This window comes from Aplidium turbinatum, chromosome 16 (assembly GCF_918807975.1).
Source record: "Aplidium turbinatum chromosome 16, kaAplTurb1.1, whole genome shotgun sequence".
NCBI classification, from domain to species: Eukaryota; Metazoa; Chordata; class Ascidiacea; order Aplousobranchia; family Polyclinidae; genus Aplidium; species Aplidium turbinatum.
The window spans coordinates 20664749-20736837 of record NC_137487.1 but is presented as its reverse complement, the minus strand read 5'-3'; the positions used below and the strand labels follow the sequence as shown (position 1 = coordinate 20736837).

At 38.8% G+C, this 72089-nt stretch overlaps 2 protein-coding genes across 2 annotated transcripts; both read right to left on the bottom strand.

Moving 5' to 3' along the window:
• Positions 1–13873: 13873 nt before the first annotated feature.
• LOC145785990 (uncharacterized) lies at positions 13874–15379 on the bottom strand. Its single transcript, XM_082597683.1, has one exon. The coding sequence runs from the start codon at positions 15339–15341 to the stop codon at positions 14109–14111; it is 1233 nt and encodes a 410-aa protein (XP_082453809.1). The 5' UTR covers positions 15342–15379; the 3' UTR covers positions 13874–14108.
• A 26477-nt stretch (positions 15380–41856) lies between these two features.
• Positions 41857–48923, bottom strand: LOC145785582 (uncharacterized). The gene is made up of 5 exons (XM_082597246.1): positions 48752–48923; positions 47701–47886; positions 47425–47524; positions 45446–45512; positions 41857–43473 (listed from the first exon to the last, which is right to left on the bottom strand). Exons 2-5 carry the CDS (start codon positions 47838–47840, stop codon positions 42623–42625), a joined length of 1158 nt encoding a protein of 385 aa, XP_082453372.1. The 5' UTR covers positions 47841–47886; positions 48752–48923; the 3' UTR covers positions 41857–42622.
• Positions 48924–72089: the final 23166 nt, after the last annotated feature.

The window sequence follows — 72089 nt, the reverse complement described above, 5'->3', positions numbered from 1 at the left end:
TTGCAATGTTCGGTACTTGTAGTTTTATTCACACTGATCGAGCCCAAAGTTTCATGTGTAGGGATGTTAAACAATTCTTGTTGGAAAGGGATGTAGCTGTGAGCCACTCAACACCCTATCACCCGCAAGGCAATTCGCAAGTTGAACGTTACAACGGAGTAATATGGAAGGCGGTACAATGTAACCTCAAGTCATTCGGCCTGCCTGTAAGCAAATGGGAAAATGTCCTTCCGAACGCCTTACACGAATTGAGATCGCTACTGTGTACATCAACAAACTCTACCCGCATGAGCGATTCTTCAACTTCTCTAGACGGTCGACTAACTGGAAGTCCCTTCCTGATTGGTTAAGCACTCCTGGACCAATCTTACTGAGAAAGTTTAACAGGTCTAGCAAACACGACGATCAAGTCACGAAAGTGTTCTTAACCGAAGCCAACCCATTATACGCTCGGATCAAATACAGCGACGGCCGAGAGTCTAACGTGTCTCTAAGAGACTTAGCCCCACATCCTGCTAATAATACCTCTTACGGGGATATTGTGGATTCTCCTCAATCATCGGAATATATTGTGGATTCTCCTCAATCATCGGACACAGAGGAAAAGTCATTCACACCGTGTGATAGGTTTCCTTGCAGTGGCGTTTCACCGGGAAATAATTTCGATCAAGTCGAAGAAGTTGTTCGCGACCAAGCGATCGACTGCGATCCAGCAATCAATCCGCAATCAACAACGACTGGTGACCTAACCCGATCAAGCCTTTCCAATGAAAACCCAAGAAGATCGTCTAGGACCACCAAAGGGGTTCTTCCCTTTAGATATGGGAATCCCATTACCTTTTAGAGTGGGTAAATGTTATAACATATTGTTTTACGTTATTTCTACGTACTTTGTTTCTGTACTGGTCCTTGTTCTAATGATTACTTCGTTGGCGTATTTTGTCCTTCTGGCTGTTCTCTATTTTGTGTTGCTTGTTGTTGTGAGCTACCTGCCTTCATTCTTGGTATGTTTTGAGTTGGGGTGGCCGCATGTTAAGTTGGTTGAAACCTTATGAATAAAATCATCTTTAGTTTCATGACAGTTCAGCAATACACACAGTAAATAACATAACAACAAAAACTGAAGATTTTATTGGCATTTTGTTTATACTTTTGGTTCTTATCTCGAGTTAACCCGTTAAGTGAGTAATTAATTTTTTGCCAACTCGTGTGGTTTTTTGACACTCGAGTTAGTGTGCGCATTTAATTTAGCGACTCCCAGCGTGTTTCGTCGCATTATTACTTTGTAGAGGATTGGGGAGTCCCCAGCCCACAGGGCAACAAGCTTTTGTTTTAATTTTCTTCTGTACTTCTTGCTTCATTTTTTCGTTTTGAATATTCCGAAAAAATCAATACTGGACTATTGTTTTCTTTAAAAATTAGTTCTGAAATGATTTCATAAACGTGTGTTCTTAGTATAATATGACGCAATCAATGTTATTTGTGAACCATAAACATTAAAAATATTTTATTACATCACAAGTTGTTACGATATAATCCAAACTAGAAACATAACTTGGCTTTAATCAACTTAAATTCGTGCTAAACAAACAAAACAAATATAAGGTTAACTAAATATATCTACGGTAGACATAGTTCTGCACAATTCTATTCTCCTCGTTCTGCCAGAATAACTGCAAGATGAATCAGTGGCAAGGCTAGAGTACAGAACTAAAAAAGCGTACAATTACCTAGAGCACACATGATTATTGATTATATAAACGAGTAAACAAGGTGAACTACAGGCAAGCAATCATTACATTCCTCCCCGTTGATTTATGAACATGTTTAGAATTTCGATACTTGTTGTCTCAAGAATATAGATACATCAATGTTTCACATAAGCACCATATCGGTCAGGTTCTTTTCGTACCCGAGAGGATCTGCGAAGGGCAGGAACCTCAACATCGATCACGGCCGGTTTGTGCGAGTATTCAACAACCGGATTTTCAGGTGTAGACTTTGGAGATTCAAGTCCGGACTTTGGTGATTCAGGTGCAGGTTGTGAATTTAAATCCAGTAGTTCGGGTGAGGCGGTAACGTTGTTGTCTTCTGCTGGTTTTTCTTTTTGCGGACAAGGAGCAAGGTCTGTAATCGATACAGTTGATTCTCGGCCATTTGGATATCGAACATATGCAAAGCTAGGGTTCGCATCGAGCAATTCAACTTCATCTACTAATGGCTCGTCCTTGTTCCTGACAAACCGACGAAGCAGGACAGATCCTGGTTGGAGCAACCAACCAGGTAAACTCTTCCCGAGCATTGAACGTCGTTCAAACCTAAGAAAACGTTCGTGCGGAGTAGCATTTGTGCTGGTGCATAATAATGATCGCGCTGCATGTAAAGCGTCAGGTAGGACTTCTTCCCACCTCTCCTGTGGAAGTTGACGATCATGTAACATTAACTGTACGGTTTGCCAAATAGTTTGATTCGTTCTTTCTACTTGTGAATTACCAGTGGGATGATATGGTGTGCTCCTACTGGTAGCCACACCTTTACTTGTAAGGTAGGTTTTTACATCATTGGACATAAAGGCCGAACCTCTAGCACTATGTACGTATCCAGGAACGCCAAATAGTACAAAAAGTTCTGATAAACACTTTAACACTGTTGATGAGGATTGGTGTTTGCATGCGAAAGCAAATGGATAACGAGAGTACTCGTCAATAACCATTAAAATGTATGGTTTGACACCTTTTACTGGACCCTTGAAATCGATACTTATTCTTTCCCAGGGACTGGTGGCACATAATTATTAAATGTTGGTTTTTATCCAAGCTGTGATAGCGAGGCTTCACTTCACAACACGAACGACAGCTTTTGCAAACATTTTTCACATCATCTAGAGAAAACGGCAAGTTTTTTGAACCAGTGAATTGCCAAAGACGAGTAACTCCAAGGTGCCCAAGTTGGCGATGAATGTCTTTTAGATTGGGTTGTTGAGAGTAGCTAGCGATCACTTTGGAGCGAGATAGAGTGTCAGGAGCAACGTTATCGACTCCTGGCCGATGCTCTACACTGTAGTCGAAGCAACCCAATTCTGCTCTCCAAAGTTGAATTTTGGCATTTTTGACTTTACCTTTGCTAGTTGGGTCAAGCATAAATGAAAGAGCTCGTTGATCAGTAATTAATTTAAACTTTTTACCATGAAGATAGTGACACCAACGTCTAAATGCTTCGATTATAGCTAAAGCCTCTTTTTCTACAACAGGGTACGCTCTTTCGCATTTTGAAAGTGTTTTTGAGAGAAAGGCTACCGGTCTCCCCCCTTGGTTTAAAGTTGCAGCTATTGTATGTTCAGATGCATCACAATCAACCTGAAAGGACAAGTCATCACGAATAAACGATAGACAAGTATTCATAAGTCCTTGTCTTAATGATTCAAAAGCTTGTAACGCCAGTTGAGATAAGGGGAAGGTGTTTCCAGTAATTGCGAGGTTTAGTGGACGTACCTTTTGTGAGAATTGAGGTATCCAACGAGCGTAGTAAGCGATCATCTCAACGACTCTTTGAAGTTCAGTTTTACACTTTGGAACGGGTAAATCCAGTAGTGATTGCAATCTTGTGGAATCGGGTTTGATTACTCTATGAGAAACCCTGTAGCCAAGTACGTCGATTTCGTATTTGCAAATAAGAGATTTTGAATCGTTAAACGTTAAACCTTCTTCATCAGCAGCTTTCAAGAGAGCTTCGAGCTTATGATCATGATCTTCTTTACTTGTTCCAGCAACTGTGATGTTGTCTAAATATGCATATGTCCCTCGGAGTTTATGCTTGCGGATAATATCGTCTATAATTCTTTGAAATGCTGATACTCCATTTGTAACTCCGAAAGGGAGTCTAAAATATTGAAACAGTCTACCTGCGGCTTCGAATGCAATGTATTCTCGATCTTCCATGCACAGGGGAACTTGGTAATAAGCTGACTTTAGATCTAATGTGCTGAATATCTTTCCGTGGGCAATGGCATTCACTTGGTCATCAATTCTTGGTAAAGGAAAGGCGTCAAGAAGTGTAAACTTGTTAATGGTGCGAGAGTAATCTATTACCATCCGCTTTTTATGGCGTCCGTCATCTGCGATTAAAACCTGAGCTCTCCAAGGTGAAGTAGAAGGCTCTATAACCCCATCAGCAAGGAGTTTGTTGATTTCCTGGCGAATAAAATGCTGATCTTCTGGATTAAAACGTTTAGACCGTCACGATTGGTCGGACTCCTGGATCCAAATTCTTGAATAGACGAGGTGCTGTGACTTTAGCCGCTGCAACACTACAGTTTGAAGGTGTTATTATGATATCATCTTTTTTACCATTGAATTCAAAAATCACCCGTCGATGCAGCGCCATGAAGTCTTGTCCGAGGATGATGTCTGCACAAAGTTCGCGTCCAACTCCCAGTTGTAAATCATATTCGCGATTAAATAAAGTCATTTTAGCAGCAGTCTTTCCAAGACACTCAAAATTTTGAGTTACGCGAGCTAGTGAAACTGAAGAAGTGGGTCCTGATGGAGGATCCAGCCCAAGCCATTTCGCAACCTTCCAGTCAATGTGGCTATGAGATGCCCCGGAGTCTGGAAGAGCAGTGATGTGTTTTCCGGCTATTTCCACGGAAACTGAAGAAGACGACAAACAAGATGGCACACCGGCTAAAACCGACAATAAATAAGAAGAAACTGTTGAAGCGACAATGCCATCTTCAGATCCAGACGATAAGTGCTGATCTCCTAGTATTGAAGCAGATGTAGATTGTGCTTTGATACGATTGTTTTGTCTTTTTTGTGATTTTAAACAGGCTCTTTCGAAATGACCCTTTTTTCCACATGCTCGGCAAGAAGCGACCCGAGCAAGACATTCCATCCTTCCGCCCGGGTGCAGTTTTCCGGAGCAAAAGTAGCATTTCCTTAATGGGATATTGGCATTTCTTGACGATGCAGCGACGGAAGATTGAAGAGTAGTTGAAAGACATCCGGATTGATTGTGCGCTTGTTCGAGTAATTCATCCTTAGCTATAGCATCCTCAAGGGTGAGTGATTTTTCTTCTAGTAGTTTCTGCTTGATAGCTGAAGAAGAGATTCCAGTAATAAATGCATCTCGAGTTAATTCCCTTTTAGTAGGGTCAAAATAGGAAATATATGGGCTGACCCGAAAAAAATTGCAAGAAAACGTTTTATTGGTTTTTCCTTTGGCTTAACCTCAATAGAACAACATATTAAAAGTTTTCCAAGATTTGAGCATCACAAAGTCTGAAATATGACGTCACAAAAAGTGGCCTATTGCAGGTAAAAAATCTCTCTGGACTGTCAATTGTGAACCAACATAGCTGTTTATCCATAATTTGTTGACAATGAATTTATCAAATAAGTGTCTAGTGTTGTTATTTTTCCATTATAATAGAATATAGATAGATTTTGCTTGTGTTACAATTAATATTATGACGTCATTATTATGTGATTATGCCTGTAAGAGATAGCCGCCTCTAAGCAAGCAGTTTCACTGAGCGATTGTTACCAGAGTAGACTGAAAAAAAAAATTTTCTAAAAAAATCCCCCTCCAAAAACCTGGCAAATGGCCTAAAACTGCTTTGGGGGTGTTGCCCGCTAAACTGGTGGAGCCCGGGGCCGATAAAGGTCACGGAAAGGTCAAATTTAATAAAATTGCCGTAACGTTTGAACCAATTATGATAGAAAGGTGAAACTGGTCTTAAAAGATGCAGAAGGGCAAAGTTTCTATCTGTTGTAAGAGTAAAGTCTTATCTATCTTCTTCAGAAATAGAAATATTTCCAAAAAACTGCTTTTCAGAGGTCTGAGACACTAAAATATGGAAAAAAAACTTGTAATTTAGTGAAGTTGAACAAGACAGGTAGCTACACTGTGCAAACGTGAAATTATATAATGCTATAGAAGATTAGCTAAATGATCAACACAATGTACAGTAGGCGTGAACATCCAGGTCAATCATCTGTTCTCTTCCTACCAATGATCGATATGTACCTCGGCGACGAAACATGTATTCTAGCCACACTTGACTTCACCTGTAAGCTCGCAACAAGGCACAACATTCCACCTGTTATAACTTTTGATCAGCCATTATTTTGGAAGGCTTCTGAAATTGTTAACGAAGTTGAAGACTCATGTCCACTAAAAGAAATTGTCTTGTTACTTGGTAGTTTCCATAGTCATGAATCTGTTGGGTGCCATCAGGACATTGATGGAGGGAAGTGGACTGAAGGAAGTCCTAGAAACAATCTATGGCGAGAATGCTGTGGTACACATAATGAAGGAAAGGCTGTGCAGCGTGCGCTTCGAAGACATCTCCTAGTAGACCATAGTGTCTCACCAACCAAATTGTCTCAGAGATCATTGAATGTGACCCAGAGTTTGAGATTTGTCTGCTTGAAATTGAGCAATTATACAAACTGAGGAAGGTATTATAGATGTCGCCACATTATCCAGATCAGCGTGCACGGATATGCTTGCTTGTTCAGTTTCCGCAAAGAAATACGAGTTGTCTGAAATTTCGAAAACTAGCAAGCTTTGGTTGAACTATCAGCGGATGTTGGGAATTGTCCGAGAACTTATCGAGGCCGATCGCACTGGATCATGGGAAACGCATCTCCATACCATATCCGACTCTTTGCCAATATTTGCTGCCGCAGGTCACCCAAATTATCTGAAGTCAGCTTACCTATATCTCCAAACGATTACTGTCTTAGAGATTGAACACCTTGATGTGTTTCAGATGTTCGTACAAGGATACCATGTCGTTCGGCCAAGTGACAAATTGTGGGCTGGACTAGGTTGCAACTTGGTGATCGAACAGACGCTAATGAGATCACTGAAAAGTACTGGAGGGCTTAGGCCTACACGAGGCAGTGGAATGACGGAACATCAGCTGACCATCTGGACGATGTCGTCTGTATCATCTGCCTACAATTGTGCTATGCAAACATTTTGTGAGATGAGCTATACAAGCAGTGAACAGCCAAAGAGGAAACTTCAGCAAGAATTTCAAGGGACACATTAGAACGGACTAAACTGGCTACTACACTCGAACTCTATAGCCCATTGGTGGGCAAACTACGGCCCGCGGGCCGCATGCGGCCCGAAACAACTTTCTGTACGGCCGCGAAAGCCTGAAGCAATTATATAAAAAAATCATCCTAAAATTGCTTGAAAATTTTAATTACTACAATGACTTAATTAATTTTTTCTTCAGATACTTCATCTTGATAAAGACAAATTTTAATCTTTTTGTCGCATTGTAGTAGTTTGTTTTCCCAGCCACATTGTGATCTTGCATGAATGCATGGTTATTATTATTAGTGTCAAAGCAGCCATTGCTACCCAGACATCAAATCAGCCGCTTTTTAACATTGATTCAACGTCTGTAGACGTTGAATCAATGTAAAAAATGACTGATTTGCTGTCTGGGTAAACAACCGATTAGGTCACAATGGAAATTTCTGACTTCTTCCTGTTGTTTCCCGAGACTTTCTTTTTCGTTTTAGTCTTGGAACGAGGCCAAGAGTCTTGGTAGAGAGAGGAGCGACGATTGCAACAGTTTTTCTGATTATGTTAATTCGCTCGCAAATGTATTCTGTTTAATTCGCTCAAAGTGCGTCTGGCAAAGTGTCATTTTGATGTGGGTTGTATTCAAATAAATAATGGAGACAAACATTTTGTATATCTTTTACGTAACACATTTAGGCCTACTGCATATAAAATCTTCGTTTCTTTCATCACTTTAAAACTAAATAAAAGCTTGTGTTTTGACTATTTTAGATTTTATATTTTGACTTATTATCTTAATTATACTATACTGCGGCCCTCGAACAAATTCATATTCTAAATGCGGCCCTCGAGATAAAAAGTTTGCCCACCCCTGCTATAGCCCATTTAAAGATGAGATCACACTGCACAATATCATTACTGGGATGAACGCTGGCGCTGACGTGAATGTACACAAGCTTTTTGCTGTTGGTATGGAAATTGTTGCCAAAATGGATCGCCAGTTGATATTTTCATATTCACATAGACGGAACACAAAGGTGAAAACATTGGCATCAGCGAAGGCAGTCAAGGTTGCAGATGAGCGATTGATAGAACCATCACTCCTGTTTCAGAGGTTTATGGTTGCATCGCAGTCTGGAGACCTAAGCTTGGATGAAGTGATGCAGTACGAACTCTGCCCATATTCACCATCTTTGTTTGAAGCTCAAAATCTATTACGCAAGCCAGACAAACCTGCCCTGCTGGAAGCAATACGGAACTATGCCGCTTCTGTGCAAATTGCTGTTCTTCGGACTGCATCAAAGACAGAGCACTACGTCCTAGATGGGGGTCCTCTCTTACATCGACTGAAATGCACATATAGTTCAATTGTGGATGATTACGTATCTTTCACAACTGGGTTGTATGGTAAAGCAACTGTCGTTTGCGATGGAAATGGAGGGCCCAGTACAAAGGATAACGCACACCAAAGACGGAAGACATCTGCTGCTAGAAAGTCAATGTGACCGAATCTACTAAATTTGTTGAGTGAAGCAAGACTTCCTGTCAAATGATACCAACAAGCAGTCACTCGTTGATATGATATCAACTCGACTAAAATAGTGTGACTGTTATGTTGTGAAAGCAGAAGGGGATGCAGATGTAGACATACTACGAGCAACGGTGGATTCATCTAAACTGAGAAACACCACGCTCATTGGAGAGGATACAGATCTCCTCATTCTGCTTCTCTACTATGGTGATGTAGACTGTGAAGATCTGCACTTCCGATCAGACAATGGGAAGCAAACTATCCACAACATCACAGTTCTAAAAGATTTACTTTGGAATTAGGTCTGCACTGACCTGTTGTTTGTTCATGCATTTACAGAATGTGATACATCTTCCAGAATCTTTGGTGTTGGAAAAAAATCAGTGTTTCAAAAAGTTATCAAGGGAGACTCTGTATTGCGATCATGCTCAAATATTTTTTGTGCACTACACTCTGAACAAGGTGTAGAAAGTGCTGAATGTAAGGCTTTAGTATCACTATTTAACCCTTTACACGCCAACGTTCCCAAAATGGGAACATGGGGTTGAAGTCGCCCACAGCTTTACACACACTTTATTTAAAATTTTTCTCTTTTGGATATTGTTGTTGAATGATTATTGTTTCAGATGCATTTCTTGAAAAAATAATATTTGCAAAATTTTTCCTTTATGAAAGCGATCGATTTAGTCAAAAATCATATTTTTCAGCTTTCGAAAAAAAGTGCTTCTCGAAAACACAAATTAATTTTTTTTTTTAAATATTTGCGTTTTTTATGTGAGATTATCACTAATAACTTGTTTCCCCTACCATTTGTTTCGTTATATTTAACACTTTTCTTCACATAATTAAATTTATACGTTGTTCCCAAAATGGGAACGTTGGCAACATGTGATACACAAATAACGGAATTTATCTCAAAAATGTTCTCACTACTTTCACCAAGAGAACATTTTCACAGCTTGATGCTGTCACAGCTTGATGTTTTCATAGCTTGATCTTAAGCAGAAAACACTTCTATGACCTCTATCGAAGGAACGAAAAGAGCTTGCAGATGGCGAAAAAAAGACAAAGCATCACTGAGCGACCCGAAAGAACTGCGGCCATCCGATAAGGTTCAAGCTTATGGAGGGAAAGCATGTTTGAGATATTTTCTCTGTTCATTACTGATGACACGTTCTCTTTACTCGTAGAGCAAACAAGCTTATATACAAGGAGATACAAGAATAGGATAAACTTCAAAGTTGATGAGGTTGATATGAGAAAACTTATTGGCTTACTAATTACTGTCAGTGGTTACCACAGTCTTCTATCAGAAAATGACTATTGGTGCACAGCAAATGGCATGGAAGCACCAATATTTTCTAAGACCATGAGCAGAGACCGTTTCCGCAATATAAAATCGTACTTGCACCTGGCTGTGCACAATGCACTTGCACAATCACAATCTAGCTAAATCTAAAATGGCCAAGGTAGGCTACTGCCACTGTTAGATCTGCTAAGGTCAAATTGTCAACAATTTGGTACATTTCATCAGTTACTAACCATTGACGAATCGATGGTTCCTTATCGAAGACTACACAGTGCAAAACAATATATAAATGGAAAGCCAGTAAAGTTTGGTTACAAGTTACGGATGTTGTGTAGCTCCGATGGTTATCCCTACAACTTCGAAATCTACTGCGGTAAAGATGAAAGAAGAGCTAAACTTTTGGGAGCACACGTAGTTGAGACAATGTTGTCATGTGTTGCCGACAAAGACCAACATATTATTCTCTTTGACAATTTTTTCACAAGCCATCAACTACTTACCGATCTTGCTGGAGAAAACATCAGAGCATGTGGTGCAATTAGAGAGAACAGGACCGGTTCCTGTCCTCTCTCCAGTGAGAAAACCTTCCAGAAAAGCCTAGAGGAGAATTTGATTACTGATCAGACGGTATTGTAATTTGTGCCAGATGGAACGATAATTGTCCTGTCGCTGTTGCAAGTAATTACTGCGGTGTAGCACCAACTCAAACAGTTCAACGAAAAGTAAAACATAAGGAAAAATCTGTAACACAACCATTTATGATTGCTATGTACAATCAAGGAATGGGGGGTGTGGATGTATGTGACAGGTTGCTATCTTCCTACCGGCCACGACTTGGATTGAAAAAATGGTGGTGGAATCTTTTTGCCCATATTGTCAACATTTCAAATTGTAGCTGCCTTCCGTTTTTATTATCACGGAAAACAATGTTCTGAAAACCACCTTCAGTTTAGGCGCGAGATTGCTCGGTCATTGGTGAAAGTGGAGAAACCTAGGTGTCGACTTAGGGAACCTACTGCACCTCCGTCTGCAACAGTGCGATTCGACTCGTTGAATCATTTGCTTGTATCATCGTCACAAGGAAGATGTGTAGTGTACATGAAAAATACAAGGTCGCGATGCACAAAATGCGAAAAATGGATGCATACGTTATGCAGTGACGTATACCACCAAAAATAAAGTTAGTGACAGGGTATATAGTTGTAGAAAGTACAGTTACATGGTAGAAAGTACAGTGGTAGAAAGTAAATTTGTTGTTTGTGGATCTCTTAAACGTGTGTACTTTTGTTTATTGTCTTTTTCAATGCTATTGTATCAAATAAAGTAGGCTACCCAAGCTTACGTCCAATTCAAATACAAAACACGTTACGATATGTTTTGGTACCTTTACATGCCAACGTTCCCATTTTGGGAACATAATAAAAAACAAACAAAGAAATAAAATTTTTAAATTTTTTTCATAAAATATTCTTAGTTAGACTAATAACTACAATATACAAAAAAATCACGAACAAATAACGAGAGGTAGTCTTCGCCGCCTGTAAAGGGTTAATGGGACAACATCTGACTCGCTCGCATTATTACGTGATGGCTATTTTTGCAAAAAAATTGTGACATCAAGCACATTTGTTACGCCTGAGCAGTTGCCACCAACAGAATATGCATTGAAGTACCATTCATTACGCTGCCACTTGCAAGTGATGGCATGGATGGGCCTAAGTACTCAAATGGACGCTGAAATATGGGATTGGAAAATTCAAGTGGATAAGCTATTACCAGTGATGACGGACAAAAACCCTGCTCCTGACATTCTACTAAAAATGGTTCACTGTAATTGTTCAACTGGGTGCAATACACTCAGGTGCAGTTGTAAGAAGTATAAACTTGAGCGTACAAGGGCATGTGGTCCTTGCCAGGACGGCAACTGTGCAAATATTAACAATGCACCCATTCTAGAAGATACTGATGACTGATTTATAACTCACACCTAATAAGACAGTTTCATGAATTCTGGTATAGGCTATCAAAGTCTTCTTTGAACGTATTTAGTGATGGAAAAGAGTGAATAAACAACATATGAATGAAGACATTGGCATATTGATGTCATCGGAGATGAGGCAAACTGATTAAGTTTTCTGTAAGTCAATCTTTCGCACACGTATTTTTTTACTATATCTCCAAATACTTTAGAATTGTAAATATTCGTGTAGCCTAAATAGGTGAAAACGTCATGATGATGTAATAGATGACGTCAAAAGTTAACGTTAGAATACTATGTTAACCACGGAATCCCAACATGGGGGCCATGAGCCTATTTCAAGGGGGCCTTGGAAACATTTAAAAAATAATAATTTTTTTAATTTATTATCTCTAAGTCCACTCCAACACTATATAACAAAAAAATTTTTTTAAATTTAATAAAAATACTAGTACATTTTGCCCAAATCTGTGGGTTTTCAACAAGGATATTCAATATGACATGCGGCTTGCTCTTTCCACCACCAAACCATAAATTAAGACAATGTCACAGCAAAAACAAGCTCAACCATCACATTAACTGCATATGTAATAACTAATTAATGTATTATCATGTTTATTGTGTGTTGTATTTATATCATTTTATAATCATAAGTACCGGTTACTGTAAAAACAAGTTTTTTAATTAAAATGACGTTTCTTAATTTTTTCAAAAGGTTGATAAAAATAGGGGGGCCATTGATTTTTCGAAATTTTCAAAGGGGGCCACGGTGCAAAAAAGGTTGGCAACCCCTGGTGTTAACTGTTAAGATTACTGGGGTAATGCAGTTTATAGTTAAATTTGCCATTTTTATTGGTTAAGAATCAGTGTTTTTTTGGATTTGGTACCATGCTTGATGCAGATTTATCTGTAGATTTCCATCACGCATTGACGCGGTGATCTGATAATGAAATTTTCTACGGTTTGAGAAAAAGTTTTCTCTGCCTATAAAACGTTGAATGGTAGTTTAATTAATTATATACGAGTATTTCGGTAAAATGGCGGCCATCTTGAATTACGTAATATTTAGACCCTTTGTGACGCTCGAATTTTGGAAAACTTTTGATATGTTGTTCTCTGAACCGAAAACTATTGGAAAACACCAAAAAACGTTTTCTTGCAATTTTTTTCGGGTTGGTCAGCATATTGACCCTACTATTTTGAAATCTCCTGCGCTGACAGCTCGCCACTGGCAATCTCGGGCAAGTGCCTTGAGTGCTCTTGCATACGATGTGATAGTTTCATCATGCTTCTGTTCCCTGGTGAGTAAAAGGTGACGGGCAAAAGTTTCGTTTTTCTCCTTTAAGTAGGCTTTATCAAGTACTTCCTTTGCTGCGTCGAAAGTAGAACAGTCCTCAGCAAGGTCGTACACTTCAGGTGACAAATAGCAGTGCAGTAATGCTATTTTATCTACTGCTGAGAAATTCTGAGAGCTTTGGTCGCCTTCAGAGGGTTCACGGCTTGGCACAGAACGCTGAACTGCTTCAAGAAAGGCGTTAAACGTTTTCAGCCAATGTCTATAGTGCTTAGCAGCAAGTGCCTCACTCGGGTCAAGGTCTAGCACTTTCGGTTTCAACAAACGTTCCATCACCAGATAAATAAGTTGATTAAATGGTTACGATATAAACCAAACTAGAAACATAACTTGGCTTTAATCAACTTAAATTCGTGCTAAACAAACAAAACAAATATAAGGTTAACTAAATATATCTACGGTAGACATAGTTCTGCCCAATTCTATTCTCCTCGTTCTGACAGTACAACTGCAAGATTGATTGATTGATTGATTGATTGTTATGGTTTGTTTTATGTCGCTTTACAACATCTAAGGTCTTTTAGCGACATTCATTATTATAATAGCTATTTAGCACAGTTAGAGCACAGCAGGGCATAGTGAAAGGTGCAATACGACACAACACAACATAATACGATACAGTAGTTTAAATACATCATTAGTGGAAAAGAAATTCTTGTAGGAGGTTAGGCCCACGAAAGGCAGGTACTTCTTTGGAATTGCACGCTTGGTGTTACAAACTGAAACAAAATAAGGAAAGCCCAGCCAGCAAATCAATCGCCTTCCACACCGATTCAATGTCCAAAGACGCTGAATCAATGTAAAAAACGATCGATCTCTGGCTGGGAGCAGACACGACACGGGTGCACTACAGTACAACATGGACGATTACAGTGATTAAAATAATAATTTAAATAAGCTTATTGCAGGAGTTTATAAAAGCCAGCAGATGTGTAGTAGTTGGACGATTTTCAGCAAAATTTTTCACCGATATGTTTATTCCATACGTGCTCAGATTTTGTTCAAGACACTTCCTTTGAGTTGCATATTTACTGCAATGAGATAGAAAATGATTCACAGTCTCAGGGCTCATACATGTGTCGCATAGTCCAGAAGTGTGGCATCCGATCTTGAAGAGGTGTTGGTTTAAACGGCAGTGACCGGTGATGAGTCTAAAGACGGTTGGATGGTCAGGTACTTTGTTTGTTCCTGCACTTTTGATGTCAGGATATATAGATTTGTAGAGTTGGCCTGTGGTACTGTTTATATAGTGATTATTCCATTTTTGCAGAGCTAGATCTTTGGTGAGGTTTTTGACTTCACTTAGGCTGAGTTTTGTGTTTGCGGAGATGGGGGTAATGGCTGATGTTGGTATTGCTGGTATGGCTCCTGAAGCAAGTTTTGCTAAGAAATCAGCAGTTTCGTTTCCAGGAATGCCTACATGACTAGGAACCCATAAAAACTTTACTTTTGTTGTATTTGATATAATGCTGGAATGAAGCAGAAGTATGTCATTGATTAAGCTGTGTTTTGTCCAGGTTGGATTTGAAATCGTCCGTAGTGCACTTAAGCAGTCGCTAATGATGACCGACTTACTTTGTTTGGTCTCTTTTATCCAAATAAGTGCAGCCTTTATTGCAAACAGTTCGGCACTGAACACAGATGCGGATCTATTAATTGTGAAACAGCGTTTTATTCCATAGCGGTTTACAAAAAAGGAAGATCCGGTTTTCGTGTTGGTCTTGGATCCGTCTGTATATATGTTGAGAAATTCTGAGTAATTTTTTGTGAGGTGCTCAGCGACTATTCCAGAGATGGCATTTGGATGGTCAAGCTGGGAGGTTTCAGTTACAAGGGTGTAGTCAGTTATGGGTATATAGACTTCCCAGGGTGGGATAGATGGTTCTTGGATGAGGTTTACGGTAATATTCGTGTCTATTGTCTCGGTGAGGGAATGGAATGGTTGGTAGTTACTTGTGCTGATCAAATTTCTTGGCAAACTTTCCTCGAGGATGTCATGTGCTGGGTGGCGTAAAAATGTCAGAATGTGGGCTTTGTAGTTTAGACAAAGTTGCTCGTATCTAAGTGACAAGGGTAATTCATTGCAGTAGTGTTGTAGGTTTGAAATTGGGGTACTTTTCATTGCTCTGGAGCATATTCTTAGAGCTTCATTTTGTAATGTCAGAATTGGTTGGAGTGTGGTTTTGTTTGTGGCAAAATATGCTTCCATACCATATTCAATAACCGATCGTATTATGGCTCTGTAGATGCAAAGCAGTGCTGATTTTCCTGCTCCCCAGTTTGTGCCCTTCAGTACACGGAGGACATTTAGTCTTGATTTGGATTTTTCTGCAACATGTTTAGCATGGATGCTATACTTTCCATTTGACTGAAATGTGATTCCAAGGTATTTGTAGTCTTTTTTGATGGGGATTAACGAATTTTTTATTTCGAGTGTACACGGATCATATTTACGTTTGTTTGTAAACAGCACAACCGCTGATTTGTTTGCGGAGATCTTGAAGCCCCATTTATCACACCAGTCTTTGGTTTTTAAAAAGTCAGATTTGATTATATTAGTCAAAGTTGAGATGTCTTCTCCAGTTTTCCAAAAACAGAAGTCATCTGCAAAAAGTGCTGTAGAAGAGGTAATTAAGTTTGGTAGATCGTTGATCGCTACGTTGAATAGTAATGGACTAATAACGCTGCCTTGAGGAATTCCGTTTTCTAGTTTTCTTGTGGTAGATAAAGCTTTGACAACCTTGACTTGAAAAGTACGATTTGACAGGAAAGATTTGATCCAAGATAGCATGGCTCCTTTGATCCCTAGGTCATATAGTTTTAGGAGGACTGCGTCGTGATAGACCATATCATAAGCTTTCTCAAGGTCAAGAAATACAGTTTGTACTGATTCACCGTAAGATAAGGATTTTTGGATGGTGTCGTGGAGTCTGATAATATGATCTGTCGTTCGACGTCTTTTTCTGAATCCAGACTGTTGAAGATGGAGTAGATTGTTTTGTTCTAGAAACCATCTGAGGCGATTAGTTACTATTTTCTCCATAGTTTTGCAAAGGGTGCTGGTTAAAGAAATTGGTCTGTAGGAGGAGGGTATACCCGTTGGTTTGTTTGGCTTATGAATTGGAATGATGATTGAATGTTTCCATTTGAGTGGCAGTGTACCTGTCGACCAGACGTAGTTAAACAAGTCGAGGAGGATATTCAAACTGCAAGGGGGTAGATGACATAACATTTGATAATAAATGCCGTCCGCACCTGCAGCAGTGTTTTTATTACCTTTAAGGACTGTCTTCAACTCGTTCATTTGCAGGGGTGAATTGTAAGATTTATTGTAGAAATGGGTTGCCAGTTTTGATTGTAGATTGTTCGAAATTGAAAGACTGGAATTTTCACGGAATTTTTTTGAATAGTTGGTTGAGCTGCTAACTGAGAGAAATTGATCTGCAAGGATGTTGGCTTTGTTGATATCACTTTCTGCTTTAGTGGCAAGAGTGGGAATTCTTTTGGTTTCCTTTATGCCTGAAAATTTTTTAATAATTTTCCACACTTTGTCAAGCTTTGTTTTACTATCGAGGGAACAGCAGAAATTGTTCCAGCTTTCTTTTTTTGCTTGGATGATGGTTTTTCTGGCAATTGCCCGGAGGCGCTTAAAGGCTTGGATGTCTGTTGGGTGTCTGGTACGATGAAGACGTTGTAGTGCTATTTTTTTGTTCCTTACTGCTCGTTTACAATTGTCATTCCACCATGGAACGCCACTTGATTTGAATGGTTTGGTTTTAGGAATTGCTATAGACGCGCAGAGTTGGATAGTTTCGGAGAGGTTTTGGTTAAATGTATTTATATCATTTGAGACAACAGAAGAATTTAGCTTTTCTTGGCATAATTTGGAATACTTTGCCCAATCAGCTCTTTGGAATGCCCATGATGGTACAAACTCTGCATTATCTGGGGAAGAAACATTGACTGTAGTAGCGACTATGCAGTGGTCACTACCCAAAAATTCATTGGTGACATCGGTGATGCATTTGTGACCAAGGGAAGTAGAAGCAATAGTGAGGTCTAGAGTGTTCCATCGGATTTCCGGCTTATTTAAAGACATGTGGGTGGGAACAGTGGTGTTGAGGATTACTGCGTCATGATTTTCAACTACTTCAAGTAGAGCATTCCCTCTATTATTATTGTTGTTGCACCCCCACATGACATGGTGGGCATTGAAATCACCGCAAATTAATAATTTATTATGGTTAGTGAAAATACAGTTTATTTGGTCACCTGCAAATGAGTTTGTGGGTGGGTTATATATACTGCATACAGTTAGGTGTTCGATTTTTATTGCAATAATTTCCAGCCGTGGGTCTGCATCCGGGATGGGTAGCTCTGTAAAGGAGATATTTCTTTTAATGCAGATTCCGACACCACCTCCTTTTCCACAGTGAGCAGGTCTGTCTTTTCTGTAGAGATGATATCCATTAATATTAGGGGAGTATTTAGGAGTTAGGTGTGTTTCTTGTAAGCAAATGATATCCGGTGGGGTTTGTGAGCTTGCTATTAGTTGATTCAATTCCGGGATTTTCCTATAAATTGACCGACAGTTCCACTGCCACACTGTGAAGAACATTAAATTATTAGTGATTTTAGCATGCCCGAGTTTGTTAGAAATCCCATTCTAGAACCTGCTGCATCGGCGATAATTTGAAAAATGTCAATTTCTTTATTTTGGCTTTGAGCGCACGTTGTCTTTGTAATCACTTCTGCTAAAAATGCAAGAAATAGGATTGGGTTATTTATAAAGTGGCCGCTCTCGTCTCCTACGTTGGTTGGTTTCGAGGGTCCGGGTTTTTCCATTGTGACTGGAGTTATATTTATATTGTCATTAGTTTGGTTAGAGGATAGATTTTTATTCAATTGGCTTGTTTGAGTTGTGCTTGCTACAAGAGGAGGGAAGTCCAGATCGTAACTTGGCATTTCTGTATTTACAGCTCTTTGCTGCTTGCAGGCTTCAGCATATGTTAGGTTCTTAGTGGTTTTCATTTTCTGAATGGCTTTTTCTTTCAAGTACTTGGGGCAGTTTTTAGAAATAGCGACGTGATTTCCACCACAATTTGAGCATTTTACTGCTATACTTGGGCATTCGTCATGCTTGTGTTGATCACCGCATCGGAGACATTTGGTTTTAGATCTGCAGAATTTTGCTATGTGTCCAAATCGATTGCAGTTGTAACATCTTAAGGGTTTTGGAATGTATTGCGAGACTCTAAATCGTTGATAACCTATTTTTATTGAGTCTGGTAGTGATTTGCTATTGAAGATTAATAATACAGTAGTAGATGCAATTAGTTCAGCCGATTCAGAATTTCTTTTATTAAACCTTTTAACCGACCTTATGTTCGCATCCTTCAGCGCCGCAAGAATATCTCCATCCTCCATGCCGAGAGGAACATTGTATATTACTCCACTTGCTCCAGGTGGTCTTTTGGCGTAGGCGGTGATCGGAATGTTGATGGTGTTTCCATCCGTCAGTGTCTTTGTTTTGAGGATAACCTCTATCTGGCTTGGGTTTGCATTTATCTGAAGTCCTCCATCTTGTCTTGCTGAGCAGGATTTGTATTCGCCTATTAGATATTGCAGACATCGGTCGATCAGTATCGGCGAATACATTTTTAATGTTTTTTTTTGCTCTCCCGGCTGGTTCAATTTCAATATGACTGTAGTAGTATTGTTGCCATTTTCGTCTGGGTTGTTTTCCGTTTGGTACTCCTCTTCGGAATGCATTCGTTTTCTTTTTAGAGACGGCGTCTCCTTCTTGTTTTCTGGGTCGTCTGTCTCCAGTTTGGTTGAGTTGTTTAAAATTGAGAGCTCAAATTTGTATTTCAAACTGCACCTTCCTTCTTGTTCTGCACCGCGCAAAACACTTGCTTCTCTGGGCAATTCGCAAGCAAAAAATCGGCTATGCTTACTAGAAGAAATCTCACAACCTTCCTCTAGCTTGAAAACTCTAGAATCCACACAACTGCAAGATGAATCAGTGGCAAGGCTAGAGTACAGAACTAGAAAGCGTACAATTACCTAGGGCACACATGATTATGTAAGCGAGTAAACAAGGTGAACTACAGGCAAGCAATCATTACACAAGTCACGATAATCAATTCATCAGCAACCGATCAAGACCATGAATTTATTGACGAAAACTTTTATTGAGAATCATTTTAAACAAATTTTTTCCCAATTTCATTCCCCAAAAAAAATAATAATTAAATTTGCGAAAGTGTTTCCAAATTTTTCTTAGATCTTGTAATACATGACGATTTATCTTCGTCACTCGCCCAATCACTGACTGTGTTGAAGATTTCAATTGCTTTTGTGAAGGCGGCTTTCGCTTCAACTAGTTGGTTTGTTTTTAAAAACGCAACTCCCATATTATTGTGACAATATCCAAATACCTGATACCGATTTGCTTCAACATTGAAAGTAGTTTTCATTAATGTGATTGCGGATGTGTTTATTGTGATCGTTTTGTACCAATCATCTGCTTTGAGGCAGCAGAAACCAAAGTGTTTTAAAAAACAACTAACTTCCTTGCTTTTAAATTTTAGATCAAAGTTATTCATCTTTTCCATAAAATCGAGTATTTGATTCATAAATGAATATTGTTGTTTAATTTGTTCTTGTTTGTTTTGTTTTGATAATTCTTCGGATATTTCTGCCATCACCCAACCAACACGTTCAAGCTTATCTAACCTGCTTTCCCCGTCGTAGTGATTCTTAATAAATTGAAATCTACAACGAGCCAATGAGATTGCGCAATCGCACTCTTTCACATTCACAAATTTCAAAACTAATTTCTTAACATTTTCATCATAAACGTCACGTAATTGATCGGTCAAGCGTGACGATTGATTTGCATCAACAATGGATACAATCGAAACACAAACAACTTCAGCTTCTGCAATGTTTTCCAAACTCAACAAGCATTCCGCTTGGTCAATGCTTGGTTGTAACTTGTCCCATCCTTCGACATGGTCGATGATTATTTGCAGGGTTTCCACCGCTTTTTGAAAGTTGTTTTGTTGCTGATAGGTCGATGCAGTATCTGTTAAGTCATGCAATTTTAAAAACGATCACATTTAAGATTTGTGCCCTGGAATGAAAAAAACTTTGTGATAATTTTTGAGTTTGTAAATATTTGGATCAGTAAATCTTAAGCTGATCGTGAGCTACATGTCCACAACAACGGAAAACCTCTGTCCTTCTGCCCCGAGCCAAGGTACCTTGGGGTGACACTAGACAGATCGCTCACATACCGCCACCATTTGGTGTCACTGCGCAAGAAACTGACATCTCGCGCTGCATTACTGAAGCGCCTGGCAGGCTCTAGCTGGGGGGCGAGGGCTGACACTTTGCGAATAGCAGCCTTAGCCCTTGTCTACTCTTCAGCAGAGTACTGTGCACCTGTGTGGTGCCGCAGTGCTCACCGCCACAACATCGACACTGCCATAAACAGCGCCCTGCGCACAGTGACCGGATGCCTGCGTCCCACACCATTGGACAATCTCCCCATTCTCGCTGGCATCCAACCTGCTGAGCTTCGTCGCGAAGAAGCCACTCTGTCCCTCGGTCGACGGGCACTGGAGCCTAATCATCTTCTCCACCACAAGATCTCTGCCTTCCCAAACGGGCACCCCCGCCGACTGAAATCAAGACACCCATTCGTGCCAGCCGCTCGGCTTCTGATCAACGAAGCTGATGAACAAGACATCTCTGCGGCTACTTGGGCGGACCATAAATGGAATTCTGAATGGAGGTCAAGCACCACCAGACTCCATTCATTCATCCCCGACGCCGACACACGCCCAATCGGCCTGACACTACAGAGACAGGCGTGGGTGCGCCTCAACCGTCTCCGTACGGGCGTCGGCCTTTTCCGCTCAACCATGCACCAATGGGGAATGGCTTCTTCCTCCTCCTGTGAATGTGGTGCCGAGGAACAGACCGCAGACCACATCATCAATGACTGTACCATCTTCAAGCCACCTAACGGAGTGGAAGGTCTGCGCGTCATGGATGATGAAACTAAAGACTGGCTGCTCTCTAGCAGTCTTCCAGTGTAGTCCGGGAACATCGTGAATCTGGGGTGGTAAAAGGATAGACCCTCGGCCCCAGAAGCTCAGACGACGACGACGACGACGACGAGTAAATCTTAAATGTGGTTTTAATTGATTGACCACTTCATGGATGTCACGAATTTAACCGAAGTGTGTTTGGATCTTATGTAGCGCTTGTATTTTCCGCCAGGTGGCGGAAAACAGTTAAAATGTGTTCGGTCGACTCTGTTATGCCTTATTGTGGTCGATACTAAAGACCGTGTTACCCCTCCTCTCTTCGCGGAGGTGTCTCACGGCTGTTTCGGGAGCCATTCATTTTAGTCTGTCTGATGTTGATTGGCAAGTTGAGAAAGTAAATAAGCAAAAAAACAGCTGCACAAGCTCAATATTCAATCAATAGTTTAAATCACGCAAGGCCGTATTTACCATTCCTACACCCTTGGGTAAAAGACCACTCATATTCAATTGGTTGAGAATTTTCCAGTTTTTGATAGAAAAATGTAAAAATACTGCTCGATGCTTAGACTACTGTAGTTTATATCAACGGAGTTTTGTATTGTCGGTCATCATTTGGAATGATCATTCCAAATCAAAACCAATCAATCAATGCCATTTTGTTAAAAAATTTTAAAAAATAAATAATATTATACCCCCTCGTTTCCTTTGAAAATGTCATTTAACAGTTGATAGATTAGTGGGCTACTTGAAATTACGACGATATCGGCAACCAGTAGCGTTGACAGGGATGGTATGGGATCAGCTATATTGTACTCGAGATACTTTTATTTTCTCAAAATCTTTTCCGGGGACTTGTATTTGGAAAAAAGTTCCTAAACACCCATTTGTTTAGATCTATCTTGTTATGTTGGATTATTTTGCATTCATCCCAGCGTCTTATTTTTTTAAGACAAACACTAACACTGTGTCGTTTTTATTTTTCTCTGTTTTTAATTTTTGTTATTCAAAAGTGATGCGTTTTGATGACAGCCTTTCAGTTTGTTTTAACAAAAAACCAAGCCCAAAGTATCTTCTGTAAACTTCCTTGTTATTGTTGTTGACAGAGCCGTGTTAAAACCAGCTTAAGAAGTGATTGACTGTTTGATGGATAAGCTTTTTTGCCGTGTGAGCTTCTGGGGCCAAAGGCTAATTCTTAAATCACGCCAGACTCACAATGTTCCCTGACTAAGCTGAAAGGTTATACCAGAAAGTAGCAGTTTAGTCTTTGGTCATTTCCACTCCTTTTGGTGGCTTGAAGATAGTACAGTCACTGATGATGTAGCCTGTGGTATGTTCCTCGGTACCACATTCACAGGAGGAGGAAGAGGTCATTCCCATTGGTGCATGGTTGAGCGGAAAAGCCTGACGCTCGTGCGAAGACGGGTGAGGCACACCCACGTCTGTTTTTGTAGTATCAGTCCATTGTAGCAAGTGTCGGCATCGGAGATGACCGAATGGAGTCTGGTGGTACTTGACTTCCATTCAAAATTCCATTTATGGTCCGCCCAATTAGCCGCAGAGATGTCTTTTCCATCATTTCGTTGATGCCTTGATTTCAGTCGACGAATTTGCTCGTTGGAAGGAGAAGAGACGTTGAAGTGAAAAAGATTGTTGAACTCCAATGCTCGTCGACTGAGAGAGAGAGTGGCTTCTTCGTGAAAAGGGTTGGATGCCAGCAAGAATGGGAAGATTGTCCAACGGTGTGGGAAGCAGGCATCCGGTTACTATGCGCAAAGCGCTCTTTATGTCAGTGTCGATGTTGTGGCAATGTCGATGTTTTGGCAGTGAGCATAAAGTTTCCAAGTTTCCGGTTTTGAAAGAATTCGGGATAAAACGTCGAAAGTTTATCTCAATCCCCGGAGCAACTCTCCAAAAGGTACCATTAAAAAATCACCTTTGAGCAACAAAGGAAAACGTAAATCCTAGCTAAATTAAGTCATTGGTTTGGCAGTAGCTGATTTGGCGCAGAGGGTTAGGGCGATGGTAGTCATTTGATTGACTTGGGTTTGATTCCCAACATTGCTATTGTTTTTTTTTTCCTCTGTAATTACCAAAAAAACTTCAAAGGGGATTTTTTTAATGGTACCTTTTGGAAAGTTGCATCCCGGGATACCGCAATAAACGAGTTTGTTATGGATAGAAGGCTATTATTTCATGTCGGCAGATTTCATCTTTTTTCAAGTTAATAAACTTTGTGAGATACACAATATCCTTAACCATTTGCGTAATGCGAATACAGTGTATTTTTCACTAATATTAGTTCGTGCACCATTTAGTCCGATGAAAGTAAGGACAACCTGTATTCCAATCACGCAGCATTGCATATCAAGTGTTTGTGTAACTTACCTTGTAATTGTTTAATGGTTGCAGGAATGAAAACTTCTTTCTTCACAGTCTGGGAAATAACTTTCATCTGAACATAAAAAGTTTATTGAATTTGGAAACTTCATAGCTTCATATTTAAAAAATTCCAAACATGGGTTGAAAGATTGATTTAATTTAATTCAACTATTGCAGCGCCTCCCTTATATGGCTGCCAGTACGGCTGCAAGGGTAGCAATTTCATACGAAGATAAAACAACCTTTACAGGCTATTTTGACTTGTTTGAAATTATTCTTATAACGTTTTGTTATTATTTTAAAACTTTTTTATATTCTGTATCGTTTCGATCACAAATTTCGTTTGGCTTAGACCAGGGGTAACAAAAGTTTTGCAACCACGGGCCGCATTGCACTATTTGCAAGTCTTGGAGAGTCGCATTGAATTTTTCACTCATTCTTGTCCTTGGAATTCGGTGTAAGCTTTAAGATTGTATACTGTTGGGTAAGCAATCACGAAACGTGTTTGGTGATACAGCCACCCTACTGATTTGACTCACGTTTAATAGGATCATCCCAATGGCATAGCTAGGGGGGCGGACCACCCCGGGCGGCACGTCTGGGGACGGCACTTTCAAACTACGATTTTTGATTTTGATCATAATTTGATAAAAAAAAACGCATTTCATTTTCACATGCTTTTTCTTGAAGGGGCAGCAAAATCCCTAGCTACGCCACTGGATCATCCGCTCACTTGAACCGTTTTTCATTGATCCGGAATGCAAATCAATTAAGCGCACTTAATCGGACTACTAACCCAGATAGCCACTTAATCTGGTTCAGATCTGGTAAAGATCTGGTCAGATCCATACCCGTCTGGTAAAGATCTGAACCAGATAAAGTGGTTGTTTGGAAACATATAGCCTGTTTAAACGGACCACCCTCCTACCAGAAATAAGTTTTATCGTCGACATTTTTAGGCTTTTTCAAGTCAAAAGTTGCTGTTGGCATTTTGCTATTTTTTTGAAAAGTTATTAGTGGCAAGGTTGCCAGATAGTCTTTTTTTTATTTTCAGCCAAATTGCAACTGAAAGGTAGTCCAAAAGTAGCCTAATCCATTTACAGTTGAAACAAGCCAAAAACTAGCCTAAAATTTGAAAGTTTGCACAGATTAAAGGCACAAACGACATTTTAGCCAGAATGACTTATTTTTGTGAAACTCAGTTTGAAATGAACTGAAACAAAATCAACCACTACACATCACGTGACTGCTAAAATTTTCCGACTGGAAAAGTTTTAAAGTCTTACTTTGTGCACACAAGCATTACAGGGAAGCACGCGACAGGAGTTAAGGCTTACTCTACGGAAGAATGAGCGCAAAACGAAACCGTTATAACACGTAAAAATAAAGAAATTTATTTTTCCCGCCTAATCGGACCAGCTTAGCTTGATCCAGTTTAAGAGGTTTGACTGGGCTGTATGTGCAACTGCAACTCCAGATTATTGCGTAATAGAATGATTACATACCAAAAGTCAAGCACTTAGGCATGTCTGAGTTATTCTGACTTGTTGGTCTTGCAAATTAAAAAAAAAAAACAATCCTAGGCTACAAGTTTTTGAACTTATGCCGCTTCAACTCCAAAAAATCAAAAAAGTCCTGAAAATATGTTCACAATTAAAAAGTTTCTTTCATCAAATGATATAGACTAATTTAAGTAGTTTATCATATAACTGGGGCCGCAGATATTGTTCTTGCGGGGTGCACGTTGGCACCCCAGGTTTTTGACTAAACTATTGTCTCAAACATTTCTAATTTGAAATGTGCAGCCACTTACCTCTCCTAATCTCTCAATGACGTTTTCTAAAGTGATGTTTCGGGACATTCCCTCCACTCCGTTGCCAGGCATCGCAACGGAATTTCTACAAGTTGGACATCTGCAATGGTAAAAATGAAATTTAAGTTTTGTGTTTTGAAATGTTAGACCTATTTGCATTTACCACAAGTTGCAGAGAGACGGATGATGATGATTTGAAAGCTACACAATAACCCATTAAACTTCTTTTGCATTGATATGGGAACTAAAATACAAAAATTTATCAGCAATTTTCTATTTACCTTTTATCTTGATTGTTCTGACAGAATCTAGTTAGACATCCATGGCAAAAACTATGTCCACACGCCAAAATACGAATGGGTCTCTGCAAAGTTTCGATGCATATCGGACATTGGAATTCATCAGTGAGGTTCCCAGCCATTTTACGTTAATCTTGCAAATTATTCTGTTATCGTTTGCTTAAATCTCTGAAAAACAATGAAATTAATTTTCACAAAATATCATATTATTATTCTATCCATTACTTTTCACAACGTTATGAGTGTTAACCAGTGTTGTTGAGTTATTGCATCAACTAGTGATACAAAAAACTTTTCATTCGTTTTTGTGATTTGGATCTTTCACTTTTTCAATGACGCGTTTCTTCTTGATAGGACTACAACTTCTGACGTCAATGTCACTTCTTGTAATTGCAGTTTGACTCTAACCATGGTCAACCTCAGTGCATTGATTTTTTGAGGCGATAATTATTAGTGTGGCTCGTTTTTGAACTAATCTTTTTAATTCTTTCGGGGAGGTAGGGAAATGGTGCCAATGAGTGAGAAAACAATCATGACAAAATTTGAGATTCGTAACAAATTGTCTTTAGCCTCCTCATGGGGCCCAAAAATCGAAAAATGAGGTCAATAACGAATTTTTTTTCAAAAATGTTTTTAGTTTGGGTAGATACAATATTGTTTAGATATATCTAAATATCCTAAAAAAAAATTGGAGTCATTTAAACAATTCCTTCAGCTTCCTCACAGCTTCTGTAAATTTTCATTTTGCTGAAAATTGCGCATTTTTGTTTGTGGTTACATAACTACAAACATCGTCAGTGACGTCTTTTTAAATAAAAAACGTCACTTTTTCCTACCAAATTAACCCAATTTCATTAAAAAATGACGCAACAGCTCAGGGCAGGTCTATAAAGAGAAATACAATGACGTTTTATAGCTGGCAAAATGTCTAACGCAATTATGTAACCACCCACAAAAATGCGCAATTTTCAGCAAAATGGAAATTTTCAGAAGCTGTGAGGAAGCTGCAGGAATAGTTCAAACGACTCCAATTTTTTTTCTCAGGCTAATTAGATATATCTAAACAATATTGTATCTACCCAAACTAAAAACATTTTTGAAAAAAATTTCGTTTTACCCCATTTTTTTTTTTTTTGACCCATTTTTCGATTTTTGGGCCCCATGAGGAGGCTGAAGACAATTTTTTACAAATCTCAAATCTTGTCATTAACGTTTTTTCACTCATTGGCACCATTTCCCCACTACCCCGAGAAAATTTAAAAAAAAAGTTCAAAAACGAGCCACCCTAATAATTATTCTACTGATGACATCATAGTTTTGTTAGGTATGCTGCTGAGAATGGAAGTCTACTCTACAGTTGTATGTTGACATTCTTGCTGCGTTGTACAATGCCACTTTCCAGAAAGCAAATCTGTATTTATACATTGATTTAACGTCTTACAACGACAATAATCAATAGATTAATACAGATTGTTCTAACCCCTTTACTTTCGTTTGCCTTTTCCTGACTGTTAAAGATAAATTAAAACTTATTAGATACTTTCAGATAGAACTGTTGCAAATAAAACGAAAATGCAAATAGTTTATATTAAATAAATCAAGAGTGTGGCCGACTACACTAAATAGATAAATTCAAGTTTATAATTGCAAAGCTTTCGCTACACAATTGTGACGTCATTAGAAAATTAGTAACCTACATATTATTATTTGTAAAAGATAAGATTAAAAGTTCTTTTTTGATGAGCGAAAAAACGCGAAAAAACCATACTTGTGTGGCGAAAGCTCCACCATTTTTAGGCAACAAGCATGATGAGAGATTGAATTGTTAAGCAAGCAAAGGTAGGTATCCGCCACTTTAAAAGTAGCTCGCTACCCTCTACTGCTACTCAAGCTAAAGTAGCGCGCACTACCGCTACCGATTACAAATCGATAGAAGTAGCGCACTACCGTTACTTCTCCCGCTACTTTTGTCATAAACTAACACAGAAAGCACTTTGTGACGTCAAAATGACCTTGAAAACAAACGATATTATTCGTTTACACTTTACACAGCTATTTCTACGTCGTTATTATTATTTATCTGTGTCAGACAAGAATGTCCACATTCGCATTAACAAACCAAAAAAAGATACACAAAAAATAATGAGCATACACAGACCGGGAGCCGGCAACGTTCACCCCATGTGAAAAAGTTACCAATTTCTATTGATACAGCGATGTTCGGTGGTATGTGGATACTCATAATTTTGAAGTCTGCCGGGCCGCCGGTGATGAGTGTGGAAACGGAGGTCATTTTTCATGGCCCAAAAAATGTGCTAAGTCAGCAGAAATAGTTACCGCTTGAAAGTTATCAGCAGCTAGATCACCTTAAGCACGTATTAAATTTATTTTTATTTTAATTCAAGCTTAACTGAAGGTGATCTAGCTGCTAGCAGATCGAAATGAATTTTAGCTGTTTATGATTGAACCGACTCATGTGAAATTTAATGTACCGTATTGTAATTTATCCTTTAGACCAAGTGTTCTCCTCAACGTGGTGGAGAGGTGGCAACGACGATGCTACATAGCCTACTGCACGTTGGCTAAACCCATGGACTTCTAAATAGTAGAATCTGGACTGGAAACCGACTTTACGAAGTGTACAACAGTTGGCCAAAAAGTTACCAGTTCTTATTTTAGTGCTTTTTCAGTTGCTGCCCCACCCCTTCTCGTACAGTACCAGCACTGTACGAGTTAGGGTTATTCGCTAAGGGAGGTTTTTGGATACCGTAGTAACAATCCCTAAACTTGGCTGTTGGTCCACTGTTGTACCAACTGTTTGGCCAACTGTTGTACACTGCGTTTCCAGTCGAGATTCTACTATTTAGAAGTCCATGGCTAAACCACTCTGGCTTGAGAAAAGACGTGCCAACCCAGAACTCTATGAATCCCTAGAAGCTCGAATAGTTAAACAGAACAATTTATATTTGGGACACTTATTGAAAAGCAAATCACTAGAAAAGAGACGTCACGATTGGTTTGGTCAGCGAAGAAAGAGGAAGGGTCGTCTCGAAACTAGATGGCTCGATACTGTGACAACTGACAGCGGGATGGGCATGGAAGAGCTGAATGAGGTTGTGAGGAATCGAGAGTTATGGAGGGAGAAAGTTTATAGAGCGAACGAGAGTTGAAACCGAACGGATGATAATGAACGTAACAAAGTTAACAAATACCACAAATATATAATTTAACTTGGGTGGAGTAAAGAAGTTATTTTTCAACCACACACAGTTATAAATTCAGCGAGGTATGTTGAGCAAGTTAAAGTTGTTTCCAAATGTTTAGACAATATGTTTGTGTTATACTGTATGTTCTCTAGCATTTCGTCTTCGATGTAAAATTAGCTTTTGCTTCTAGCATTTCGTATTTCTTGTAAGACCAGTTTTCTTTTAAAGGCTTGATAAGGTCTATAGGCATAGCCGAAAACATTTTATGTCATATGTTATGTTATTGCTGAGTTATGTCTGTTTCCGGTTTAAAAAATATGCCCTCGAAGATGCGCTTAAACTTTATGGGTCTTAAGTTTTTAGGTCATAGAAAAAGTGATAATATTAACAACAATAAAATAAATTAAAACTTATCATTAAATCTGATGCAAAAGTTTCACCATGTTGTAGCCTACCTTTCCAATTTTTTAGTTAACACAAAATCTTTTCATATAACTTTGCCAGGTAATTGTCAGAAATTCTACCAACTAAATATATTTCATAACTAAACTTTCTTTCATACAGAAATACACGAAAAGTTGCATCAGGTTTGTTGAAAAGTGTCGAAAATAATGCAACTGTTAACACTACTATTTGGTTTTACGAATCAAAACTTAGGCGATATAGCGATATAATCCTTTATTTTCCTTACGTCTGAGATTCACCATGCTGACCAGAGTTGCCATGTAACCTAAATTTAATCTTTAGTAATGTAAAAAATATGTTTGATTATGCAAAATATTTCTTTCAATTTTCTTCAAATTGTTTGTAGAGAGCGAAATGTTTGATGATTTTCTTTCCTCACTCGCCCAATCGCTGGCTGTGTAATAGATTTCAATTGCTTTTGTTAAAAGCGGTTTTGCTTCAAATAGTTGGTAAGTGTTTTTTAAATTTAAGCGCAGCTCCAAATGAACTCTCAATGCTGACGTCACTGCTCCTTCTTGCAATAATTATTTGGCTCTAGCCAGAGCCGTTGAAAAATAATTTGGCCCGGTACCAACAAGATCTTTGTGGTCCAAGTCAAGACACTTTTATGAAATACGCATTATGCCCAAGGAATACTCAATGACTTTTCCAAGTTTCCAGTTTTCTTATAAAATTTACAAACCCCTAATATCATCCCGCGTCCAAAAATACCTTCTGGACTCAACGCTACTGATTTTAACCATCGTCAACCTCATTGCATTGATCTCTTGAGGGATGATTTGTCCACTTATGACATTATAGATTTGTAAGCTATCCAGTTGAACAACAGAAGGCTATCTTTAGTTTTATCTTGACAACGTCTTCATGATCAGGTTGGTCTTTCCTCCATGAAGAACCCAATAAAGTTCTGATGGGTTTCATTAGTAGAGCTACCTTCTTGCCACGTTATCACTTTGGCTTAACAGAAGCATTCTAAACTGATGTAAAAACAGGTTGTCTGGTGTATCTGACTATTCGGTATTTGGAAGTTTAACACATAAACTTCTGATTGATTTGATTGGTAGAATTACAATTTCACTGCGTCATCACATATTGCTTACGACGCTGCTTAGCTTGAAATGATAATTCATCAAACTTTCGATGGAAGCCCGCAAAATTGATTTTGAAAACTTGTCTCAATGTCAAACCAAGCTTTATCTCATATAACATTTTCACTCGAACACAATTGAATTTAAACTTCATAGCACATGAAAGAAACAGGAACCACTTGCTTCAGCGCAAGAGCTCAAGTCGATTTGTGGGATTAGGATTTCCGAAACAGTGGTTCACGCATCACTGGTTGTCTGTGGCGACTAGAAATGTAATTGCAAAAAATTTTTTTTTTAACGCAAAAAACACGCCATTTTTTGTTTTTTATGTTTTTTTGTTTTGTTTTTTCATATTTTTCTGGAAAAGTAGGAATCTTTACCTAAGTTCGTAACGTTCAATGCCACCACTGAACTGTGGGCAGACAATTGGAAGAGGTTTAACACCTTTGTAGCGGCACATTCAGTCGCAGCAGCAGGTATCTTTACCTAAGTTCGTAACGCTCGATGCCACGACTGAACTGTGGGCAGACAATTGGAAGAGGTTTAACACCTTTGTAACGGCACATTCAGTCGCACAAGACAAAGTGCCGCAGGTTTTTCTCACCAATCAATCACGTACAATCTACAAAATGTTAACAAATTTGGCTGGGCAGGAAACAAACCCAAAGGAAGTCAACGATCTCACCATGACGGAAATTACAGATTACATGGCTCAACAATTCGACCCAAAACGCTTCATCGTAAGGGAGCGATTCCGTTTCTGGAGCGAAATGAAGCGCAAGCCCGGTGAAACAGCTCAAGAACTAGCCGTCCGCATACGCCAGGCAGCTGCCACCTGTGACTTTTCGTCCATTTCAGATCCATTGGATGAAGCTTTACGTACTCGTTTTATTTGTTCAATAGGTAACGAGGCGGTGCTTAAGGCGTTATTCAAAATCAGAGCTGATGAACTTACTTTCAAACGTGCGGTGGAGGTTGCATCAGAAACCGAAGAGGCAGCCAAGGTAGCCAAAGAAACTGTTTACGGCACTCCACCGGCACCGGTTGCGAAAGTAAGGACCATCAGCAAACCTCCAAAAACTAGGCAGCTTACAGGTACTTTCTTTACTTTTAAAAATAAAGAATGCTATCGCTGTGGTAATTCCAACCACAACGCCAATGACTGTAGGTTCAAGAAAGCCACCTGCCATTTCTGCAATATTGCGGGACACTTACAGAGTGTTTGCCGAAAGAAAGCTAGACAGTTCAAATCTTCTAAAGTAAATCGTATCGAGAAAATTAACATGCTCTCTAGTTCTTGCAGAAAACCTGGAAATTCAAAGTTGGAAGTACCGATCTCCATTAATTCGGTACCACACACCTAGAACTGGACACTGCTACAAATGGAAATTTCTTTTCAGCGACGTCTGGATTCGGGTAGGCGCACCTCAACTGCAAGCACCAGTGTCGCAGTTCCAATCTGCTACCAAGCATCTATGTACCAATCACGGGTTCTTCCACGGCCGGGGTAACTTTTCCTTCCACGGGAAGGTCAGATAATATTCCTTTTGTAGTCACGACAGTCAAAGGACTAAACTTGTTAGGTCGTGATACAATTTCGTCTTTAGGAATTTCTATTGATAAGTTCCTTCTGTCTAACTATTCTACTTTACAGAGCATCCAGTCATGCGACAAGCCTGATAAGAGTCTGGAGAAAGCATGCTCCCTCTTATGTGACGAGTTCAAAGATGTTTTTAAACCTGAACTCGGGTGCTTACGAGATTATGAACTAGACATAGATCTTAAGTCTGATGCGAAACCTGTTTTTCTCAAACCTAGGCCTGTACCTTTCGCGCTAAAGGAGGACTTAGCACAAGCCTATGACTCGGGTATTGCACGTGGTATATGGACACCAGTTCAGTTTTGTGATTGGGGCACACCGGTTGTTCTAGTTCGTAAGCCTTCAAACTCTTCAGAAGCCAAGGCCAAGCTACGCATATGTGGCGATTATTCAGTCACAGTGAACCCTTCCCTGAAAACCCATCGTTACCCGTTACCCTTACGAGAGGACTTAATGCAAAACTTGGGTGGTGGGTATGGTTTCAGCAAGATAAACTTGGCTGATGCCTACAATCAGATTAGACTTGGTCCTGACAGTCGAAAACGACTCGCATTAAGCACTCACCGTGGCGTACTTTTACAAAATGTTTTACCTTTTGGCATACTTTCTGCTCCAGGTTATTTTCAGAAGATCATGGACGACCTTACAGCCGATTTTCCAAGGGTCGCAGTCTACCTAGACGACATTCTAGTCAGTGGCACTACTGCTGAGGAGCATCTCCAGAATCTTAGACGGCTCCTCGATCGACTTCACTCAAAAGTCCTGAGGTGTAGAAAGGACAGGTGTAAGTTTGCACAACCTCAGATAGAATATCTTGGAAACATTTAGCCAGGCAGGGAATCTCGAAAGGTCCTAAGGTAAACGCCACAGTGGAGATGTCTGCCCCCACTGACGTATCTTCTCTTCGTTCATTTTTAGGTTCCTTACAATTTTATTCGAAATTTCTACCGTTGAACGCTTCCACGGTAGCAGAACCACTATACCATCTCACGAAAAAGGACATTCCTTGGAGATGGGGAAAACAAGAGGAAAACTCTTTTGTTCAGTCATAAACAGATAAAACCAAGCAACCACAAGGCATTTAACATAATATATTAAACTGACCATAAACTATAAACTACGAACGTTTTCGGCCATACACATGTTAGCCCTTTTCAAGTAACGAAAGAATAATAACTGATTTTACATCTACATTGAAATAAATAACTGATTTACACAATGAACTGAAAACGAAATGCATAAGAATGAAACGGCAAAGCAGAGGAGAAAGGCACATCACAAGGCGGTTAATTCCGCGAGGCAAACACGCATCATATGATGAATTAAGAAAATACGTTAAGCAAATAAGAAGCACCTGCGGCAAACAACTGCGTATTGATGCTCGGATTGCATGATTTTATTAGCAAAGCCTTGTGGATTTTAGTGTCAAATTTGGTGAAACATTTACGCAAAACTCTAAAAGATTTCAAGGATGGTTTGTTGTTTAAACATGGTTGGCAATCGAATATATGGTCTTTAATGGCACTTCTTCTGTTCAAAATAGTTAAATCTAAGTGCTCCCTCACTCTCGTGGCCAAATGCCGCGTGGACACACCAATCCCTATGTACAGTTCGCGTCGTGCGAACAAGTGAACTTGTACATGACTTTTGAACACAAGCAGGAGGGAGTCCCAGGTTTAAGCTGAAAATAATAACCCACTTTAAATGTTTTATATACGGGAATAATTTTTTTATTTTTTTATTTATTTGCAATCAGACTCAAAGTCCATAGAATTCAAATTTTTAACAGTCATCACACAAAATATCAGACTAACACAACATCAAGCAGGCTACATCAAACAACGTACAAAATACTGTTGTAGTGAATATAAAATGTAGAATTAAAATAGTAATCAGAAGACATAACATTGCGCAAAAGTGGATTAAATGATCTTTTGTAATGTTCTACAAATGCATAGCAATTTTTTCTTAATAGAGCATCAAATGTTAACACGTCGTTCTGTACCTGATACACTCTAGCACTGTCGCATCTCGACAATTTGTGGATAATTCTGTACGAGTTGTTGTAAGCAACTCGTATGCAATTTAAAGTAGAAGTTTTATAGTTACACCATAGTTGCGAACCATACATTGGCATACAATATGATTGGTAGGTTACATTACATTTTTAACTTCGGTAGAGCAATTTCCTAACTTGGACCGAAGCTGATTGGCAGCGACATAAAGAGATCGCACTTGCCTTTTAATATCTGCGTTATCACTGATGGTATCATCAATCAGTATACCTAAATATTTCACTTGTCCAACAAATTTAATTTGTGTATTATACAGCCGCATGCATGGAGAAGTCAAAACTTTAAATTTGCGACATTGATGGACCAATCCAACAGTTTTGTTACAGTTGAAAATAATGTCATGTCTAGAAGCATAGGATTACTCATATTCAGGTTGAACTTCATTTTACTAAAACTTGACATGTTACTCACAAAACGTTTCGATGCTTTACCGATAAAGGGAACTGTTAGAAAGTTTTTCAATTCATGTTCGTCCGCTTGAAAGTGCGTAGAACATAAATCTAAAAACCTCCTGAGCTCTCCATTGAAAAACCATGTGGGGTAGTTGTTCGCATTAAAATAAGAACGTAAACGATTGACTTCATTATTAAAACTATCAACATTAGAACAAATATCTTGTGCTCGCTTGAGCAGGCACTAGTACTTGTAGGTAGAAGGACATAAGGCATTAAAATTAAGAAGGAGGTTGGTATTGTTCAGCTTAGGCACTATCTTTCTACTGATGAGGTTCTTACACATTTCAATGCGTCACTTCCGGTAAGTATCGCATGTGATGCTTCTAGTGTGGGTATCGGTGCTACTTTGTTTCACCGTTACCCAGATGGCACAGAACGGCCTATAGCAAACGTTTCAGAGATATTAACAGCCTTTAAGAGAAACTATAGCCAAATTTAAAAATGAAGCTTTGTCGATAATTTTGCGCTAAAGAAATTCTATCAATATATTTTTGGTAGATCATTCATTTTGGTCACTGATCATAAACCATTGCTTAGTTTTTTTGGCCCGACCAACTCGACACCTTCTTTGGCAGCAAATCGTTTGGCTCGTTGGGCACTCTTTTTATCGCAATTTACATACACTATTGAGTACAGGAAGACGAAGAATCATCAAAACGCTGATGCTTTTGAGTCGCTTACTATCAGGAGGGGATAAAGTCTTCGATGAGGAAAGTGCGGATGACATTGACATCGTCTGCGCTATCGATGCTTTGGATTTGCAGGTCCAGACCCCAAATGCTGCCTCACTACGTAAAGAATCTTCTAAAGATCCTATCATTTCCACATAATGCGTTTCATTCATGAAGGATGGCCGGCCAAGTCTTCTCCACAAGACCGTTTCGTAAGTACGCAGACTCTCTACTTGTTACGGATGTCTACTTTACGGTTTCAGAGTGGTCATCCCTTCCAAACTTCGTCCTTCCGTCCTTCAGTTGCTTCATGAAGGACACTTTGGCATTAAGAGAATGAAGCAGTTGGCAAGAACGTCCGTCTACTGGCCAAACATCGATCGAGACATAGCGGAACTTTGTCACAAGTGTAGTACCTGTGGCAAACACCAACCGCAGTTTAAAACCCAGGTCCAATCATGGACGGTTCCAGAAGCACCGTGGAGTCGCTTACACATAGATCATGCGGTAGAATTCATGGGTTACCATTGGTTACTCAGCATTGATGCTTTTTCTAAATACCCATGTATTCATGCTACTACTTCCTTATCTTCAACAACTACTATCAACCTGCTAGAAGAAGATTTTTCTCATTTCGGCTATCCCCATACTATAGTTACCGATAATGCTACTACTTTTAAATCCACAGAATTCCAAACTATAAGTAGAGGGGTATGGTACACATCACGGGTGCCCCTTACCATCCGGAAACCAATGGAGCGGCGGAGCGCCTCGTACGTACGTTCAAGCAAGCACTTCGCAAATCTTCCCTACCCCCCAAACAGGCCGTCTTGGAATTCCTACAGCAATATCGACCCACGCCCACTCCGAGTGGCTACTCTCCAAGTCAATTACTCAACAATCGTCAGATTCAAACCAAGATCGACACGCTTCTACTCACATCGTCTCAAGTGGTACCCAGACAAAACACTGGCAACACGGATGCCTCCGAAGGTACGAAACAACATTTTAAACCGGGAGATCCCTGTTACGCGTTATCCTTCACTCCACGACGAAACCAGGACTCTCGTTGAGTTCCAGCCGAGGTAATTAAGCGACAGTGCAGTCGAATCTTCCTGGTACGTCTATTGCCACACGGTCCGACGTGGAGGCGTCATATGGATCAACTACAACCTCGCTATGCATCATCGGAGGACCAGGAGCCGGGAGAAACTCCTGCACCAACGGTCGACTCCTCCGCTGTCTCCACCTCAGCTCGAACGGATTTGGACGAGACACCTAGTGTACCGGAATTCGGGCCACACAATCCACGAAGGTCGAGCCGTTGCCGCAGACCTCCGGCTCGTTTCCGACTTTAAGTTTTATTGTTTCATTCGGTGTCTTGTTCATATTTTTCTTTGTGTATAAAAATTATCGGGGAAGTGTTATAGTTGCCATTTAATTTAAGTTGATTTTATGTAACTTGTGGCCAGCCTCGCTACATAATCACATTCAGCGTTTTCTGGTACAGACGTTGGAATTGATTACCACCGCACTGCGCGTGTAATCAATTAAGCGTTCTGTACCTCGTTTTTCATTTGCATGCTTTGCGTTTCTTTGTTGCTATTTATTGCGTTGCCTTTGAATAATGTTTTGAATAAGTACAAGAGGTCAGTGGTTTTTCATTTACTTGGTTGACGAATTATTATTACTTGTTGGCAACCTTACTTACTTCATTTCTATTATATGTCTGAAAATACAACAGATACAAAACAAACATCAAAGATGAAAACTTATTTTATTTGGGAACAAGAAGAAATTTAATGAAACTAACAAACACCTGATGTAGTAAGAGTTTATTTGCTTGCTACGAACTAGGCTAGTTATGCAAGATCAGAGTCCTCAGATCAAGGGTTTTTAACCGGGGGTAAATTTACTCCCGGGGGTAAATTTACTCCCTGGAGGTAAATTTCACCTACCGAGGGGGTAAATATACTGAATAATCAACTAAGAATTTCAGACAAAATTAGATCTGTGGAGTAGAAGAGTTCATAAAGGAATTTACGCACATTTTCCAACATTTGATGATTGGAAAGTCAGAAGTCGTAACGAGATTTCTGACCTTGACGTCAAAATATCCCAGCACCTTGCCGCCTCAAAAAAGAACTTTGACGGTTACTTCGAAGGTGAAAGTTTTAACAGTAGCCTACTGCTCTTTGTATAACTCATCCCTTCGAAGCCAGGTTAGAAAGTATTGCTGACGATGATCGTTGTAAAGATGAATTGATTGATCCTCAATGTTCAACAAAATGTTTTGTTCCAAATTCTTATCGTGCAATGGTGACTTTTCCACGTTTTGGTGTGGATTAGTTCAAGAGTTTCCTACGCTGACTAAGCGACAAGCGTGCATTTGAAGTTATGATACCTTTTCCAACTACTTATCTGTGTGAAGCAGGGTTTTCTTCATTGTTGACTATTAAAACAAAACATCGATCTCGCTGAGTTCCCAAAGACGACATACGATAGCTCTTTCAACGACTGTTCCAAGACATTATTTTTCACAGGACCCCGCCAAGAACAATCGTGTCTTCGGCAAATAAACAGCTTGTTTTTGATATTTGCCAAGGTAAACCCAGACAAAAAAGGATGTTTTGCATTTCTTCGCATGGTTGACTGAACACGATGACATCACAAGAGGCCACCAAAATGGTGGGGGTAAATTTTACTTTTTTCATTCGGCAAGGGGTAAACGAGACAAAAAAGGTTAAGAACCCCTGCCTCAGATGGATAATCTGTTGTGTTAGGATAAGGAATGTGAGAAGATGTGAAAAGGAGTCTGACTCAATATCAGAGCTGTCGCTATCACTGCTGCATGTTTGATTGGATTTTAAAGGGCTTCTTCTGCTTGTTGTTGGCAAATGCACATCAACTGGAACAACCTCTTGACGTTGTACTAGAAAAGGTGTGGAGTGCTGGTCAAAAGTGCCTTTGTCACTGGTGGAAATAACCAATTCCATCAGTTTGAGGTTCTGGCTTACAAATACGAGTTTTTCAGCATACTCATGTGTGAGTTTGTTTCTTTTTTTAAATGTACATGCGCGTGAGCTGAGAAGCTTCTTTCTCATGCAGCTGAAGTACATGGAAGTTCCAGAACCCGAGTTGCGACTTTCGATAGCTGACATTGTCTGCACAAGTCAGTCCACCAAGCTGTGAGTGAAAGTGTTTCAGAAGAAAGTGATGCCCACAGAAACTCCAAGCTAAAAAAGTCTTGTTGACTGGAAAAGTTTGCCAGTTCTGCCATAACTTTCGTTTCGTCTACAATCTAGATCTGGCATTGCTTCACTCAAATTGTAGACTTTCTCAAGTTGAGATCTACAAAATTGCAATGAAAAAATATACCAGACATATAGTTTCATTTAATCCATATCCTCCTAGCGTCAGTTTAATCTGAGGATGCAAAAGAAGAGTTGCAATCATACCGATGTCGAATTAAACTGACGCTCGGAACAGGGGGTACAGGTAAAACTCGATTTCTTTAATGAGCAAAATAGACAGTATCACACTAAACGAAATCAGGCAAAGGATAAAAGCTGCAAAACGTGGATAACAGTTTTATAGTTAAAAGTTCTCTTTAGACAAAATTTTAATAGATTTGCTTTTTCTACGTGTTTATGATCATCTTATTATCTTATTTATTGGCCTACAGTCTTAAAGTTATGCATAGTGTATGATTTTTTTTATGATTTTTTCATATACCTACTTTGAAATCTTTTAACACTATAATTAAATTTCATAATCATCTCAATAGTATTGCATTATTTATTATTTGTTGCAGACTATACTGAAGAAGCAAGACTTGTGTGGCGAAAGCTCTATAAATAAATTGATTTTTCTGATTTATTGTGATACTGTCTACTTTGTTTCAAATATTTTATCACACTACGCATCCTATTGGATCATCAGTTAAGTCATAAGAAGATTTGATGAAAAATTTAATTACGAAGTTTTGTTTTGGAATCGTTAAATGATGACGTCATAAAGCGACAATAAATTTTGATTATTTGCGAACATTTCAGTAGTTTCTTTGCGATTGAAAGCAGGTGCAGATTCCAAATTGACCTATTGTAAATTACCGTTTGCAATCAACAAAGTTACTTTGTTAGACATGAAATTTTTTTGGGTATAGGCTGGGCTTAGGCTATTATTTAAACAAGAATTTGGTGAAAATGTTTAACTAACGTTATTTTTATTTGTTATTGATGTCTTTTGAATCTAAACTATTGACATTTTTGTTTGTTGGCTTATTTGTAGCAAAAAAGAGTTTGTATTTTAGCATAGAACAAAATTAAAGTAACACAATTTTGCATTGTTTTACCTACATTCTTCTGTTCCTAGCGTCAGTTTAACCTGACAGCAGTACAATCATTCCTATTTTACAAATAAATACCTATTAAAAAAAAAACATTCAATGCTTTCGAGTTACCCCTATCTAAGCCTTCCTTGAAAATATGAACAAAAAACTCGGATTCAGGAAGATATGAGTTAAAGTACTAAGTTATACGAGTTATGAGACTGTTTGTTTGTTGAAAGAGAAGCTATTGCAATGAGTTTACCCTAATTGTTGCATATTGTGACATTTAATGTCAAAATATGTAAAAAAAAATAAAATAAAAAAAAAACGAATAAAAAAACTAAAAAAAGATCGTTTTTTTTAAACCAAACAAAACGTTTTTTTTACATCTCTACAGTAGCGACGACTGTCACTTTGTACATTAGGTCAATATGTAGTCCTTGCATTGTACAATAGTATGCCATTGTCGTGAAGTGATTTGTATTTGAAATGTGCAGTTGATGATAATGCTACTTGATTGTGGTGGCAGATGATTTTTGTGCTAAATTATTACCGCGCTCGACATCTTGCATACAAATCTGACATTCTACAGCGCTTAAAATTCCATTTACGTCACATCGCCAGCTTACGGCCTTGATTAGAAAAAGAATCTTAAAGAGTTCCGCAAGATTTCCTAATTTTTTAAGGAAATTGATTTCTTGCTTCAATATAAATCTGTGTGATTATGAATATTTAGATCATCGTGCCGCACTCACACACCAAGTAGGCCAATTAGTTACACAAGAAGTTGAGTGCAGACAATACCCGAAAAACCATCATTGACAGTTGTTACTTTTTCATTGTTATGCTATTAACAAAGAAGTTGTTCCTTGATTCGGGGCCTGGTATCTCATCGGTACTGATCCTACGGGTTTGGTTTTACAAAAAGACAAACGTCTATTTATGTTTCATAGAAGCTGTAGAAAAATTAGTTTATCTTCCACTTATTGAAATGTAACAAACAAGAGACGGAATAGCTCCAAAAAGCTGACCGCTTGTTTGTTTTTTGAGGCAGTTTCGTGATCTCATTGAGAAGTTTCCAGTCGGTGCCGTCATCGCTGAGAGGAATATTGGAATGCTCAAAAATTTTGTGATAAGAAGTCAGGATGAAAGCTGAAGGCAGAACCTGTTTCTGGCGATTGCATTTCATCGAATGCACAATAACAAGAAAAAAAGAACAGGGCAAGGCGTTAAAATATAAACTGTAAACATTTGGTTTTGCTGGTTATCTCTTGTTTTCAAAGTTGTTAGCATTATTCATATTTAATAAGTCTTACTAAAAAACAGTTCTTTTCAACCCGTAGCATAGCGGTACCACTAGTACCCACTTGTGTGAATAGGAATTATGTATGACTTTTAATTTTTGTGATGTGCAATAGTTCAAATGAGCCTAATACAGTAAGAAGTGGGAATAGAAATGGTCCAAGTAGCAGTAGCGAGCGCTACTTTTGGTCCCAGTAGCGGTAGCAATATCGTGCTACTATCCAAGTAGCGCATGCCCACCTCTGCAAATAGCAACAGAACTTTTCACATATTAGAGAAATAAGATCTATAAATGAATGTCCATCTATTGGCAGCACTGAATATACAATAATGCGATGGATGAGAACTTAAAGCTGGCCAAGATTTAAGTGAAATGATCAAGTTTTGTTGTTGTAATATTTATTTACGAAAAGCTATCTATCCCTAACATAACTTAAGTTATATAACACTGGGCAACGAAATTTGAGTTTTCCGCCTCGTTAGCTCAGTGGATACGCGCCGGCTCAAGATCACGCGACGCTGGTTCGACTCTCCGGGTGTGCGCTTGAGCAACGCATTTCAGGACTGCTCTCCATTCAGCGGCACCTAGTGAATGGAATAATTTCCCGGCAACAAAATTACAACAATCGGAAAACTTCACTCTGCCAATGTCGGTAACCAGCCCTGCGTCAAGAGCCTCTACAAATATGCGAAACTACCAGGAATAACCTATCAAGGCTTTGTCAGTCCGAGGATAAAGAAGCAAAAACCAAACCAGTATGTGTTATATACATCAGAATAACTACGGTGACTTATAACTTGGTAACTCAATTTATTTTAAACAAACCATAAAAGACCAGCATAGCAACACTTGTAGCAGGCACAAAGAAAACACTTCAGTCTGTAGCACATCAGTTCAGTTCAGTTGTTTTTATTGCTGACCATCACAACAAAAAAAAATATATATACTAAACATAGCAGAGGTCTAGAAAAGGATAGAAACGACAAAATGCGGACATTATAACGTGCATGATACCAAAGCAGAACAATCAGTTTAAAATATGGCACAGTCGCAACACCTAAATAGAATTTTAAAAAATTTAGAAGAAAAAGAAAAAGCAAAAAAATGCAAGTGAATTATTCATTTTTAACAATTTAGATAAGTGAAAAAAGAAAAACAAGATAATGTTCAGCAATACACACAGTAAACAACATAACAAAAAAAACTGGAGGTTTGACGCATTGCTTTTATATTTTTGGTTCTTATCTCGAGTTAACTCGTTAAGTGGGTAATTAATTTTTTGCCACTCGAGTTAGTGTGCGCATTTAATTTAACGACTCCCAGCATGTGTCGTCGCATTGTTACTTTGTAGAGTGTTGGAGATTCTCCAGCCCACAGCGTAACAAGCTTTTGTTTTAATTTTCTTTTGTATTTTTTGCTTCATTTTTTCGTTTTTTTGAAAATCTTGAAATTATTTTATAAACGTGTGTTCTTAGACAACTATGACGTAATCAATGCTATTTGTGAACCATAAACAATAAAAATATTTTATTACGTCACAAGGCACGATAATCAATTCATCAGCAACCGATCAAGTCCATGAATTTATTTTAAGACGAAAACTTTTCTTGAGAATTCATTTCAAACAAATTTTTTCCCAATTGCAATTCCAAAAAAAAATTAATTTTGCGAAAGTTTTCTTTCAATTCTTTCCAAATTGTTTTTAGATCTAGTAATACTTGACGATTTATCTTTGTCACTCGCCCAATCATTGGTTGTGTTGTAGATTTCAATTGCTTTTGTGTAAGCGGCTTTAGCTTCATAATGTTGCTTGGTGTTATCAAGCGCAATTCCCATACTATGGTGGCAATGTCCAAATACAAGATACCGATTTGCCTCAACATTGAATGCTGTTTTCATTAATGTGATTGCGGATGTGTTTATTGTGATTGATTTCGACCAATCAGATGCATAGTTGCAGCAGAAACCAAAGCGACGCAAAAACCAACCAATTTGTTTACATTTAACTTTTAGATCAACCTTATTAGTATTTTGCATTAAATTAAGAGTTTCATCCATAAATGAATATTGTTGTTTAATTTGTTCTTCTTTGTTTTGTTTTGATAATTCTATGGATATTTCCCCCATTAACCAACCAACATTTTCAAGCTTATCTAACCTGCTTTCACCGTCGTAGTGATTCTTAACAAATTGAAATCTACAACGAGCCAATGAGATTGCGCAATCGCATTCTTTCACATTCACAAATTTCAAAACTAATTTCTTAATATTCTCATCATGAACGTCACGTGATTTATCGGTCAAGCGTGACCATTGATTTGCATCAACAATGGATGCAAACGAAACACAAACAACTTCAGCTTGTGGAATTTTTTTTAAACTCAAGAAGCATTCCGCTTGGTCGATGCTTGGTTGTAACTTGTCCCATCCTTCGACATGGTCGATGATTATTTGCAGGGTTTCCACAGCTTTTTGAAAGTTGTTCTGTTGCTGATATGTCGCTGCTGAGCCTGTCAAATCATGAAATTAGAAAAACTATCAGAAATGAGTTTTGTGCAGAGGAATGGAAATAAATTTTGAACTTGTAAAGATTTAGATTAATAAATCTTAAATGTGGTTTTAATTGATTAACCACTTCATGGATGTTATGGATTCAACAGAAGTGTATTTGGATCTTAGGTAGCGCTGGAATTTTGCACCAGGTGGCAGCACACAGTTAAAATGTTATTCGATCGACTCATCGACTCATTGTAGTCGATGTTTAAAGCCGTGTTAAACCCCCCCTCCCCTTTTCGCTGAAATTTCCCACTGCTATTTCAGGAGCCATTCATGTCTGTCTGGTATTGATTGGCAAGGTGAGAAAATAAAGAAATGTAAAAATAGCTGCCAAAGCTCAATATTCAATCAATTGCTTAAATAACGCAAGGCCGTATTTACCACTCCCGACACCCTTGGGTAAAGAGCCACTCATATTCAATTGGTTGAACAATTTCCAGATATTTGACATAGGAAAATGTAAAAATATTACTACATATTCTCGATGGTTAATACTGTAGCTTTTATCTATGGGGTTTTCTATTGTTGGTCATCAATGTCATCTAGCAGTTGATAGATCAGTACTTGAAATTGCGACGATGTCGGCAGCCAATAGCGTTGACAGGATTGGTATGGGGTAAGCTATTGTACCCGAGATGGTTTTATTGTCGTAAAATCTCTTCAAGGGACTTGCATTTGGAAGAAAGTTTCAAAACGCCAAATTTGTATAGATCTATCTTATTATGTTGAAGTATCTTGCATTCACCCCAACATCTTACTTTTTTAAAACAAACACTGTGTCATTTTTATTTTTCCTGTTTTTAATTTTTGTATTTCAAAAGTGATGCGTTGTGATGATAGCCTTTTTGTCGGTTTAACAAAAGACCAAACCCAAAGTATCCTCTCAAAAACTTCCTTGTTGTTGTTGACAGACCCGTGTTAAAATCAGCCAAAGAAGTAATTGATAGCTTGATGGAGAAGCTTCTTCTTCGTTGTGGGAGCTTCTGGGGCCCAGGACCAATCCTTGAACCACTCCAGATTCACGATGTTTCCGGACTGCACTGGAAGGTTATAGAGAGCAGCCAGTACTTGGTTTTGTCATCTAAGATGTGCAGACCTTCCACTGTTTTAGGTGGCTTGAAGATAGTGCAGTCTGATGTGGTCTGCGGTATGTTTCTTGGTACCACATTCACAGGAGGAGGAAGAGGTCATTCCCCATTGGTGCACGGTTGAGTGGAAAAGCCTGACGCCCGAGCGAAGACGGTCGACACGCACCCACGCCATCTATGTCGTGTCAGACTGGTGAAGCAAGTGTGTGGAGATGAACAAATGGAGTCTGGTGGTTTAGTCGCAAAGATGTCTTTTCCATCTATTTCGTTGAAGTCTTGATTTCAGTCGATGAGGTTGCTCGTTAAAAGGAGCAGGGACGTTAGAGAGAAGAAAATTGTTGGCCTCCAATGCCGTCGACCAAGAAAAAGAGTGGCTTCTTTGCAACGGAGCTCAGCAGGTTGGATGCTAGCAAAAATGAGGAGGTTGTTCAATGGGGTGTGAAACAGGCATCCCGTCACTGTGCGCAGAGTGTTGTTTATAGCAGTGTCGATATTGTGGCAGTGAGCATAAAGTTTCCTAGTTTACGGTTTTGAAAGAATTCGAGGTAAAATGTCAAAAGTTTATCTCAATCCCGGGATACCGCAATGAACGAGCTTGTTTTAAGGATAGTGTGTTATTATACGTTGGCTATACGATTGGAATGTCCGTTTTCATTTCGGGAGATTACTTTTTGTTTTCATGTAAATAAACTTTGTGAGATATACAATATATCCCCAACCTTTGCGTAATCCGAATATTTCTTTACCAGGTTCGTGCACCATTTAGTCCGATGAAAGTAAGGACAGCTGCTGTATTCCAATTACGCAGCATTCCACAACAAGTGTTTGTGTAACTTACTTTGTAATTGCTTGGTGGTTGCAGGAGTGAAACCTTCTTTCTTTACAGTCTGCGAAATAACTTTCATCTAAAAATATAAAGTTTATTTCAATTTGCAAACTTGATGTCTCAATAATTAAATGCCAGTGCGGCTGCAAGGGTAGCAAATCAATTCGAAAATAGAAAAACAACCTTCATGCAGTGCTGGAGGCCTATTCAAGGGTATGCAACGGTATATACGCAGTACGAGTACTCGTATACTCTTTGCTTTTTCGAGCAACAAATAATATAGGCCTACCCTCTGGTTTTCCAAAGAAAGTGCGTATGCTATCCTTACTGATTCTTGACAACTACAGTAACTTACTAATTAATTAACCCTTTGAGGACCATTGATAAATGATAATGTGACCTGTTTGATGCCACCAAAAGTATGTAAGATCGTAGCTGCTAAACCACCGATCAGCTAAGGATATTGGATCCCAAATTGTAAAGAGGTTAAAGATGTAGATTCCTCTCGGCAGGCTGTTAGGAATGTATTCATAGAAAAATAAACCATTTTGTACCTCTCGTCCAAATGCATAATGTTGATAATGTTATGGTAGAATAGAGATTAGTATTTTGCAAGTTGTGTAGGCTATTATTCATCATTTTGGCAAATCTGACGGTAGGCTATTCGGACTTGTTTGAAATCATTTTGTCAACGTTTTTTTATTATTTTAAAGCTACTTTTACACTCTGGTTCGTTTTAGTCACAAATTTCGTTTGGTTTAGAGCAGGGGTGCCCAAAGTTTTGCCACCACGGGCCGCATTTCGCTAGTCGCAAGTCTTTCAAGCGCGTTAAATTTTTCACTCATTTTGTCTTTGAAATTCGGCCTAAGCTTTGAGTTTGTATATTGTTGGGCAACCAATCACGAAACGTGTTTGGTGATACAACTAAGCCCGCAGTTGACTCACGTTTGATCGGATCATCCGCTTATTCAGACAGGTTTTCATTGATCCCAAATGCAAATCAATTTTCCCCACTTAATCGGACTACTAACCCAGACAGCCACTTTATCTGGCCCAGATCTGGTAAAGATCTGAACCAGATAAATTGGTTGTTTGGGAAGCTAGCCAGTTTAAACGGACAATACTCCTACTAGAAATAAGTTTTATGGTTGACATTTTTAGGCATTTTCAAGTCAAGAGTTGCTGTTGCCATTCTGCTTTGTTCTCGCAAAGTTATTAGTGGCAAGGTTGCCAGATTTACAAGTTAAACTAAACCCAAAACTAGCCTACAACATGAAAGTTTGCGCAAATTAAAAGCAAAAATGACATTTTAGCCAGAATGATTTATTTTGTGAAACTCAGTTTGTAATGAAACAAAATCAATCACCACACATCACGTGACTGCTAAAATTTTCCCACTGGCAAAAGTTTTTTAATTTAATTTGGTGTATCGGTGTTTTACTTTATTTTGTGCGGATAAGCATCACAGAGAAACACGTAATGGAGTTCAAGGCTTACTATACGGAGGAATGAGCAAAACGAAGACGTTATAACTCGCAAAAATAGTGAAATTTGTTCTTCCCGATTAACTGGACCAACATTAGCTTTGTCCAGTTTAAGGGGTTTGACTGGACTGTACGTGCAAGTCCAACTGCCTGACAAATGATATATGATTATTGCATAACAGAATGATTGGCCTACCTACCAAAAGTCAAGCACTTAGGCTTATCTGAGATATTCTAACTAGCCAGTCTTGCAGGTTAATAAACCACTTGGGCTGAAAGTTTTTGAACTACGCCGCTTCAACAACAAAAATTAAAAAACTCCTGGAATTATGTTCACAATTAGCAAGTTTTTTTCATCATATGATATAGAATCACTTGAGCAGTTCATCATATAATATAACACATGGGATTGCAGATAATGTTTTCACGGGGCGTACTTTGAGCACTCCTGGTTTAAACTAAAACATTGTCTCGAACATTTCTACTTTGAAATGTTCAACCACTTACCTTTCCTAATCTCTCAATGACGTTTTCCAAAGTGATATTTCGGGACATTCCATCCACTCCGTTGCCTGGAAACGCAATGGGTCTTCTACAAGTTGGACATCTGCAATGGTGAAAATGATCCTTTAACTTTTCTGTTTTGAAATATTAGATCTATTTGCATTTACCACAAGTTGCAGAGAGACGGAAGATGATGATTTGAAATCTACACGAAAACCATTAAACCTCTTTTTGCATTGGTGGAAACTAAAATACAAAAATCAGCAAATTTCTATTTACCTTTTATCTTGATTGTTCTGACAGAATCTAGTTAGACATCCATTGCAGAAATTATGCCCACACGCCAAAATACGAATGGGTCTCTGCAAAGTCTCGATGCATATGGGACATTGGAATTCGTCAGTAAGGTTTTCAGCCATTTTACGTTATTCTTGCGAATTATTCTGTTATCGTTTGCTTATATCTCTGAAAAAGAGTAAAATTAATATTCAAAAATATCATATTATTATTCTATTCACTTCTTTTCACAACGTTATGAATGTTAACGAGTGTTGTTGAATTATTGCATCAACTAGGGATACAAATAACTTTTCTTTCATTTTTGTGATTTGGATCTTTCACTTTTTCAATGACGCATTTCTTCTTGATAAAACTACAACTGCTGACGTCAATGTTACTTCTTGTAATTGCAGTTTGACTCTAACCATGGTCAACCTCATTGCATTGATCTCTTGAGTCGATAATTATTCTATTTCTAACATCATAGTTTTGTTAGGTATGTTGTTGAAAATGAATATCTATTTCTTGTATCTTTACATTCTAGCTGCGTTGTACATAATGTACAATGCCACTTTCCAGTAAGCAAATCTGTATTTGTACATTGATTTAACGTCGTACAACGACAATGATCCATAGATCAATACAGATTGTTCTAACCCTTTTACTTTCGCTTACTATTTCCCGACTGTTCAAAAATAATTTAATTAAACCATGTTAGATACTTTCAGATAGGACTGTTGGCGGTTTTCATGTAATTTTCTTATTTATGAATTTCGTTTTGGTTGCCACGTTCTTGGCTTAGGTGACGCAATCAAAACTGACGCACAAATAAATTGTCCATGCAATAGATTCAGTTTCGCTTTTAGAAGCATGATCGTTGCTTAGAAAAGTTTTATTAGAATGCGAACAGTTCAGGGTCATCTAACTTCATTCATCAGATGACTAATTCTGGTTAAGTGGCAGAGATTGCTGCAACTTGATTGATTTAATAAGAAAAGAATGTTCATTTCATTTTTGTTTGGATGCGAAACGTGCATAAACAAAGACGTACAGTGTGCATCCAATGAGAGAGTGCGAAAGACCGTAGCCCTGAAGGCGTAGGAGGTCGTCGAGTCTGCATTTTCTGCACAAAAACCATAAAAATAAAATGATCTTCTTTCCTTTGAGATAGATTTTCTTCTGGGAACAGATGTTGCTAAGCCGTGCCCTGGTAGCTTCATTCAATGATGCTGTAGCCTCCTAGAAACTGGCTTGGTGGTTGTACACAAGTTTTATCTGTCTGGGGTTGATATTCGTATAATACTCATTTCCTCACTTTCGTAGTCTTGATTATCACTTACAAATATTGTTTTGAGCGCTAAAACTGTCATCACTCCTGGATTGTACCATTGTTATAAACTAACAGTTCCACTTCTACAGTTATACGCTGCCCATTCATTTGATATAATCACTGAATACATGACGTTTGTTTGAAGTTGTAACAAGATGAGAACAGAACATTGTTTTATCCCTGACTACTGAAAGTTTTATAAAATCTAATCCACCCTAGAAGGAACTTGTATTGTTGGCGAGAACAAACATTGGCAAAGAAAGTGACGCTCAGAGCACAATCACCTTCAGAATAACGCACACAAAGCATTCAATATCCAGTTACAGGTTTGAAGGAGAATTGGCGTTTCTTTCAATGGGGAATAAATAGAGTTTTGTACCCGAAATCACTTATCTCAGCGCAGTTAACTTTCTGGGTTGATTTTTCATTACTATTTGATAAAACAACAATATCTTAGTTTATGCAATAGTTGTGTTGAGAGATTTGATTGTTACCTACGTGACGTAGCGTATTTAGAGGGGAGGATAAAGGGCGATGGCCCCCCCTATTGATCAGGATCTATTTCAAACAAACAATTTTTCTTCCTTTTCTTGACAATTGCATGCCACAAATTCACAAGAGGTTCAATGAGCACTGCTCGCTAGCTTTTAAAGTCAGCATATTTCTGCTTTCGTTGATTCATGAAGATGAGGAGTGCCCGATCGACGAGATTTTCGACTTCTACTATGAAAGGCCGATTGGCAGCAGTGGCCGAGTGGTTAGCGCGTTGGGCTCGCAGTCGAGAGCCTGCATGTTCGACTCCAGCCGCCCGCACTCGCTGTTGTTTCTCTGGGCAAGAAACTTTACAATAATTGCCTCTACCCAGTAATCGATTTCGAGTAATGGGTAGTACCAAATTTAAGTCATAAGTAGAGTAGACAACCGGAAACAGACATTGCCGTCGGCTGCAGCGTGGGTCAGGTGTACGTCAGAAGGCGTACACCGATGCATAGCGCTCAAGTCCGCTTTCCGCAATGCAGGATAAAGATATAAACAAACAAACAAATGCTGGATGTTGAACCAAGTAGCCTAATTGCTTTGCAGCTACTATTGAATTGCGAAGATGGAGAGCGATATGGCTTGCAGTTTCTGTGGATAAACAACCTGCGACTCTTGTGGATGCGTGTCAAGCTGCTGAACAACTCGGCACTTATCCGATTATTATCCATTAATTACTTCGAATCTTTGCTACGCTTCCAATTACAACTGCCTCCAATGAGCGATGTTTCAGTTCACTAAAGTACCTGAAAAATGATTACCGCACGACCATGACCGAGCCACGTTTGGATGGTCTAGCTCAGATGTATTTAAACAAGGATATTGTACTCGAGTACGATGCAGTCATTGATATATTTGCCAAGCGCAGCCATCGCATTAAACTGTAAATTGTCATTGTGAATCGCCGAGAATGTTCAAAAGGTATTCGAGGTCGGAAGGACTAACTTATTGTTTATGTTCTGAAGTGTTTGATTATCTTTTGTTGGTTCATTGATTGGAACAGTAACTTACTTCTGCGGATTCGCTCTTGCTTTTGGACCCCCCTATTTGACGGTTTCAGCTAACCCTCTCCCCCCATTCTGACGCATCATAAGCTATGACATTTTGGTATAGCCTACTCCCCTATTTAAAGGGTCAAACAAGTCTAATTTTAACCCAAGTAGATGAAATTTGAACCAATTAACAGCCATTTTCAGAAATTTGAGCTTTCTGTGTACTACCGTTGAGACTACCCAGTGTGCACTACCCCCATTCTGCCCCTTTTTGACAAAAAGAAGTAACCCATATTTTAGCAAAAATGAGTTTTTCTGGAAATTGGAACATTTAAATATGGAAAAAAATTTCTGACAAAGCAAAGAGTTCTCACAAATGAAACTTCTCTTTCAGCAAAGTTTGTTCTTTCAGTTTAATGCTTTTGTATTGAGTAAAAATAAACTCGTTTCATCAGTTTTCTCAGAACAGTGTTTTCGGGGTTGCTTCTTTTTATCAGAAAGGGGAAGCATTGGCCTCCAGCCGCCGAGTCAGCCGCTACGCGGCTGACGGACACAATGTCTTGGCCCCCCCTAACAAATTTTCTAAATACGCCACTGCTACGTCGTACATGCCATGTGCTGTATTTCAAAATATTGCGATGAATGGAGATTAGCAATTACCAACGTTGACATGAACCTACTTTACGCTTTTGATTTCAAATTCACGGTTAAGCTTTATTTCTCGTCGAGTGTTGCAGCAAGTGGTACAACAACAACACCACCTTGTGATTAATAAAACATGCGTAACAATCGAATAAAACAATCGAAATTTTATGATGTTGCTTGTCAATATTTTCCTTATAGATATTCAGCTACATTCACACTGAGTTTATGTAACATCCCTACTTTAACATTAAACTTATGATTCAAAATAAATGCCGAGGGAGAAACCTTTGTTATTTGGTTTATAGTTCTAGTACTTTCATAGCTTGTAAAAATATTCCATCATGGAAATATGAAGACATTTAGAGTCAATTTATGTCAGTATTGTGAAATAATTTTTATATTTTTATAAATATGGAGCCATTTAGGAATTGCTTGGCCTGCGCAAATGGATGTTTTGATTTCAATTGCCGGGTTTGATCGATTGCAGAGCCGTACGGACTTGAGGTAGCAAGCGGTTGAGATTTATGGCTCGTCGAGAAAAAAACAGGATGGCTTGTTTACGAGGAAGTTTAGCCGTTTAGATGCCAGCAAGAACGAGGAGGTTGTCCGATGTTGTAAATCACAGGCTTGGCATCCAGGCATCCAGTCACAATTATACACATGGCGTCATTAATGGCAGTGTCAATGTGGTGGCAGTGGACACGGCGACTCCAGACAAGTGCACAATATTCTGCTGGAAAGTAGACTGAAGTTGGCGACTTCTTAGGGGTTGTACAAATAAAGCATAGTTATTGTTCGATGTTCAGTTATCTTGTGAAATTTAACAGTTTGCTCCTCAAAAGGAGGTAGATTTGTACAGGGCCTCTGAGAGAAATTTTCACTAGGGGTACGAAGAGTCATTCCGTGCCCCCCTCTCACTCCGGGCTCCCTTTGTCTTTGTCAAAATGCGTGATGTTTGCTTAGGCATATTGCACACCATACAACATTTTTCTGCAGAATTACACATCTGTGCGCAATAACAGTAGCCTATCAGGCTGCAATAAAATTTTTATTTTGTGTTTGGTGTCGTGCAATGTGCATATCATGTGATCTGTCCCTCGCCAATTTGTATATCCTGCATTGAGTTTGTGTGTCAGTTGTTGATGGTGCTGTTGAGAGGTATCGCTTGTAGGCTACAGCTTTAATAGCCTGTAAAATTTTCAAATTCATTTATTTATTTCTCTTAGATATAGCCTATAATTATTCTAGATGAGGACACTATAATACGGTGTAGAAGACGTTGGATTTAGTAGTTTTTTTCTGTTTTTTGTTTGTTTAGTAAAAAATGTTAACTCTATTAACGTTAGGCTACTGAGTGTTATAGGCTATATATATCTGGAACAAAAAGTCAAGCTCTCTACCAAGGCTCAAACATAACATCTTGTTAAAACATAATCAAATGACTCTAATCATCTGACCAATAACCTTTCTTCATTAAGTTTTGCATTCACCAAATGCCTAGCAGAAGTGAACGAAGTCACTTTTTTTTACTCTGGCTGCGCTCCTGCTCCGAAAGTATTCACTCCGGCTTCTGCTCCGAAATTCATTTTGAAGTGAAATAAGCGTGAAACTACCTTTTTCAAATAGTTTATTTTTTTTTAAAACCCATGTTTTTCTCAAACCTGCTTTTGCTGCACTATGTCCCCACCATGGACAGGAGAACAACCAACTTTAACCGTATCTGTTACTGCTTCCTTTTGGCCGTAAGAGTTACTGGCCGAGACCACCAGGTCTACGTCTCTCTTATTGCTAATTACTCCGTCGGCTTATATCAAATAACAACGGGAAAAGGTATGCCGTTGGTCAAAAGCCTTATCTATCACTTCAATCAATTTATTTCGCAAAATATATTCGTGATTGTGTATTTTAGGTAGAAAAGGTGATAAAGACTCGGTTTTTGACCTATTTTCGCCATTTCTTGGTCAAATTTCTCAGTTCACATTTTATTTTGAAAGTCTTCTTGCGTGGAACACAGAATTTCATCAATTTTTTTTTTCCGTTTCTGTGCAAACAGTATTTCATGCACTTTTTGCACTACAAAGCAATTTACGCAAATAACAAATTACCTTCCTAATTATTGTCTGCCAGCAAAGAATGACTCATATTGCGTCAGATGGCGACTCCCTACCCAGACAGCAAAATCGACATTGAATCAATGTAAAAATGACGGATTTTGCTGCCTGGGTACAAAATGGAATTTTAGCGCCGCCGACAAACACAAAATAAAACGGCACGCTAATAGTAATCTGTCAATCAAGCTATTGAATATCAGCAAATTTCTTGCATTTCATAACTGGCTGTGACAAAAGGTTTATTGTGAACTTCACAATTATCCGATACCAACATAATCGGGATTAAAAGTTTGGGCAAGAAAAAAAAATAAAAGTCAAGAAATCTCAGGTTTCTAGCGTCACTGCTTCTATGTGAAATTGCTGAATTAACAGAGGGCGATACCATAGAGTCTACGCCAGTAACAGGTACGGTTAATGATTTAATTTAGGATTCTTTCAACAAAACATTTTTGCACGTAAAGCATTCAATCACCACTTTGGGCTCCTAATTTGCGCGCAATGCCTTCAATTACCTTTCCGGGCCCTTTTTCTACATTACGCCCCCCCTCCCCCCCAGCATTAAAGAATAACAACTTTTATGCTTGAATTTACTCGTTTAGAATGGTTTTAACCAAACAGTTTTGTGCGTAAACTACAAAATCACAATTTCGAGCCCCCAACAATCACAGTCTTCGGCCCTCAAGGGTACGCCGTACCCTCCGTACCCCCCTCTCATAGGCCTTGGATTTGGAACTCCCTCATATCTTTTTTGATTACTAGAAGCACTGTAACGCCATGCGCTTGGTTTTTCTTGACTTTTTCAAAAATTCCAAGGCAGATCTGATGATATTAATTTGATACTGAAAGTTCTGTAGTTTCTTGTAAGTTCAAGATTTTGGTAATTTTCGTTGTATCCAGCCAACTTCCAGCAAAGCGTAAAATCGACTACACTACGCTTACAAGCCATAAGCTCACACTCGCTTCGTGCAACAATACGCGCAAGGAAAGAGATGCGTCGTCTAGTTGTCCATTGTTTGGTTTGACCTTAATAACACAGAGCGCGTTATTTCTTTTGCTACAATAGAAAAGCCAGTAAACACAAAGTTCTTAATAATAAATATGAACATGGCCACCTGTAGATGCGGCCTGATTTGTCACATTTTGCAGATTTTGATTACAGCTACTGCTAGTGTTTGACTGACATTTTTTGAGATGTTTTTACTTTTTGCGGTTTCCTAATGACATAAAACTTTTTGTTGCCTTGGGGAAGCAGTAGCAAATGAGAAAAAGTAAGTTGAAAAACGCAAAATCAGACTGTTATTGAAAATTAACAGTCTGACTAAAATCTTCGAAATCAAATTTTCTTTGTTTTTCAACATGTGAGAATGTTAAAACCTATTGTGTCATCTGGGGAAAACAATAAAGAAAGCGTAAAAATCTAGTTTTTAGAAAAATTTATTTAAACGTTCGCCCAAAGTTAGAGAAACCTGGAAATTTCTGCAAAATGTGACAAATCAGGCCGTATCTTTAGGTGGCCATGATATGAATAATGTTAAGTGCTACAAAAAAACAGTTCTTTTCAACCCGCGGCATATTAGTACTACCAGGGCCATGTTTATTGCGCCCTGTACCTCCAGCCGGGGAGGGAGGACAGTTGTTTATAGCACACAAATTGTAATCTGTTTAATGTATTTCGACGGTTTAAAAATGAAAAACTGCTACAGAAGATTCATCCATGCAAGTCCGTAATTACTGCTTCCCAAAACCCCAGCTGGGGACTCACTTCTTCCTAGGGGCCCACGCATATCTAGTCGTGCTGCGTTTTTCGCCTATAGTTTTACATGTTTCGGTAACGAAAACGCGTTCTGCAACACTGTTTTTTGCACTCTGCAATGCCTGATGCAGATTTTCCTGTAGATTTCCATCACGCATTGTAGCGGTGATCTAATCATAAAATTTTCAACGGTTTGAGAAAAAGTTTTCTCTGCCTATAAAACGTTGAATGGTAGTTTTATCAACTATTTCTGGAAACTTCCTTGGTTTTGTATTATCTGAATTATTTTATTAGGGTATTTGTTTTCTATTTTTGTAAAATTTCTCGGTCGTTTCGCTTCGCTCGCTGCTCCTCGTTTCTTTCATGTAGCCGGCAATGTTTGCCATGCATAGACAAAATGATGCAATATTCCGAAGTAAAAACTGCTCACTCAAATAGCCAAGTTAATTAACAAATGAATTGATAAGTTTCATTGTTGATCGAGATAGGTTATAACGTTAAAAGTGCCTTGAAAATGTTATTGGTAAAACGAAGGTCAGGACATCTCTGATAGATTTTGGAAGGTCTAGCCTAATGAAAGGCTACACCACACTGGGCGCTACAAACTATCTAGAAATAAAATGTTGAAATCCTTCTCTGGTCGTGATTGATCTTGTTTGAAATCGTAGAGTAGTTTACCTAAACTTTAAGCCAAACCTTCTACCCCAGTCCAATTTTTATTTGATAAATTTGGTTAGGCTACATACCAAGGGTGCATTTTGTTACCAAAACAAGATTATATTTGACAAAATGTTCTGGGGAGCAAAGCCTCCACACCCCTTTCAATTTCTTTTAAGTTTCCCAACTTATTTCCAGATCCGCTACTGAATTGCCGACATAGCCTATTAGGTTAACTATTTTTTTCAAGAAAATCTTAAGACTTGTTCACTCTTTGCTAAAATGATGAATGTAAACTTTTTCCCTTACCGAAAGACTTTATGACAATAAATGCTTTCTTGTCTTACTTTCAAGCGCAATCACTAAACGTAAGAGCCCACTGGTGGGTTTCCAAATAGGGTGACGCTCACACGGCCCTGGGTACTAATAGTGCGCACTTGTGCTAATAAAAAAAATGAAATGCGGATGACAAAAGAGGTGAGGATAAAAATTATGTATGACTTTTATTGACTTTTTTTAATTTTATTGACTTTATTATGACAAGAACGACTTTATCGGACGACAATTGTTGTTACACGTGCTTAACAAGTCAAAGGCTCAGACATAATTTCCACTATGGCCTCATCCCATCTTCATTGGTATCTTTTCTTAATTACGTAAAAGCATCTTGGTGAAATGGCTTACTGCACACCGAGCTCATATCTGCCAATTTTGTCAAATACAAATCAAAATGTGAACGTAAGTAATTGATGTATTTTCAGAGACAAACTGCATCCAAGCTTGCAATGTGATTATAGAAAGGTTTTGAATAGATTTCGTAATACTCTATTCCTCTTTATTTCTGTTTAGAAAACTATAAAGCTTACTGCAACAAACAATTCTTCTACAAATCCACATTTCAAATGCCTCAAGTCATTTATACCAGAGATAAAGTATAACAATCTCATAAACACCGTTCAAGAACACGCGACTGTGTCGAGATGGCAAACATGTGAGCAGCTGAATCGAGGAATGCGTGGTGTCGTGAATTCCTGTCATTGCATCTATAATAACGTTGGACTAGATGTTGTAATAATGGGTGCAAAATATGCTCATCTGATGAGGTTACTTCGCCCGATACAAACTCTTTGTGTGTCACTAAATTAAGTGTCTTTGCCGAGACACAGCCGCGTGCTCTGGATCGGTGTCGAATCCACGTCCTTTCGAACGTCGCGCAGACGTTCTCACCACCCGGCTACACAGCCGACTACGCCCGATACAGATTCTTTCAATTGTAAAAGAATCTATCACGACTTTCTAGAGGTAAATGAGGCGTTTCTTTTATTCAAACGAATTTATAAATTGCACATGATCGAAAACACCAAATAAACTTGAATTACTTTCAATGCACCGACGTCCACAGCGTAAGATCACGCTTCAAAATATCAGTTTCTTCGCCTGGTTATGAGCCTACACACAATATGTTTGCAATCGAACGTATATTTTGATTATACGTTGATTATATTGTGATTAATAAAACACACGTATCAATAGAATAAAACAAACGAAATTTTATGATGTTGCTTGTCAATATTTTCCTTACAGATATTCATCTACAATTCTACATTCATACTGAGGTGATGCAGCATTCCCTACTTTAACATTAAACTAATATTTAAAAGCAAATGATGAGGGAGAAACGTTTGTTATTTGGTTTATAGTTCTAGTACTTTCATAGCTTGCAAAAATATTCCATTATGGAGCCATTTAGGAATTGCTTGGCCTGCGCAAATGGATGTTTCGATTTCAATTGCCGGGTTTGATCGATTGCAGAGTCATAGTGACTTGAGCTTGCAAGTGGCTGAGATTTATGGCTCGTCGAGAAAAGACAGGATGGTTTCTTCACGAAGAAGTTTAGCCAGTTAGATGCCTGCAAGAACGAGGAGGTTGTCCGATGGTGTAAATTGCAGGCATCCAGTCACAATACACATGACGTCATTAATAGCAGTGTCAAAGTGGTGGCAGAAGACACTGCGACTCCAGACAAGTGCACAATATTCTGCTGGAACGTATAGACTAAAGTTGGCCACTTCTTTGGGGTTGTACAAATAAAGCATAGTTGTTGTTCGATGTTCAGTTATCTTTTGAAATTTAACAGTTTGCTCCTCAAAGGGAGGCCAGGTTTGGACCCCTCATATCTTTTTTGATTAATAGAAGCACTGTAACGCCATGCGCTTGGTTTCTCTTGACTTTTTCAAAAATTTAAAGGCGGATCTGATGATATTAAATTTGATACTGAAAGTTCTGTAGTTTTCTTGTAAATTCAAGATTTTTGTGAATTTTTGTTGTATCCAGCTAACTTCCAGCAAAACGTGAAATGGATTACATTGCGCTTACAAGCCATAAGCTCATAATTGCGTCGTGCAACAATACGCGCAAGGAAAGAGATGTGTCGTCTAGTTGTCCATTGTGTGGTTTGACCTCAATAACACAAAGCGCGTTATTTCTTTTGCTACGGTACAATAGAAGAGCCAGTAAACACAAAGTTCTTAAGATTATTCATATTTATGGTTAAGCGCTACAAAAAACAGTTCTTTTCAACTCGTGAGATAGTAGTACTACCAGGGCCGTGTTTATTTCCCCCTGTACCTCCGCCGGGGAGGGGGGCACGGTTGTTTAGGGCCCACAAATTGTAATCTGTTTAATGTTTTTCGACGGTTTTAAAGATAAAAAAACTGCTACTGAAGATCGATATTAAATAGCTTCATCCATGCAAATCCATATTAACTGCTTCCCAAAACCCCAGCTGGGGACCCACTTCTTCCTAAGGGCCCACGCATATCTAGTCGTGCTGCGTTTTTCGTCTCTAATTTTACATGTATCGGTAACATTATTTTATTAGGTGATTTGTTTTCCATTTTTATAAAATTTCTCGCTCGCTTCGCTTGCGGCTCCACGTTTCTTTCACCTAGCCGGCAATGTTGGGCATGCATAGACAAAATGATGCAATATTCCGAAGTAAAAACTGCTCACTCAAATAGCCAAGTCAATTAACAAATGAATTGATAAGTTTCATTGTTGATCGAGATAGGTGATGACATTGAATGTGCTTTGAAAATGCTTTCGGTGAAACGAAGGTCAGGATACCTCAGATAGATTTTGAAAGGTCTAACCTGCTGAAAGGCTACACCACACTATGGGCTGTACAAACGTTCAAGAAATAAATTGTTGAAATCCTTCTCTGGTCGTGATTGATCTTGTTTGAAATCGTAGGGTAGTTTACCTAAACTTTAAACCAAACCTTCTACCCCAATCCAATTTTTATTTGATAAATTTGGCTAGGCTACATACCAAGGCTGCATCTTGTTACCAAAACAAGATTATATTTGACAAAATATTCTGGGGAGCAAGCCCCCAACACCCCTTTCAATATTTTTCAGGTTTCCCAACTTATTTCTAGATCCCCTACTGCATTGCCGGTAGGATATAGCCTATTATGTTTAAGTATTTTTTTCAAGAAAATCTCAAGAGTTTTTTACTCTTTGCTAAAATGATGAATGTAAACTTTTCTCATTGCTGAAAGACTTTAAGACAATAAATGCTTTCTTGTCTTACTTTCAAGCGCAATCACTAAACATAAGAGCCCACTAGCGGATTAGTACGCACTTGAGCAAATAAGAAAAATTGAGATGCGGATGACAAAAGAGATGGGGATAAGAATTATGTATGACCAGAGGTGGGCAGTAGCGCGCTAATTTTGTGGCGGCGCTACTTTTTTGGTAAAAGTAGCGTTAGCGACGCTACTTTTTAGTTGGAGTAGCGGTTACAGTAGCAGCGCTATTTTTTTCCAAAGTAGCGGTAGCGGGAGAGGCGTTACTTTTTTCAGTCACACTCCCACTACTTTTTAATAAGTGAAAAAAATACTCGTTTTTTTCGCAACACTGACGTGGTCAAGCAGCTATATTATACACCGTAGTCTATAGCCTATATAATCGGTTTGGTTGCAAAGTTTCGGTCTTTTGGGAATCTCGTTTTCTGTTGTGGAGCTGCGATCAAGGTATGAAATCGATAATGTTCTTTTTAATTTTAATGCCAGCCGAAATAAAGTTGTATATGGTTTATAGAGACTATACATGCAGTGGGCATTGCATCATCAGTCATCACCTAATGCTAAGATGTCCAAAAATAAGGTTTTATCGTATTGGTTAAAGTAAAACAGTTGACAAATGGTTAGCTAAGATATTTGTTGCTGATAAAATTTTCTTACACGATGGTTTTTGTTAAAAGAAATCATTACAGGGCAATTTTGTGTGATTTATTTTGCTTACAACTTAGAAGTTACAACATAGGCCTAGTTTATCTTATTTCTAAACAACTTATTTATTTCTAGCTGACGTCAACTTCTTCGGAGAATATCTACGTGTGATGAAGCCTATCTGCCAAGCTTTAGACATTCGCCAGGGCGCGTCCAAGGCGTCTTACGGAGTCCTGCTTCCAAACATTACAATTTGCGCAAAGAAGTTGACCGGGATCAGTGATCTTGTGACCTGTGAGGGGTTGAGAGTGAAAGTCCTTGAAGGGGTGAAGAAACGATTCAACAAGTGCTGCAGCGACATGAAATTCGTAAGGCACTGGCATCATGTCTTCATCCCTCCTTCAAGACGTCGTGGCTACAATTTTTGCACTAGCCTACGTTTATACGGATGATACTGACGCACGGTAGGCACTTTTACGTATTACACTGCCCGAAGAGGTAACCGCAACCATGCGTAACGTATATGACATTACTGGTGTTTTAGTCACAACTTTTCTCATAAACTCCATTGATTGCAGTCACTACGATTGTTCTTGCACTCAGTTCAGCTGCAGAAGAAAAAATAGTATTAGCAGAGGGTGGGAATCGAACCCATGCAATCGAAATTACTACTCCTCTGCCCAAACCATTAGGCAACGTTGGTAGTGGCGATGCATTCAGTTAAATTTCTTTGTATCAAAATCTTTCGATAAAGACGACCAGTTAATCACGTGTTGAGTCACGTCACGCATGATAGCGCTACCAACATCAGCGATGTCGTATGTCACGCATGGTTGCGGTTACCTTTTCGGCCAGTGTAATACGTTTAAGTGCCTACCCTGACGCACTGCGAGAAAAAGTCAAGACAGATGTATTTCGACTGTTGCGGGAGACATCAAGCCAGGTTGATACCGAGAAGAGTGACACCAACACCAGTCACGACTCCGAGGATGAATGTTTTGGTGTGTTGGAGCTATCCTGTGAAACGTCGGTGCAGAAGGAAACAGAAATTCTGGACGCCTTTTTTTCAGACAGGAGCAAGTCCTTGAACTTTTCGAATACCGAGTTAAAACATCTGTTCATTAAATACAACACCCCCATTCCTTCCAGTGCTGCGGTGGAGAAATTTTTCTCTGTTGGAAAAGATGTGCTGAAGCGAAAGCGGGCAGAACTTAGTGACTCACATTTTGAAATGCTCGTGTTTTTGAAAGGTGCGAAACAATAAATTTCCCTTAGAATGTGTTTTCTATAAAGTAAACGAATGATAACATTCGTTTTCAAGATCGTTTTTGCGTCACTATGGAGTTGAAGAGTGTTTCCTAGTGTCATTTTGGACAAAAGTAGCGGTAGCGCGCTACTTTGGTCTGAGTAGCGGTAGCGGGTAGCGCTCTACTTTTGTAAATTGGTAGCGGTAGCGCGCGCTATTTTGGCCCAAGTAGCAGTAGCGGGATACTTTAAAAGTAGCGGGTGCCCACCTCTGTGTATGACTTTTACTTTTGTGATGTGCAGTAATTCTGTCTTACGCACAGCAAGAGCGACTGTCTCGGACGACAATAGTTGTCATACGCGCTTAACAAGTCAAAGGTTCACACATAATTTCCACTATGGTCTCATCTCATTTTCATTGGTAATTTTTCTTAACTACCTAAAAGCATCTTGGTGAAATGGCTTACTGCACACCTAGCTCATATCTGCCAATTTTGGCAAATACAAATCGAAATGTGACGTAAGTAGTTGATGTACTTGCAGTGACAAACTGCATCCAAGCTTGCAATATGTTTATAGAAAGATATTAAATAGATTTTGTAATAGGTATTCCTCTTTATTTCTGTTTAGAAAACTATAAAGCTTACTGCAACAAACAGTTCTAAATGATTCTTCTACAAATCCACATTTCAAATGCCTCAAGTCGTTGTACCAGAGATAAAGTATAACAATCTCATCAACACAGTTCAAGAACACGCGACTGTGTCCAAATGGCAAACATGTGAGCAGCTAACTGGAGGACTGCCTGGTGTCGTGAATTCCTTCCATCTGTCATTGCATCTATAATAACGTTGGACTAGATGCTGTTGGAATGGGTGCAAAATATGCTCATTTGATGAGGCTACTTCGCCCGATACAGACTCTTTCAATTACAAAGGAATCTGTCACGACTTTCTAGAGGTAAATGAGACGTTTCTTTTATTTAAACGAACTTACAAATTGCACATGATCGAAAACACCAAATAAACTTGAATTACTTTCAATGCACCGACGTCCACAGCGTAAGATCACGCTTCAAAATATCAGTTTCTTCACCTGGTTATGAACCTACACACAATATGTTTGCAATCGAACGTATTATGCTTAACCCTTTGAGGACCATAAAATTTTGAGACATGTTTTATTGAAATATTGATGATTTTTACTACAAGTTTATCACATTAAAGAGGTATTTGAAAAAAAATTATTTTTTTTTTATTTCAAATAGAAGTTACGCTGTGGTACATATGTGTACCATTGGTCCTCAAGGGTAATGTGTTTAGTATCATTGCTGGTATGGTTTTACACAGTGGCGGCTGGTGCTGTTTGTGAGCAATGGGGCTGCAATGAATAGTGGGGGGGGGGGCGAAGCCTGCCGCTGAGTTCGGCGAAGGCGAACGACTTCGCGGAGGGTTTGGGTTGTCTCCTCCTAAAAAAATTTGAAAAATCACATTAAATTTGGTGCGTTCTGAGCATGTTTTTATCCCAAATTTTGAAAAAATGCATTCAAATTTTGTTGAAAAGTTGATATTCCTAAGCTGTATTTAAAAAAAAACCTAATAGTATTACTTTGGAGACAAACTTTACTAGTATTGAGCTTAGTCTTGACTAGCCTAGCCGTTGCATACAAGGTTCAAGTGATTTTGAGATGCCCTAAGCTGGACTAGCACTTCTTATAACCTGTTGAATACCCTAACTCTACAGCTAACACTTCTACATTCATGGCTCATCGCTACTCTGCGAAATAAAAACTAGCTTCAAAAAGTCTGTAAAGTTATTCGGTTAGGTGGGGCTGTTTGCAGAGGCTCACACGGCGACGACGACGAAAATCATAATTGCTTATACAGTAGGCCTATTGACATAATTCTCACCAAATTATTGAAGATTTTTAACCGGAAGTAATGTTATCAGTTAAATTTACCTTTGCATGTAGATCTAAAATACATTCTTAAAATATTACGTGTTATTTATATTAAAATTTCACAACAACAGTCTTAATTTTTAAGTTTTTCCCACATCACTATATCCCTCCATTAGAATAATAGAATTTACCCTTCAGGACCTTTGCTACATATGTGTACCACAAAAGTTTAGCATTGTCTAGCAACATGTTTTTTTAATTTTTTTATGGTTTTAATGATGGGATAAGTCAGATTAATCACTAAACATTGATGTAGAATAAAAAATATATATTTTTTTATTTTTTACTTGTCTTGTTGATCTTTCAAAGTTTACCGCTTTAAACCCTGACCAATTCACCGAACAAAACCAGTTAAAGCAAAGCTAAAACAAAATATAATTTCCAAATTTTTTTTATTTATAAATAGATTATCTATTTAAGAAACGTTTAGAGACAAATGCTTTTTGATAACTACAAGAAAATGATTAGAAATCGTGGAAAAAGTTCATGGTACACATATGTACCAACGGTCCTCAAAGAGTTAAAGAACATTTCTGTCTGTCAGCAATTATGATCTTCGGTCTGTTAGATGAATGAAGCTTCGTAAAACCGACATCACTGGTAAGAAACAGGATGAGGATGATTGGGAAGTTTGGTTCATACTGGAAGATATTCCCGGACAACAAGTCGTATGAGACAACTTCGTCATTCCAAATAGGGAAAGTTTTCTATTGAACGATAGAAGCGCATTGACAAATAATTTCGTTGCTTCAAATTTGTATGGTCGTAAATACAGTCAAGCATTTTGTAAAGTCAATTTTACTACAGAAACTAAAATAAAGCTCGATTAAAAGAATTTCCTACAATAAAGTCTAGAAAGCTAAATGCTAACAAGAAAAATTCTTGCACCAAATACAATGAGCTCCTAATGAAGGGTCAATATTTTCTCAGTGTAAAACTCGCAAGGAACCCACGTATTGGCCAGGCTCATGGCATGCTGTGTAGGGATAAAATGTTGCATAGTGGTATCGGGGATTACACGAGAACGACCAATAGACAACCCAGCAACTCACTGTGTTTGGAAGACAAGTTCTGCAAACTCCACTAGAGGTTTGATGTGAATAGTGGGACCATGTTCGTAGCTGCTCACCTTGACAGCGCTATTTTAATTGGTAACCTCATCAACCACCACAAATATATATCACACATGTTACCACATGGAGGGAGGTCCCATGTCAGACGACCTGAAGTAAGCCGAGGTAACCTCCAAGTTTGCACTAAGTCAATTGATAGAAGCTATTTGTCAGCTGTGCTTTTGAAGTACGGTATACAAAACTAAGTAATACAATGTGATTTATTTACTTCATTTGTCTACACAAATGAAAATAGTTGCAGTGCAAGGAATGCAGGTGTTCTGAAGAATGACTCTGGAAATCGACGAATAAGTAGCGCCAGGATTAATTTGAGACAATATGGAATGAATGAGATGTCCACCATCAAATATTTCCGCATCGATTTGTGGCTGTGGTGTATGTGGCGTGGTATCTCCCTGGTATGTTTCCAATTTGTGTAGTAGCAGTACTTTGTTGTCATTATGGTACTATCACAGTAGGCAAGTGAAAGTGGATACTGAGTTATCGGATAGTTTAAAATGTGTTTTAAATCAAATGATGTTTTCTCTGCTTTGATAACTATCATGCGTATAAATGTGTCTCGTAAGCTTTCAGCACTTCTCTTACCCATTTGTGATGATGATAGTCTGCTTTTTTTAATATTTACAGCTGCAAAATTCTCTACATGTGTTCGCTTCACCCTTTTTTTAAAACGTTCTGGGCTTTCTTTCCACTCAACACAAACTTTTCTCGACAGTGTTTTCCTCTGCTCAGTGTTGTTAATAGGTATGTTGCAGTCTCAGCTGATGCCGCTCTATCAGTGGCAATATTTAACAGGCCACTAACGTTCACAGATTCATCGGAGAATGAATTGCAAGCTTCATCAACTTTTGTAGGCTAGGGGAGATGCAGGAGAGTTGAGGCACAGGGAGAGTTGAACCACCACCTCTAGCAGAAATTCTGTTTAACATAATTGCACTTTACTGTCACTGGTGGTATGAAAAAACAATGTTACAGCTTCACTGTTGTCAAGAAGGCTTCACGATATAGCCACAGTCTCTATATTACTGTAATATAGAGACTGTGATATAGCCACGGAAAGTTATCTTTGAAAATGCAAAAAACGTATCAAAAAGTAGATTTGACAAATTTCAGCATTTGCTTAAATAACTCTAGATCTATAAAAGATATTTAAATTACAAATATAGTGCAGGGTACCTTTGGAAAAGGTGATTGTATGCAACAATTACCATGCAGCTTCTTAAAAGCGTTTTGAAGAAATCCACTCTAAATTCAAAATGGCTACGATTAGGAGAGTTGAACCACCAAGTCAAGGAGAGTTGAACCACATGGCTCAACTCTCCCTTTTATTTAATGAAATTTTTTTTCTCAAATCTACAATTCTAGCGTTTAAATTGTTGTTTTATGCTTAAAAACGATAGGTCTATAGGCCTACTTGCTTGCAACAGTTAAGTATTGAAGCAAAAATATCAAAGCAACTGGACTTTTGCTTCAACCTATTTGTTAAAACAGTCTAGCCAATCATGCACATGTTTCAGGCATTGTGGTGAGTTCTACAAAAGAGCCCAAGCTATCTTTGCTGAATTATTTGTTATACTGTGATTGAATAGCTAACCTAACGGCTTATCTATTACTAAGGGTCATTAATAATTAACGTTACAAGAGATTCAATTCAAAAACTGGCAAAGAAGGCGAACGTGGCCTATGGAACCATGTTCACAGTTCTCAAGAAGGATTTGAAGATGAGCCCATTTAAATACATGAAGAAACAGTTGCTAAATGTCAATACTATTGAGAAACGTCTCTCCAGAGCCAGAATTCTGCTCTCACGCATTGAAGGAGGCACGATGCCAAACCTTGTGTTCAGCGATGAGAAGAAATTTGATGTCTAGCATCATTTTAACAGTCAAAATGATCGTGCTTGGTCAAGAAATGGTTACATGGAACCCCGGGTAGTCACTCGGAGACAAGGGGCGGCAAAAGCAGTGATGGTGTGGGCCGCAGTCAACGAATCAGCAGGAAGGAGTCCATTGTGGACCAAGGAGTGAAATTGAACCAAGAAAAATGATATTCTTGAGGGTTCATTGTTGCCTTGGGCAAAGAAACACTTCAAAAAAACGTAACTGGTCATTCCAACAAGATTCTGTCCCTTCACATGGAGCAAAGAGAACACAAAACTGGCTTTCAGCTATAATGTGCCGTTCTTCATTTCCAAGGAAGAATGGCCTCCTTCATCCCCAGACCTGAACCCCCTGGACTTTGGTATCTGGTCTTACCTGGAGAGCAAGGTTTTGACTAAACACCACCAAAGCTTGGAAGCGCTGAAGGCTAATCTGAAAAAAAGAATGGACCTCAATGCCTCAAAGAGTTATTTGTGACTTTTGCAGGTCCTTTTCGAAGCGTCTCCGACTTGTTATCGACGCAAATGGCGGACACATTGAGTAAAACTTGTTTTTCCTAAATACAGTACCGTAGTCTATATGTCTTGTGGCTGGAAATGATAGCAATCCATTCAGTTGCAAGTTTATCGAAGAAGGTACCAACAGTGTATCTATTAAATGCTGTTGCCCTTGCTAATCATGTCGCTTCAGGAGTAGGCTATGTATCGAAAACTTTTGGCGATCTTTGAATCCCAACCAGAAGCTTTGTCCTGCTTTCTTGTCCTCTTTCCAGCTATCGGGAATAACAACGTTACTTCTCACAGCAAATTCGTAGGCAAGCATGCGACATTTGTCTTTTGACCAGCTATAATAGGTAGAGGCCAAGTCTTTCACGTGATTGGCTAGCTCGGTTTCCATTTCCATTGTAAATATCATATTAACTGTTTTACATTTCTTGTATTCAAAATTGTCATGACGTTTTTCTTTGCGTTTCATATCGCTCTAAAGTGGACCTGTTGTTGACCCCAAATTCGTTTGCAGCTGATCGAATCCAGGTGCCACGTTCATTTGCTTCAGCAGCACGCTGGAGATCTTCTTCAGAGCTACTACGAATAGAAATCCGGGTTTATTTTATGGCATACTGGTTACAAGCTTGATGTTTTCTTTTAAAAAAGTCTGCACTCATAAAATTCTGTGGTGCATAAATATACAGTATATTAGGCTTACAGATAGCTTACTGTTTAACAGAAAAAGTCATTCTTAACTGCACTGATTGTTTGTCGAAAGCACAAATTATGACTCACAAGGTTTATGAGGCTTTTGCAGAACATTGCTACTCTAACTTTGAACTTCTACATTATATGGATCAACTCTCCTTATCCGGTTCAACTCTCCTTAACCCTATATGATCAACTCTCCTGTAGGTGCAGGAGAGTTGAGCCATTTGGGAAAACTTTTTTAAAGTTAAATTCTGAAAATACGTTTGATATTGACTAACATTTAATCAGAGTTATTGGAAGCCCATTGGTTCTACTTCAACATAAGCACACAACATTTGGACCAGCAACCATACAATCGGAAATAAGGGCTCAAAAGCAAAAATTGGCTCAACTCTCCCGCATCTCCCCTACTGAGTAGTGACATTTGCTGGTTATCCTTAACAATTCTGTGATTGCGTAACTGTTTCGCGGCATCTTTGGCTTGTTCTAAGCCTGCAAGATATTTTAACTCAGTTACAGAAACAGCTATTTGTGTAACTGTGAAACACCATATTTTTTAGCACTTTTTGAGTTCCGAAAGGCAATTATTCCTTTTACCTGCGACGCAGCGTCCCTATTCACAGTTTTCTCTAAAGACAGATCGACTGCCGTCCTAGAGTAATCTTTTTTGGTACGTCTAACTGAGAAAGCACTCTCATCCAGTATACCCCTCAGTTTCGGATCCGCGTTTTATAGTTTGTTGTAGAACAACGATCCCCAACTTGCTTGGCCCTATAATCACCTATCAGAGCATTTTTTGCTTCTTCATCGGAGAGAAGTGAGCTGTAAATAAAATTGACACTTCGATGATCAAGAATACTTATTGTTAGTGCTTCACCAAACTTGTGATAAATTTTCCTCACAAGGTTCTGTGTGGTGTAAGACGGTAGCTCATTATCACTTCCTCTATTTGCCAAATACTCATCTTTGTAAAGATTAAATAATGTTCAAAATAGCATTGGTCTTTGCTTTTGTATGACCTCTTCTTCCACAAATTCGTATATTGTTAGGAAAGCAAGTATATGAGTTTGGCGAGATGTAATATTCAAGTTTGTGTTGGTTTCGGGATTGGTTTTAGTCTCTATCAAAATGAACCCGACAAGGCATGTGATACTCTGCTTCTTTGGCAATTAAGTCCACACCACTACAAATTAGTGATTTAATCCTTAAGTTTTTAGAAAACATTGCTCTTGACTAAAGCGACTCGCATCCTCATTGTTGACACCTTTACGGTATTTTCTTCTTTGTTATTGTATTTCTTTCGTTTACGGCCGCAAAATATACAGGATCCTTTCAATAAACCTATTTTGTCCGACTTAGGGAGCGAGCTTCTGCATCTTGTTTCAATTTTAGCGACTTTAGCAGAAGATGAAGCAACTAGCTTAGGTTGAAATGTTTTTTAACTGCTGTAAACGTATTGTGACATGACAGATGATAGACACCTATGGGTAACGCAGAGGAACATAACAGAAAAGCAATCGGATGATAATTGTAGTCGAATGCTTGCAATGTTTTTCCATGAAGTCCAGATTGTTGCATTCACAACTTTACATTTTGCATCGTCGGAAGTCGTGCTACAGCAAATAAAGCATAGTTGATGTTCTCCAGGTCTTTCATAGTTGACCTGAAAAAAAAATGTGTGAGCCTAAAGAGCTTGACGTAGGCTATGTCAACGTAAAATTAGCAACATGTTGGTGACTAATCTATAGCTTTGCGTTGCCCATCGCGATATAATTGTAAACGAGTTCATCTCAAAATTCAGCGCTTCCATGTCGCGTAAGAAATACCATCCTTTATCGCGATAGTTACTACACCTTAGCCGCATCTCCATCGGTTGGCGGAGACGATGATTGTAGGCAACTGATCAATGACATCCTCCTACATTTGGTAGTTGTTTGTCTGTAAAATATCACTCCGAAATTCGGACACTCGTTTGAAGTCTGTCCAGTTAAGTTACTGCTGCTTTTCACACATGCTTGTTACAAAAAACCTTGCCTATCTTTTGATTAAGCTAACTCCAAGAAATTACTTGGATAAATAAAACCTTGTGGTGATAGGCAATATATTACTCGCTTGAAAATAATAAAGTAGCCACCTGATAACTCTTGCAAAGTTATGAGTACGTATTGCATTACCAGTACGTAAATCAAAACTATAAAAGTAGTTGTTGTATCTATAGGTTATAACGTACACTAACCCAGACAGCAAATCAACCGTTTTTTACATTGATAGAACGTCTGCAGACGTTGAATTGATGTAAAAAACGGTTGATTTGCTGTCAACGTTTTTTCGATATGATACTTTTCACTAACTTTTTTTGTAACAAAATCTTCAACTTAGCCTGCTAATATTTATTATTTAACCATACTCGTTAGCTCGCTGATTTGTTGCGTTAACTGAATTGTCACTGACTGCCTTTTTGAAATGTCTTGTTCATGGAATAACGGTTTGGAGGAATAAAAAATGTATAGTACATGATTATTTATCATCGTGATGTCATACAGTGGTCTATTGTATGAGTTACGAAAAAAGTGTTATCACATTATCACATAGCTAAATGGTTAGGGTAGTCAAATGATCAAGCGCTTTAAGGAGTGAATTGTTAAATGTGTCGTTGCCTACTGTGACACACAAGCAAATGATCCCTTTCAAACTAATTGAACAATTTGCACTAGGGCTGTAACGTTCCAATCACCAAACTTGCTAAAAGTAATACAAACGGATTTCTCTATGTTCCAGAGAGCAAATCCACCCTTTTTTAAATTGATTCAACGTCTGCAGACGTTAAATCAATGTAGAAAACGGTTGATTTACTGGCTAAAATTGTAGTGAGCCAAGCAGATGCAAAAACACTTGATATAGTTCCTTGCATTGAAACTATTTTATTTGTGTGGACAAATGAAGTAAATAAATCACGTTGTGTTACTTAGTTTTGTATACCGTACTTCGAAAGCACAGCTAACAAAATATAGCTCCTATCAATTGACTTAGTGCAAACCTGGGGGCAATGCCGGTCTTTAGGGTGTGCAAACCGTGCGATCGCAGAGGGTCCGCAAATTAGGGGGCCCGCAATTTACTCAGAAAATGCAGTAATTTTTGTCATTTCCAATGGACTCACCAAAGGAATTAGCAACAAGAAAACATAGAGACCCAGCATAGAGACTCAACGGGTGCAACCTATTTCGTACCCTGAAAAGATCGAGAAAAAAACAGAGCCGAAGTCGCTGATCGGAGTTGCCGCAAACATTTCAAAATTTCTCTCGAGTTTTTCAGGGGACGAAATAGGTCGAAATTCGATTTTGTTGACAGCGGACAAACGTGTCCAGTCCGAGCAGCTATCTCGTCGGACAAATTAAGTCTCACGGCGGACACACCAGACTTAACATCTGACTGAAATAGGTTGCACTCAGACTCAACATAGAGACATAACTTTATTTCCAAAAAATGCCAAAGAAAACATGATCTTAACCTTTTGCTATGCCACCGGACAGCACCATTTTACAGTAATATTCATACCCAAATTTTTGTTGAACATGCTCTCAGAAAGTCCCAAATTCAAAGTAACTTTTCAAAATTTTCTGGGCGAGGCCCCCCCAGACCCCACGCCGCTGGGTGTCGCCTTCGGCGAACACGCCGTCAGGCTTGGCCCGCCGACCGTCAAACCTCCCCCCATTTCAAAATACCTAGCTACGCTACCGAATTGGATCATTGTCATTGGGACCCGCAAAGCATATTCCGCACAGGGCCCGAAATACCCTAAGACCGGCACTGCCTGGGGGTTACCTCGGCCTACTTCAGGTCGTCTGTCAGGGGACAGCCACCATCGAATTTGTCTGTCACATACATTTTTGTGAAGCTTAACACTCACACATTAATTTACAATTGGTTTTATCCGGTAACTATTTCAGCCACCCTAGCTCAAGTTAGGGGGTCACCTACTTTAGTTCGTCTGTCATGGGACACCCACCACCAAATTTGTCTGTCACCTATATTTTTGTGAAGCTTAACACCCACAGATTAATAATCAGTTGGTTTTATCCGGTAACTTTTTCAGCTGACCTAGCGCAAATTTTGGGGGTATAAAACTTGTCTGTCAGAGCCCCCGCACCACCGAAAATGTCTGTCACATACCAGACAATCATCTAGAAACAATTTACTTTAAAACCAACTAAGTTTCAAGCGGTAACTTTTTCAGATGACCTAGCGCAATTTTTGTGGCATGAAAAATGCCCCCCATTCCCACACCAACCACTGGCGGCCCGGCAGACTTCCAGATTATGAGTACCCACATACCACCGGACATCGCCGTATGAATAAAAATTGGTAACTTTTTCACCTAGGCTAGACGTCGCGGCTCCCGGTCTATTCGTGCTTCGTGTTTCGTGTTTCATGTTTCGTGAGTTTAAGGGTTTCGCATGATTTCCTAGTTTTTTAAGGAAACTGATTCTTACTTCAATACAATGTTGTGTGATTCTGAATTTTGAGATCCTTGTGCCGCATTCCCACACCATGTAGGCCAGTTAGTTAAACAAGGGGTTGAGTGCAGTCAACAGCCGACAAAAAACATTGATAGTTGTTACGTCACTTGTTCATTGTTGTGCTGTTAACAATAACTTTGCTCCTTGATTTGAGGCCTGGGATCTCATCGGTACTGATCGTACGGGTTTGACTTTA

What these genes read in the sequence shown, in the direction of transcription:
- LOC145785990 (XM_082597683.1), bottom strand. Translation starts at nt 15,341, where the DNA reads ATGAAAAGTACCCCAATTTCAAACCTACAACACTACTGCAATGAATTA.
- LOC145785582 (XM_082597246.1), bottom strand. Translation starts at nt 47,840, where the DNA reads ATGGCTGAAAACCTTACTGACGAATTCCAATGTCCCATATGCATCGAG. An exon ending in CAGAACAATCAAGATAAAAG is followed by an intron (nt 47,525 to 47,700) that starts GTAAATAGAAAT and finishes TCACCATTGCAG; the next exon opens with ATGTCCAACTTGTAGAAGAC. An exon ending in AACCACCAAGCAATTACAAA is followed by an intron (nt 43,474 to 45,445) that starts GTAAGTTACACA and finishes ATGATTTGACAG; the next exon opens with GCTCAGCAGCGACATATCAG.